Here is a 72,089-nt window from a genome sequence, read left to right on the forward strand (position 1 = left end):
GACCTAATTGAAACTTTGATAAGTTATTGTTATGAGTTATATTCTTCAAGGCCCAATAAATCGTAGCAATAAAGGAAAATCACACAAATCAGGAAATAATTTTTATATTAATGGCAATCCAATCACGATAGCAAAATAGTTGAATGTTGACCCCTTGAACAGGTCATTAAAGACTGAGAACTTTGATACACATAAGTAAATTTTATAAATAAGAAGTAAACCCTACAAGTATGACTAATTTCTATTTTACTATTATGTTATCACTATACTCATACAACTTTTTTGACAAACGCTGTTCATATTTATGTGCAATGATTTAACACTTCAAGGTTATCTAATTTATAAATTCATAAATACTTTAGAGAAGTATCATATCCGAAATAAATTCACTAGTCCTAGACTAGATATTTTTATTGTCCAGACGAAACAATTATAAATATTTTATTTAATTGTATTATCTGTTGAATAAGTTCTTATAATTTATTGAAATTTTCAAATATAGCAAACGCTTGGATAAGAATCAGTCACTTAAATATCAAATGCTTATTTGTAAGATTAAGTATCACCGTCAAACAAAAGTAAGCTATGTACCATTAATTAAAATAATTGGCATCTAAATTACTATAAAGTTATTTATATTATGCTTATATGATTAGTAAGCTTAGCCGTTTCTTTATATTATAATTTAATTAACTTAGTCCCTCAGATCGATGAGGAGGCATCCCTAGATCTAAGATGAGTCTTAACGTGGACGCAAGTTGCCAGTTTTGGAATTTGCATTAAAATGGTGCCTCAAGGTTATTTTATTTTCATGATCGACATTAAATATGGCGACAACGCGCGATATATGTTTTCTAACCCAACTTCCGTTTAAAAACAAAAAACGGAAAAAGCATTTGCCAGTAGCTGTCCTTTCAATAAGTCGAATACGGAAGGATCCTTCTTACCTAGTGGCTAGCAAGATCTTACTAAAATATACATATTAAAAGAATAAATGTGATTAGCTTTTAGCACTAAGAAACTTTCTCATAGTATAAATAACATTTTGTGCTTAAAGTCCACCACGGGCAGGGATGCATTAAAATGTCAATCAAAGATAAAAAAAAATAAAAATAAAAATAAGAAGAGTCAAGAAACACTGACATTTTGTCACACCTGGTCAAATTATTTATCAGACTGTCACACCAACAGTAAAAATTCTCGAATTGCTACGCGGCATAATTCGCTACACTGTGCAGCGAATTATGTTTGCAAATAATTCGCTACACAGTGTAGCGAATTATGCCATGTCAGAATTATATTTGCAAATAATTCGCTACACAGTGTAGCGAATTATGCCATGTCAGGCTGCACAGTCAGCAAAAATGACACATGTCAAGCAGGAAGAAATTACAAGCATAAGCGCTATACAGTGTAGCGAATTACTGCCTGCTTGACACGTGTCATTTTTGCTGACTGTGCAGCCTGACATGGCATAATTCGCTACACTGTGTAGCGAATTATTTGCAAACATAATTCGCTGCATAGTGTAGCGAATTATGCCGCGTAGCATTTCGAGAATTTTTACTGTTGACGTAGCAGTCTGGTAAATAATTTGCTGAAGTGTGACAAAATGGTCACTGTTCCCAGAGTCAATCTCACTTCTAACAAATTATAAATTTCAGACTTTACAAAATGTAAAAGTAATAAATTATGAATTTAAAATTGGCTGTATAATTGGTAATTTAATTACTTGAAAAGGTAACACGAGAAGGTAGTTCAGAATTTGTCAAACATATGTAGATATGTTTGACAAACTTAACTATGTCAATTATCAATAATTTCTTTTTAAAATATTTATTTATGTGTAAAATATAATAAAATCATAAATAAAATAAAAATAGACATTTATAACATGACTAAAGAGATTTTACCTGATTACCAAAAAAAAAAAGAAGAGATTTTACCTTCAATAGATGAGGTAAAAAGAAAAAAAGAAAAAAAAAAAGAAATTCTAGATTTTTATAAAGAAAACAAACTAAAAAACGAAGAAAATAAAAGATTATATATAAATCCTAAACATTTCATGGAAAGAATAAATTAGAAAAGGAAAGAAAAGCACGTATAAAAAAGGAAAGAGAGAAATTTTTTTTACATAAATTATAAGTCTTCAATAAAAGAGGTAAACTAAAAAAAGGAAATGAAAGAAAAAAGAAAATATTACATAAATTGTGAGAGGAAAATTAGAAAATAAAATAAAAGATTACTTAAATCCTAAGTTTTTCTATGGATGATGCAAACTAGAAAAGATATGAAAAAGGAAAAAAGAAAAGCTCTATTTACCAAGGGAAGAAAATGATCTCTCCAAAATTTCTAGCCCCTTAAGCCACATCCTCCAATTTATCAATTTATAGAGAATTTAGACTCAGTGGCGGACTCATAAAATTTTATTTATATCTGCATAATTAATGATTGAATTGGGGAGAAGTGTCCCCAATTTTTTTTAAAAAATACTATGAATAGTTTTGCATATTGTAATTAAAAAAAAAAAAAACATAAAGTAAGATGCTTCTAAAGGAAATTTTTTTGGTGCTCGAGTCCCATGTGGTCCTTCCATTTAGAGAATGTCACTTGGACAAAAATTTATTTTTTATTTCTCCTCTCTTTTCTCTTCTCAATAATTATCTGATTTTGATTGGTCCGGACCATTGAGTTAACGGTGGTCCGAGAGCACTAAAATTCCTCCCATAGAGTTCTAGTTATAGTTTTACATCTCCTCTAAAATGTTAAATTTTTAACTGGTGATTTATTGTTGTGATATTTAGCCAAACTGAGATGATAAATATGTAAGAATTGAAGCAGCTGAAGAAAGAGTCATATAATAGAATGACCATTGACTAACTACTTTTTTTTTTTTTTTTTCAAAAGCTAGCATGTGCACTTGCACACACTTACAAGTTGCAACAATATAGGTCTGCTAGTTATTTGGAGAGATTATTGGAGAGTAATTTTTTTTTTTTTTCAAAAAGTTCTCCATCGATGTTGTCTTAATGTAAGTTATAACCCTCGATGTTAGTTTTCGAATGACATCAATCTCAACTCAAAAAAGTGTTTACAGTTCTAGATATGATGACAACGTTACTACTTCAGCTTGCAAACCCATTGTAATCCATTAAATCTCAACTTGGTATGCGTTATGTAGCTCCAAATTTGGGCCAAATATTGAACACAATGATATATTAATAAAATAAAAACTAGTTTAAATATAAAATAAAGGAAAAAATTATTTTTATGCATCATAAGAGTAGTTTTATTTTCTATAAACTCATAAAAAATTATGACACTCTTTTTTTTTTTTTGTAAATGATGGTCTCATTTCACAAGTGTGTTTATAACATAAAAAATTTTCTCTCACGTAACATGAGATAAATTAATCAAAATAGATACCTATAATTTTGAATGATGGTTAATCCAAGTTAGCTAAGATTCATAGCTGGTAGAGGAGGAACAGGTTAACTGGTCAAAAGCTAGTGGATTTAATTTACCAATTGCAGAAGATTCATAAGATCCAATGGAAGCTGGACTCAAGATCCTATGCACAGAGGAAGAAACATTAATGAAGTAGCTGCTGAGGAAGCTAGAAGGCCACCTATTTTATTTTTATTTTTGATAGAAGCTAGAAAGCCACCTATTATACTAGTACCTATGACATCTGAAAATTTAAACTTGTAAAGAACCACGTGTTCACGATTTAGTATGTTGGAGACCATAAGGGGTCTATGTAAGGGTTTATACTCCCAGGACAGTATGTACTGGGCCAGTTTTTTTGGTGCATTCACTTGGGAATATTATTTTGTTTATTTGAATACTTATTATATATGAATTTCGTACACTACTTGGAGACCGAAGACGATACTCAAATAAATGTAATATAAGGCAAAGCTCATGCTCCTAGAAACGGAGATCATGTATGAGATATATATAATCATCACCATTAGTGCATTTAAAACTAGACAAAAAATAAAAAATTAAGTCAATTAGTAAACGCTATTTCCATCTTATTTAGGCATTGCGCGACGATGTTTCCAACACAAGCTGACTAATAAAAGTTTCAATTTGATTTGATTCAACTTTACTCAACGTTTGTAAAGGCAGATACTTGTCCGCAATCAATAAGCACTTTTAACGATTAGATAACTTCACTATTGTGAGCTGTTGACTCAATTAAATAGACAAGTTGGGCTGGCTCGATTCCCTCCTTTTTTTTATTATATGATAAATAAATCGAGTTTGAGTATGGTTTATAAATTTGTTCATATTGGGCTTAGTTATTAATTTTTTTTGGTAGACTTCTTAGTTATTAATTTAATTAAAAATAAATATGAAATATATACTTATAATCATATACCTACATGCAGTGGCGGACCCAGAAAAATTTGTTTATGTCCGCACATTTAGTGGCGGGTGCTCCCAAATTTTTTTTGTAAAAAAAGTTTAAGTTAACGCTTAAACTCGCTCATAATCTAGTTGCTTCCATAACAAGCTGCAGGCAATATTTTGACCCATCATTTTTTCTCTTAAATCTTACCAATCCTCCAAAACAAATATGAAAATATACTTAAGTACATCCATACATCATCATTCTATTCTATTTTATAGTGGTAAATAAAAAAGTCAACACTATTTGTACAGAAGACAAGCAAAATCACACTGAAGGCCTTGTCTAGAAAGGAAACAAAGGAGATGAAGAGAGCGTGAGAATGGGTACATGGTAGGGGAGGAAGAGAGCGTTGCTACGTTATTTTAATCATCTCCGTACGTTGCTAACTAATATAAGAATAAATATCATTTTTGGTCTCCAACAAAAAATTCGGTACTCACTTTAGTCTATTATAAAAAAAAATAGTTACCTAGTCCTTATGAAATTTAAAGTGAACTCATTTTAGTCTTTTTGAGTAACTAATGTAGGTCTTTTTTGAATTAGTGAGGAACCACGATTTTAACTAAATTGATTCACTTTGAATTTCGTAGGGACCTCGAGACTAATTTTTGATAAGAGACTAAAGTGGGGACCATATTTTTTATTAGAAACTTAAAATGATATTTACTCCTAATATAAATATTGAATCAACATACAAATAAATACCTACAAAGCTAAAAAAAAAAAAAAAAAAAATCCAAAATTTTATGTGGGCACTTGCGGACATTTGCTCATGGCTGGGTCCGCCAGTGCCAACATGTTACATTGTATGAAACTTGTCTTCATATATTTCAGTAATCGATCATCGATAAGGCATAATCAATTATCACATTTTCAAGAACTTATTTTCAGTTCTTCCGAATCAAAATACTTTTTGAAAACAAATATGAGTTTTAAAATAATATTTTTATTATAAAGAATTATTTCAACTCAAAAGTTAAAATTGTTAGATAAATGTTATATTAATAGTTTTTATCATATTTAATCGCATAGACTCTAAAATCATATATTTTATATCAATCTAAAAATTTAAGTTATTAGGTAAAGATCATATTAATAATTTTATATCTTTTATATATAAGGATTTAAGATTGTATGTTGAGGATCTCACATTGGTTATATAGGCAATTAGTGTGAGCTTTATAAAATCTTGAGCTCTCTTACCCTTTGAGCTAATTTTTGAGGTGATGATCTTAAGGTCCCCTGCATTGGTGCTTTCATTGAGAGTTGTGGCCACAAAAATAGTTACCTATAGGCTAGATTAAGGTGTCTTTGGTCACTGAATACTGATAGGTGGTGAAGTCACCCAAAGGAGGAAAGGGCTACCGTCGAATCAGTGTCGATAGAGTGAAAGCTACCATGAACGTCGATCTTAAAAGAGGTAGCAATGTTGGGGATCCCACATTGGTTGCACTGGCAACTAGTGTGAGGCAATGTTTTAAAACTTGGACCAGTCATCGACTCGATCAAGGTACTGGGTCACTGGATTATTGGTTCAACCAGATTTAATGTTCATCTATTAAAAAAATATAAACATATTACTTATATAAAAAATTCACATAAAAAACTATCAATGAGCTTTAAAAAATAAATTGGTTCTCAATGATAGCAAATATTATATACTTCTAGGCTTCTAACTCTGGACCATATCCTAACATTGGATTAAAATTGCAATGTAAGCTAAATGCATCTTTTATTTCTTGACACAACATAGATAAACCAAATCATGATAATAAATAATGGACATTAAATATATACTAAGGAAAAAATGTCCACAGTTGAGATGAGACCATCAGTGTTTATACCCACTTAATTTCTTGAGATCATTATAAGATGCAACTAAATTACCTAAACAAACTGCACAAACCAAAGTACCTTTTTATTTTTACCTTTCTTTTTAATCATATTTAACACAAAATATGAGCATGATTTAATTCAAGAGTTTTCAACAACAAAAAAAGATTTACCAAAAAAAAAGAGAGGGTCAACCGGTCTAACCCGAGTCAACCGAGTCACCGAGTCGTCGAGTCTCGGTCGGGTCAACTGGTCCAAACCGAGTCGATTGCAGAACCGGTTCAAATGACTGTTCGGACCGGGGAACCCATCGGGTCACCGAGACCCGGCTTAACTCGGCCGGTCCGAGTCTATTTTTAAAATATTGTGGGATTTATAAAGCCTTGGGCACTCCCACACTTTGAGCTAGCTTTGGGGTGGTGATCTCAAGGTCCCCTACATTGGTGCTTTCATTGAGAGTTTAGGCCACAGAAAGAGCTACCTATAGGCAGATTAAAGGTGCCTTTGAGCATTGAATACTGTTAGGTGGGTGAAGTCGCCCAAGGGAGGAAAAGGCTAACGTCGGGTCAGATCGAGTCGATAGAGTGAAAGCCACCGTGGAAGTCGATCTTAAAGGGGTGATAATGTTGGGGATCTCTCATTGGTTGCATATAGGGGTGTGCATGGAGCGGTTCATTACCGATTTTAACAAAAACGAAACTAAGCCGATTTTAAATGGTTTGGTTTTCAAACCGAACCGGTTATTTTTTTTGAAATCGGTTCCAAAATCGATTTGTGGTTTATAACCGGTTTTGGTTTAAAACTGGTTTATAACCGGTTTTGGTTTAAAACTGGTTTAAAACCGGTTTTAATTCAAAATCGATTTTAAATCAAAACCAGTTATGAACCTTAAACCGGTTATCAATTTCAAAACTGATTTTTTAACAAATTCAAAATCATTTTTTGATTAATTATGCTATTTTTATAGGTAGTCGTTTGTTTCTCCCAGTTATAGGTAATTGACCAACTATTTCTTGGAAGAATCTTCATTGTTTTGGAACTCTCAGTACGAAATGATTCTTATAGAAATTATTTTACGTTGTTTTGAGAGTGATTGATAGAAGAACAATTGAACTAATTAAATTATAAAAAAATTGTTCTTCGTTCTCTCAAGATTTATGTTACTTAGAGTTTCGTTTGAACTGATGGAGGAAGGTATAGGTAGGAGTGTTCAAAAAGTTCAGAAGAACTAAACCAATCCATAACCAGACTGCTCCAAATTTTAAAAATCGGTTATTTTAAAAAATCGGTTTCATATGAAACTGTATTTTATTTTATAAACTGGTTATTTACCAAATCATAAAAATAATTAGTTATCCATAACCAAACTGCTCCATAATTAAAGAACAAATAAGTAAATTCGTAGTGAGTTGTCCTTTTAACAATGTTGATTCATCATCTTAAACATCTCAGAGACGTTAAGTCAATTGATTAATTTCGTTGCCCTTTTCGTTTATGATTTTTTAACTTCTTCTTTGCCATTTCAAAGCCTTTGCCTTGTCGAGTTGTGAGTTTACCCGGAGGTCTGTATGTGGTTATTTTTTTTTTGGGAAAAAAAATTGTTACGTTACATAAGAAGTGCTTTCTTATGATGCAACCTTTCAATTTATGTGTAATTTTTTTTAATAAATATTTTCTACTTGAGCTGTTTAACTGTTTTTGCTAGTTTATTGTTTCGAAGTTTGAGTTAATTGACTAATATAATATGCATGATAAAATATAATACGTATTTGTTCTTTAATTGTAAAGCAGTTTGGTTATGGATAATCATGGATAACCAATTATTTTTATGGTGGGTAAATAACCGATTTATAAAAAAAATGTAGTGTCATATGAAATCGGTTTTTAAAAATAAACGGTTTTTAAAATATGGAGCAGTTTGGTTATGCATTGGTTTGGTTCTTTTGGACATTTTGAACACCCCTAGTTGCAAAGGCAAAACTAGTGTGAACTTTATAAAGTCTTGAGCACTCTCACTCTTTGAGCTAGCTTTTGGGGTAGTGATCTCAAAGTCCTCTATATTGTAGATAGTTAAAGAAATTGATTTTAGGCTTAAGCAATAACATTTAGTGATGCCCTTATATAGAAATAAGCTACGTCTTATTTCATATAACACTTTAAAATTGGACTAAGAGACTCTTTGTTTCGCCTTCTTCAAAAAGTAACTTTTATCTCTTTCTTAATTTAGAAGTGCTTTTTACAAAAGTTAAAGCTATTTATTTTTTTATAAAAATATTTAGTTTTTGAAAAAAAATATTTGACTTTTAACTTTTACTTTTTTTAGAAGTTAAAAATTTTAGCTTATGAAAAAAGTAATTTTTTGACTTTTTTTGTGACTTCTGCTTTTTTTAAAAGCAACATCCAAATGCACTAAAAATGAGAAGTGCTTTTTTTTAAGAAAAAAAAAAAAGTTTTTGGAGAGAAAAAAAACTCATCCAAACGAGCCCTAAAGCTTGCCTCTTGCATTTTATTTTTTATTGTTATCAAAATTTTGAAGTTCATGTTAAAGTATATATCATTTTATTCATAATTGATTTTAACAAGAATTGAGGTTATCAATTATTTAGGAAAGGGAATAATTCGAAAAGTGAAACCACACGCTAATTATTTTCTTCTCTCCATAGTCTCAACTAATACTTTATTGGATGCACCTATTATGGCAATCAGATACACCGTTTTCTCGTTACATATTATAATATGTCATATATATGGGAGATCCGAATCATAATAAGAGAGATGAGTTTTAAACTATGACAATAAAATTGTTTAACTATCTTAATCTAATTCAAGCGGCATTGAAGTTTGTTTGCAAACTACTTCTCTCCTGATATTTGATTGCAGTCAAACCATACGTACAGTCATACACTTTATAAGTTGCACTTTATGTTAAAATTAAAATAATAAATCATGCACATGATTATAAAATATCGAATAGCAATAAATCAGAGTTATAATTATGTATATTTTATTGGGTCGTCATAAAGTCGGAGAAGAACCGCAAGAAATGAGGGAACAAGATGCTATAGAGTCTTTCTCTCTATTGTTTATTCAGAAATTGGCAATCCTCTGCGGTGGGAGCTTGATGGCTCATAGAGCTTAACTTCAATATAAATAAGCTAGAGATGAGACTTAGTCAATAACCCAGAAAAGAGTATGTGTGTATTGGGTCCATCCATCATGAAAAACCAAAGTCACACTAAAGCCTACATTGTTGCCCAACTAGGCCCAATAACAACAGATGTCAGAAGTCCAATTCAATATGATCAAAATAGACTAGTTACAATAATAATATTGGAATATTCATTAACCCAATTAATTTTAAAATACAAAACTAATTAATTACTATTGCCCATATAAAATAAAATTTCTAACACTTTAACCTACAATTCACAATTCTACCGTTATTCCTTTTACATACCTTAATGTCATATGGTAGATCGGAATCATAATATAAGAGAGATCTGAGTTTTAAACAGTAACATAAAAATTGTGTAACTATAACCAACAATAATTGATTTAAGTGTTATTACAAAAAAAAAAAAAAAATTAATTGATTTAAGTGATAAGGTATTTATTCCTCTTAACTTAATATTTCGAGTTAGAACTTTAGGATTGGAGAAAATGGTTTTAGAACAGTTTTCTTTTATATTAAGTCCGATAGTATTCAAAACCGACTAATTGGATAATCGATAAATTTATATATATATATATATATATATATATATATATAGTATGTATATATATATATATAAAGTTTAACTATTAATTTAAACATTAAATTTAATCAAGTCAAACCATCTATTTTAGCTGTCTTTTATATACTAACCTTAATTATTTTTTTTGAGTCAAATAGACTCTCCTAAATATTCTTATAAGCTTCGGCTCTTTAACTACTTTTTTAACCTACCAATCACGTCTTTATGTGAAGTTATAAATCTCATCAAGAAAAATAAATTTTTTTTTTTGATAACAAGAAAAATAAATTAATTATAGCTTGTACAACAAAATTTGTATAAAAAACTGGAGTATAACGTCTCCACAGTATAATATAATTCATCGTAGGAAACAAATTTAATATAATTAATTATTCCATCACATAGTTGGTTTTTTATTATACAATTCAGATCACATATTTGAAAATCTAATGTATTTTCTCCCTCTTTTTTGCAACTTGCGCGTACAAAGGTGCAGATACGGAAAAAAATCGACAAATTCGCCGTCTCTCACGGACTCATGAGCTTACTCTTTATCACGTTGTCATAATCATACATCGCAGATTCGCAAGGAACATGTCTATTCCTAATCTAGTATCCACAATACACCCACTAAAAAAAAACATAAGACTTTTTTTGACCCATGTATGGTAAAAAAATTCATTTAATTGCAGTCTTGAGAGATTTAATTTCCAATATATTGCGGTGGGCGTTGCCAATGCCAACGGCCCGCGTGGTTAGGTTGCTATATGACATTATTTAACTATTATTTTTTTTTAAAAAAATTAACATTAAATTTATTAAATTAAATAATAATTAATATGGTAATTAGTTTTTTTTTGTCTAAAGCGATCTTTGGGAATCTTGTCATTTTAAAAACGTCAATGTTTTAGGACCGACAACGTCAATATAATTATTGATATATGAGAATTTTCCTTTTGAGCGAATAAGAAAATAAAAAAGGAAAATTAATTATCAAATTTTTATTATCACAATAAATTTGAAGATTTTTGAATTTGTATGAATCCATTATTTACTAGGCTTTTTGACCACTACAGCCTTTAATTAATAATTAATTATTAATTCATCATTTAACCAAAACATATCACCTATTTGTCCTTGTTTTACTGTGCAGAACGTAAAATAACCGGATACATAAGTGGTTACCCGGGTAGTCAGGTGGTATACCCGAGTATTGTTCAAAAACAAGGAATTGGCTTGAATTATTTACCGGGTAGGGAGGAGGCTACTCGGGTAAATGTCGTGGGTAGAGTTTTTAAAAAACCTAGTGTTGCGTATTATCGGCAAGTGTACCGATCGTTCCAAGTAATAAGAATGATGAGTCGAGTATCGTCTCCACGAGGATTGAGGCACCGAAGTTATTATAACTATTCCTCTCTTGTTGGATTAATAAAAATGGTTAAGGACAAGTATGGTTTGTGAAATAAATGATAACAATTCAAGAAAATGTAAATGGTTAAAAGGTTCTTTTAAAATTCAAGGACAAAGATTAAAAGTTGAGAAATTAATTGAGAGAATATTGCGGTAAAAAGACGCCAACACCTTTATGATCCCCACCTTGTAACCTGAGTTAACGTTTACATTCAATTATGCAATTGATCAAACGATTCACTATCTTTTATTTAATTGGTTAAGCCTTAATTCCTTAATGATTTTAACCTTATTAACCCTATTAGGATCCTAATCCCTTAGAAACCCATTTTTAAGTTAAACATTCGAATAAGTGAATCTTTCACGTTTGAGGTTCATATAGCCTATCCTTAGTGCATACATGAACAGTTATCATACCTCCTGTCAGGAATTAGAGTTCTAATATTCCTATTGAAAACCCTAACCCTCACAATCCTAACAGAGTGAAGAATTATAAGATGAAGAACAAGGTAAAATAGCTCAATTAACATAGATGAATATAAATTTAATCAAGCTACAAGGGGTTCACAACAAGGGTTGTGACCCTTACCACAATAATGAGAAATAGCCAGACATATTCATGTCTGACAAAATCAATACAAAAGAAAATAAAATTCAGAACCTAAAGAAGAGAAAGAAGATGAAGATCTTCCGTCTTGATCGTTCGATTCTCTGAAACTCCAAGAAGCTCCCAAGAATTCTCCCTCTCTTTGTTGTTTTTCTTCTCCGTTTTGTCAAAAAGTGTTTCCTACCTCTGTTTCTGATCCTTTTATTAGGTTTTGGGAAAACCTACTTTCAATTGCTCTCCAATTGAGCCTCCTTTTTGAGTAATTCGCATCAGATTAAAATTAAAAGTATCGCCCACGCACTTTGCACCAACTCTGGCACAATTTGCATGGGAAAACAGAGTGGAAGCTGTCAAATGGCGCACTTTGCGCCAGGTCTCGCGCAAATTGCGCCAAGCCCGCGCATTTTGCGCCAAGATACAGGAACGAAATGGATCAAATAGCGCAATTTGCGCCAAGTCCCGCGCAAATTGTGCCAGCTGGAAAACTACACTTCTCTCATTCACTTCTTTTTTGGTGTTTCCTGCTATTAAAACACATAAATTGAGTGAGAGAATCATTGAGAAGGAATAATCAATATTTCTTGCATTTATGACTTATTTTCACATATTTATGATTAATTCATTGCTTCTTTTAAGTTAGAAAGCATCATATGCTAGACGCACATCAAACAATTCCCAGATTTAGATGTTGTTGTCCTCAGCAACAAACAGGATTAAAACATGGGAAGCAAGATTCAATTAATCAGGCATAACATTGCACAGACAATCATAACGATTACTATACAAAGAATGAATGATTTCCAAGTCAAAACTTAAAACGATGCTTATCAACTTCATTCAAATAACAGAGTCTAACTTGATTACCCCTCACAAGACATAATATTCACTCATCACTCAGTGTTTGGGGGTATTCATCATCACTCATTGCATAACAGCCGTTGCACTACCATAGGCTTGATCTTATTCTCAAGTTTTTGAAGATGAGGAACGCCAACACATGCATGACTGATCAAAATGGCTTCTCAAAGTTATAACTTGGCTCAGCTTAGGGTTAGGATCATTTGGAAAGTAGATAAATAATCGTTGAGATTGAAACACCATTTTCATTAAGACTCAATCATATCTCAATTCAGGTTTCAGCTCCACTATTTATTTGAATTCATGATTCATCCTTTTTCTCACCTTTTCTTACATCATTGCTTTTCAATTTTTCAATTTATTTTTCTTTCCTCTTTGAATTCATTTGAGGACTATTCTTTCCTTTTCCTTTTTCAACTGCTTAACTTCTAGTGGAGCTTACCTCAATCACTTCTAACTTTTGATTATTGACATTTCAATCTCAATCAAGGTAAATTCTGGTGAAAGTGGTTTAGACAGTTTAATCAGGTAATTGAACAAAAACAGTCTCAGGCTCAACATGGCTAGCAATGGAAAAATTTTCAGGTGGCTATTTGGCCATAAGCTAGTAGAATAAAATGCCTTTATCACTTCAATCAACACATGTATTGGAGAGAATTAGATCAAGTTTTAGAGTACTACTGCAGTGAGGGCTCTCTAAAAAAAATTTAACTGTATAGGCTCAAACCTCACTAGCTGTGGTATCAAACTAGACTCTTTCTAATTACATTTCAAGCATCATTATCCATTATTAACATAGAAATCAACAAACGAGCAATCATAATCTCTATTCATGCTCTATGCAATGCCATGACAATAATATATATCATACAACACTTCCTTATTTTCAATCAAGGAATTGACTGAGTAGCACCTCTAAATCTGAACATACTTTCACATATCAATTATTACTAAAAAAAAATTAAAACTAAAACAAAAATAAATTGGAAAGGTTAAAATAACTCCCCTGAAGTATACATGAATTCTCTGACTTTCTGTTGCTCCTCTGTATGTGATACCTCATGATAACGCATATGCGGTCCCAATTCCCAGATTTAGAAGATTGTTGTCCCCAGCAATAGACTACAAATCAGAAATAAGGAGCACGTAATAATAATAAGTAGCAGCATAAGAAATTCATCAAATATACATCTCCATGGATAAAAACTTAAAACTAAGATCAAATAAAATAAACAAAAACAAAAACTAAAACTAAATGTAGCAAAATAAAATAAAAGCATAAATTCATTGGGTTGCCTCCCAACAAGTGCTTGTTTAATGTCATTAGCCTGACATACTCTATGTGATCATGGTGGCTGGTAACTTGGGCTCAGTGATGACATCATACCCTTGCTCAGAATTTGTGTCATGCCATGGTTATACTCATATGCACGTGGATAAGGAGGAGGGCTTTCAGGAACTTTAAACTTAGTTTTCACATGTTTTTTCTTGCTCTTGGGATTTTCCATCTTAACATTTGGCTTGTGTTCTTCATGTTGTTGATGGACTTCCTTCTTGTTCCCTTTCTCAACCTTTTTCTCCGCAATGTAGTTGACTTGATTCTTAGGTTGAGAAGCAGGCAATGGAGGAGCTTCATTTATAAGTACCTTGAATATTGCTTACTCTTCATCCACGCGCATTATCAACTAAACCCGTAGGTACATCGATTAATGCTCATGAGGTTGCTAAGAATGGCCTCCCGAAGATCATAGGCACACTGGCATCTTCATCAATGTCAAGAATAACAAAATCGGCAGGAATTAGAAATTTGTCTACCTTGACTAGCACATCTTCCACAATACCATGTGCTTGCTTTGTTGAGCGGTCGGTCAGTTGAACATTCATCCTAGTTGGCTTCACTTCATTAATTCCCAGCTTCTTCATCAGGGTTAATGGCATCACATTAATGCTGGCACCAAGATCGCATAAGATTCTCTCTACAGTCGTCTTCCCAATGGTGCATGGAATACTGAAGCTTCCTGGATCCTTCAACTTTGGAGGCATGTTTTTCTGTAAGATTGCACTACACTCCTCTGTTAGTGTAATCAGTTCATCCTCTGTGAGCTTCCTCTTCTTAGATAATGTTTCCTTCAAGAATTTGTCATATGAAGGCATTTGCTCTAGAGTGTCTGCAAAAGGAATATCAATCTGCAATTTCTTAAAAATATATAAAATTTTAGACAATTGCTTCCTTTGCTCATTTTGCTTGGGTCTCATTGGATATGGAGTTTTCTCAAAACGTGAGAAATCCCATTGTTTCTTTTGAACTGCAGGAGGCTGTTCCTTTGCTTCTTTTTTATCCTTTTGAGCTTGTTCATCCTTTCTTGTAGAAACTTCAACTTCCTCTTTTTCTAGCTCCTCATTCCTTGTAGTGATAACATTGCATAGCTCCTTTGACACTGCATTGCTCTTTTCTTGACTCCTCTCAGCTAGCTGTCTTGAAAGTTGGCCAATTTGAGTCTCCAAGTTTATGATGGATGCATCTTGATTCTTATGGTAGGATCTTATTTCATTCATGAAAGCATCAGTAGTCTGGATATGATCATTAGTGGTCTTAGAAAGCTGCAACATTGCTTTCTCCAATTCTGATGGCTCCTTATGTGGGAGAGGAGGAGGTTGCAGGTAATTGTTGGATTTATAATCCAAACCCCCCTTGATTTCTCCTTTGAAAGTTACTTCCTTGGGCACCATTCTGATTCCTTTGAAAGCTTTGGGTATTCTGTGGTGGCCTTGGATCATACCAAACTCCATTGACTTGGAACGGCTCAGCTCCCATGAGTGTTGGGCACTCATTAGTCTCATGCTGACTTTTGCAGTACTCACAGTTAAGTGAATTAACGTGAGCTGTTGAGACTTGCATCTTATCTAGCTTGGCATTCATACTAGCTAGCTGTTGAGAAATCACTTTTTGCTCAGCTAGTGACGCATCATTGTTCCCCAATTGTATAAGTCCTTTCTTTGGCTGAACAGATTGGGCTGCCATAGATGCATTCTCATTCCTTGCCGTTAAATCAAGCAGCTCTAAGGTTTCAGCTGCAGTCTTCTTTCCTATGGTCCCACCAGCTACACCATTGACAATCATTCTGGAGTCTGGTGTCATCCCATTATAGAAGACTCTAACCTTATTTGTGTTTGGCAAGTCATATTGAGGGCACTTACGGATCAGTTCCTGGAATCTGGTCCAGGCTGCACACAAATTCTCTCCTGGTTGTTGAGTAAAGTTGGTAATTTCATTTACCAACTTGTTGTACTTTTCCATAGAAAAGTGCTCAGCAAAGAATTTAGCTGCCAACTCTTCCCATGTTCTGATGCTGTTGGGAGCTTGTCGATCCAACCATCTGAGAGTTTTCCCGGTCACAGCAAACGGGAACAGTCGGAGTCTGATTGCATCATCTGATACTACGTGGTGCTTGGTTGTATCACAGATTCTTATGAATCTGTCTATGAAGTCATAAGGATCTTCATAGTCTTCCCCACCAAACTGAGTTTTCTCCACCAATGTGATCAGTGATGGATGGATGTCATAGTTGTTGGCATTAATCGGTGGCCTGACAATGCTGGAATTGGGCCATGTAAACAATGGAGCCAAGACTAACTCCATCAACTCTTCTTCCGGTTGTGGATTGGCTTCTGCCATCTTTAATTCTACCTCGAATTGTGAAGTAGAAGTTTTTGCTTGCCTCCTCTGCTTGGTAAGTTGTCTTATTCTTCTTGCAATCCTTTCTATTTTTGGATCGTAGATCAAAGTTTCAGGATCAATTGTACCACGCATAAACTAAAGCAAGCAGATTAGTAACACAAAATCCAATCAAGAAAATCAAAAGTTATTAATAAACTTGGCATAGTCAATCTTCGGCAACAGCGCCAAAAACTTGTGGCGAATTATCGGCAAGTGTACCGATCGTTCCAAGTAATAAGAATGATGAGTAGAGTATCGTCTCCACGAGGATTGAGGCATCGAAGTTATTATAATTATTCCTCTCTTGTTGGATTAATAAAAATAGTTAAGGACAAGTATGGTTTGTGAAATAAATGATAACAATTCAAGAAAATGTAAATGATTAAAAGGTCCTTTTAAAATTCAAGGACAAAGATTAAAAGTTGAGAAATTAATTGAGAGAATATTGCGGTAAAGAGACGCCAACACCTTTATGATCCCCACCTTGTAACCTGAGTTAACGTTTACATTCAATTATGCAATTAATCAAACGATTCACTATATTTTATTTAATTGGTTAAGCCTTAATTCCTTAATGATTTTAACCTTATTAACCCTATTAGGATCATAATCCCTTAGAAACCCCTTTTTAAGTTAAACCTTCGAATAAGTGAATCTTTCACGTTTGCGATTCATGTAGCCTATTCCCTGTGCATACATGAACAGTTATCTTACCTCCTGTCAGGAATTAAAGTTCTAATATTCCTATTGAAATCCCTAACCCTCACAATCCTAACAGAGTGATCAATTCTATAAGAATTATAAGATGAAGAACAAGGTAAAATAGTTCAATTAACATAGATGAATATAAATTTAATCAAGCTACAAGGGGTTCACAACAAGGGTTGTGACCCTTACCACAATAATGAAAACTAGCCAGACATATTCATGTCTGACAAAATCAATACAAAAGGAAATAAAATTCAGAACCTAAAGAAGAGAAAAAAGATGAAGATCTTCCGTCTTGATCGTTCGATTATCTGAAACTCCAAGAAGCTCCCAAGAATTCTCCCTCTCTGTGTTGTCTTTCTTCTCCATTTTGTCAAAAAGTGCTTCCTTCCTCTGTTTCTGATACTTTTATTAGGTTTTGGGAAAACTTACTTTCAATTGCTCTCCAATTGGACCTCCTTTTTGAGTAATTCGCATCAGATTAAGATTAAAAGTATCGCCCACGCACTTTGCCCCAACTCTGGCGCAATTTGCATGGGAAAACAGAGTGGAAGCTGTCAAATGGCGAACTTTGCGCCAGGTCTCGCGCAAATTGCGCCAAGCCCGCGCATTTTGCGCCACTGCCAGCATATTTTGCGCCAAGATACAGGGACAAAATGGATCAAATGGCGCAATTTGCGCCAAGTCTGGCGCAAATTGCGCTAGCTGGAAAACTGCACTTCTCTCATTCACTTCTTTTTTGGTGTTTCCTATATTAAAACACATAAATTGAGTGAGAGAATCATTGAGAAGGAATAATCAATATTTCTTGCATTTATGACTTATTTTCACATATTTATGATTAATTCCTTGCTTCTTTTAAGTTAGAAAGCATCATATGCTAGACGCATATCACCTAGCAGCCCCCATTTGCAAAACCCATAAAGGGGTACTCAGGTAGAGTTGCTGGAAGTGCGAATTGGGTGATTCCCTCACCAAATCTTGCAGACAATCTTCTTGTTTCCGATCATCCTTCACGCACCATTATTGCTGCCTTCTACCGATTCAATTCCAATAAAGGTACATTTTTTTCCTTTTTAACGATGCATGCTGATTTTGATTTGTTTGTCACATTAAAGTGATAAATTATTGCGTTTTTTTAGTTTGTGTGGTTAAACATTGCATTCTGACCATTTAACTTTTAAAAGTCGTAACCCTAACCCTAACCCTAACCCTAAAAGTTCTGATTCTGATTCTGCATTTTTTTTCAGTTTCATAGTGTGACTGCACGGTTGATAGACGAGTTTCAGAGAAGAAAGCGGGGGATACCAAGAGGATGACCAAACGTCGACATGATGGGTCGTCATCCTCTCAACCCCAGGCTGCTATGCATCAGGCTCCGGACTTGTTGTTCGGATATTTATTTGAGGATGACAGTAAGGCACACGAGAGGTTTGTGAAGTCCTTCATGAGCCGCAAGATTTGCGAGCCGAAATCACTGGATTTGGCCTTCTTCAACTTGGAGTGGTTTGACATTGTGTCACTTCTTGAGTAGACACATTTGCTGCTGGTGCTTACGGAGATGAGGTGCCCGTATTCAGAGGTCATGGTGAGAGCATTCTACCAGAACCTCAACTACGTGCATCGCGAGCTGACTTCCCGTGTCTGCGGGGTTGATATTGTCCTTACTGCTCCTATTTGGACAGAGCTACTGGGGTTTGACTTTGATGGTCTCACAGATGCAGCACTGTATGACAGAGACTCCCATCATATATTTAGTGGTTATGATCGGGAGGCCATTGCTGCAGAGACCAGGAGAGCAGATGCTGAGGTCGGACAATTTGTTCATTATCCTGTGAGCAATTTATCGGTGCCTGCCCACATACTTCATTATGTGGTCACACACATTACTTTCCAGCGCGGTCATAATCACTCGAAGGTGTTGGAAGGTGACTTTGTGATCTTGTGGGCCCTCCTTCACCATATTCAGGTGAACTGGAGGCACTACATATGCATCCTGATGTGGAAGGCGACAAGTCTAGGAAGGTTGAATTGCCTTTTGCATTCCAGTGCAGAAGATTTTGCACAGATTTGGTGTGCCTATGGCAACTGAGACTCTGAAGACAGCCACAAGATGGAATGCCATATTTGGTGAGCGTCTATTGAAGCAGTGTGGGATCCTGCAGAGCCGAGAGGATGTGTGGTACTGGAAGAGGGCACATGAACCACCTGAGATTCCCCTTCACCACGATGCTGAGATGGAGGATGCACCTGCAGATGATGTATTTTGGGTTATTTTACATTAAGGTGTATTTTTTACGTAACATAATTTTAATATTTAAAGTTCATGATGTTGATGCAGGCCTTGATGACAATGACGATGATGATGACACTAATGTTGCTGATGACGCACCTGCACGTCCCACTCGCATTCGGCGAGCACCATCATCTCCATCTCTTGAGGGTGGATGGACACTTGATCATGTCATGGCATCCATGTATAGCCTGACATGTGGCCTTGACTTCTTGACCAGTGAGTTTAGGGGCTTTAGACAAAGCACAAGTAAGTGGAGATTGACAGCAGGGTGACACTCCTGGAGGCTAGCTACAGACAGGGTGGCCACACTGGTGAGGAGGCTGATGCTGCTGTTGAGGGTGACGATGATGAGGAGGAGGACAATGATGATGGGGAGGAGACGCAATTGAATTCCAGCTAGTAAGGTTTTTTTTATGTAGAGAGGACTTTTTTGGATGTATTTTGGGTTACTTAGGATGTATTCAGCCCATTTTTTGATGTATTGGGTTGTTTCATGGATGTAATCGTGACTTATTTTGTACTTCGATGTCCACTTTTTGAATGAAATACATATTTCAGATTGATTATTGGGTCTAGGGTTTGGGTTTGGGTTTTGGTTCAGAATTTTAAGAAAAAAATGAGAATATAGAGGTGTAATACCAATGTCTTCCTAAGATTAGGCTTTTTGAGATAATGAGATGAAATACATGTATGACGACTGAGAATAGAGATGACAAGGGGGAGAGATTTGGGGTAAAAAACGTATAACTGATAACAATGGCTGAAACCCACTGATATTGGGGTTTCTGGCCAACAAATACCCGGGTAACTGGGTGTGTACCCGGGTAAATAACTCCCTATCCGGGTATCTAGGTCCATTACCCTGGTAAAAACTCAAGTTGAATAAGAACAGTTATATTTTGCGAAATCTACCCGGGTAGGGAGGGGGATACCCAGGTATCTTAGGCTTTGTTTAGGAGTTAGTTTTAGGAGGGGAAGGAAAGAAAATGGAGGGTTTTAGTAAGTTCTTCCCTTGTTTGTAAGTTTAAAAAAATAAGGGAAAGAAATTGGGAATTTTTACTAAACCCTCCATAATACTCCTTCTTTTAAAAATTAAAGTTCCCATAATTTGGGGGGTTTGAGGGGAAAAATATTAAAAATTACTTATCTACCCTTAACATTAAAATGTTAAAACTACATAAATGTGAATCATTTTAAAATGTGACATTATTAGAAAAGTCTTAAATACTGACAGAATTTATTGACGAAAAATATTTTGTCTAAAGTAGTGATGAAATTTTTGACGAAAATCATATACGTCAAAAATTTTTCGTCAAAACTAAAGACGAAAATAGAGACGGAACTAGATTTTGCCATAATAACTCATAAAATTCCAATCAAAATTATTGATAGATAGAATCTAAATTCCGTAGAAACTTTTAACGGAAATATTTTTGTAAAAAATTTCGACGGAATCTAAAGTTCGTAAAAATATTTAATAAAAAACATATTCATCGAAATTTTTGACGAAAAATATTTTCCTCAAAATTTTCAACGAAACACATTTCCATCGAAAATTTTTGACGAATTTTTTTTTCTTCAAAATGCTTTACAAAATTTAAATTCTGTCGAAAGTTTTTGATGGAAACATTTTCGTTAAACTTTTTGACAAAAAAAATTTTAGTCAAATTTTTTAATGAAACACATTTCTATCAAAAAATTTCGATGAAAAATATTTCCGTTAAGTTTTTTTATAAAAAAATATTTCTATCAAAATTTTCAACAAAACACATTTTTGTCAAAAAATTTGACAGAAAATATTGATGTAAAAAATTTTGACGAAAAATATTTCTACAAAAAATTTTGACGGAAAAAATATTCTGTCAAAATTCTTTACGGAATCTAAATTTCGTTGAAAGTTTCAAATGAAACATTTCCCTCAAATTTTTTGACAAAACTATTTTCGTCGAAATTTTTGTGAGAACACATTTCTATTTAAATTTTGAACAGAAAACATTCAGTCAAAATTTTTGACGGAATTATTTTTCCATTTAAACCATTCGATGGAGAAAATCATTTTCATCTAAACTTTTGACGGAAACTAAATTTTGTCAAAATTTTTGCTAGGAAATTTACTTTTGTAAAAATTTTCATCGGAGAAAAAATTTCGTCGCTTTTGGACGAAAAGTGTTCCGACGAAAAAATAATTTTTCTGCCAAAATTTTGTCGTTTGCAACGTAGTAATATCGTCAAAAATATGATCTATTTTAGTATTGTGAAAAGTACATAAATAATTTTGTTAGAAATTTTAAATTTAATTTAATTTAATTCATAATATATAATAATTATATTAATTTTTAAAATGGGGTGAAATAGTAAAAATATCTCATAACCCTCTTTTTTTCTAGCTTACCATTTTTTTAACTCCCATACAATGAAAGGGAATACCGTTCAATTTCCTTCCATTCCTTCCCCTTCATTCCCCTCCAAACTCTCAAACAAAGTCTTAGGGGTCAACGGTCAAACATGGGCAGATTGATATTATATTTTTTTAAAATGTTAGATTTTTGAAATAGTTTATAAGGAAGGTCAATTTGGTAATTAATTATTGATTAAGAGCTAGAGTAGTCAAAAAGCCTTATGTACTGTGTTAGTTAATTTTTTTTTTGGTAACAAGTTATTCTTTAATATATGAAAGTAGAATTTGGGACAGACAATTATGATTATGTCATGTGGGAAGCGATATTGAAAATAATTCCCATGCAATGCAGTGAGCGTTTTTTTTTTTTTTAACAAAAAACATAAAAAATGTGAAAAAGTGAAAAAATATCTATTTTGAATTTACGTTGAAATAAATTATCATAATTACTAATTTTTAGATGAATAAGAAAATTTTTCAATTATAATTTATTTGATAACAACTAATGAATTTTAATTATCTATCAAAAGTTCTGGAAAAAAATTAATATTTAACATATCTATAAAAGTTTTATAGCAAAAGGTTGTAACTTATTTTTTCTGAGGATAGGTTATTCTGCCTATCTTTGCCTACTATTCTCAATACTGTTACATTACAATTTCATCAAATATGCGAAATAAAATAAACTTTTTTTTCCTCTTTCTCCTCGTTGCCTCCCACACCTTTTCTCTCCTTCCCTTTCTCTTTGTTGGATTTTTTTTCATTTTGCCAGTGATTGGAGTTGTGGGGAATCAGTGGTTTTCGACAGTAAAACATATTATGGAAATGAATTTTGGAGATTTGAATTTTTTCAAATAATTTTTATTCCTTATTAGGTTATTGGATATATTTTTTGAGCATTTTGATGAACTTCTCTTGAAAAATATGTTTTTTTCCACCGTCGAAAAGAGGTAAAAGGTCAATGTTAATTATGTACAAAAGAGTCAAATTAAATTGAGAAAAGAGGATGTAAATGAAGCTGTGCAGGTTCTGGTTCGGAACTTAGTGTTGGCATATTCAAGACAAATGTTGGGATCTTGCCTTGAAATCCATTCTGTGTCTTTCAACTTGGAGCACGACTCACTGCATCCACCAATCGATTGTTTTTTTCAAAAACCAAAACGAAAATCAAAATTAAAATTGGCATGGTAGGTGCGATAGAGAGAAAGAGTGTGGGAGACAGTGAAGAGCAAGAAAGAAAAAAAAGAGAGATTTATTTTATTCCAGAAATCTCCATCGTTAGATAAAATTATAATCTAATGGTGTTGAAAGAGGTAGACAAAATAATGGTAAACACTAGACAGAATAACCTATCCCATTTTTGTGACTATGTATCTAAAATGAATTTTATTTTTTAATTATTATAGTTAAAATTTCAATTTTACTAAATATATGTATGTATTTAAGTTAACTTATGATTTAATGTATAATGATTTTTAGCTAAAAAGCCATTTTTAATTAAAATTAATACAATATCAAGAAAAATCTTATACATGTATCTAAAATAATTATTAAGAAAATTAAATTTATTAAAAAAGATATCAAAACAGAAAAGTTTTACATTAATGACATATTAAAATTAATACTTTTTTTCCCTTACCAAAAATTACTTTTTTTTTTTTGGTAAAAGCAATCGTTCACATAATTTTGAATCAAAGATAATTGTTAAATAATGTTTTCAAAGTGATAATACATACAAATTTTTTTAGACTTATAAAAAAGATTCACTTATATTACAATCTATTATCTCTAAACTTCAAGAGATTTTTTTATTTTGTATGAAACTAATACATACAAATTGCATCCATCAAATCAAACAATATTAAATGATTTGTGCGATACAAATATCTTACGGTGTAAAGTAGTAATACGTCGCCCCTATAGATTATGCAAAGAACTTATGGACCCTCTCTTAGTTGGAGGCTTTTATTTTTATTTTATTTTATTTATAAGAAAAATGTTTATCATTTTAAATTACATAAAGTTATGTCATTTTAAGATAGATAAACACAAAAAAATATTTTTTATTTAAAATTTAAATTAAAAAAATCACTCATTTTCTCTCATATAATTTCCATTCCTTATATCTATCTATCTTAAAATAACATAAATTATGTTATTTAAAATGAAAAACATCAAATCCTTTGTTAACATTACACTTACCCACCCAAACTCCAGAGTAAAATTATTCAAATGTTATTATTACCACTGTAATGGAAACACCCACCATCCTTTTTTCGTAATCCGGTCCCATCTTCTAAGTACTCACAACACGACCAATAGCACATTTCATTGAACAAAACGTGACACCCCACTCCAATATATAATAAACACCCATCTCCACCAATCAACTCCAATTTCTTCAAACCTCCTCCATCACCACCACCACCATGGCCGGCGGCGATTCCACCCCACCCTACCACCCAACAAACAAACCTTGCAAATCCCCCTCACTCTTCAACTGCAAAAAAACCAACCTTTACTCCTTTGTAGCTTTCCTTTGCATCATTTCCTATCTCCTAGGTGCATACCATCAAGGAAACCCAAAAAACATCACAACAAAAACAATAGCCATTAACACAAACACCAACCCATGTACCCAACATCAAAACCAAAACAAAAACCCAACCTTTAGCACAACCCATTTAGATTTTTTCTCCCACCACAACGCCACCGACCCAACAACCTCATCTTTCACCTCTTCAGCAACGAAACACTACCCTCCATGTAGCGAGAGTCTTAGCGAGTACACACCCTGTGAGGACCAAAAACGTTCCCTGAGATTCTCACGTGACAGGATGGTGTACCGCGAGAGGCACTGCCCGGTGAAGAGGGAGCTTTTGAAGTGCCGCGTTCCTCCGCCTCACGGTTACAAGAATCCGTTTCCGTGGCCGGCGAGTAGGGATCTGGCGTGGTATGCTAACGTGCCCCACCGTGAGCTCACGGTGGAAAAGGCCGTTCAGAACTGGATCCGCTACGACGGCGATAAGTTTCGGTTCCCAGGCGGCGGTACAATGTTCCCCGACGGCGCCGATAAGTACATCGACGACATCGGAATGTTGATAAACCTCAAAGACGGTTCGGTTCGGACCGCTGTCGATACTGGCTGTGGGGTACGTTTTGTTTTACCCTTTTCTTCTATCTTTTCTTTGTCTTTCTTTTTTGCACCTCTTTTTTTAGGATAAAAAAGCTATTTATTTATTATTATTAATTATTATTTTTTTTAAGAAAAAGAGGCTTGTTGGGATGTCTTTGTCTTTTTTCTTTTATTGTCTTGGTATATTTACTTTTAGGATAAGAATAATGCTGTTTAATGTTTATATCGTTTTGGGCCACAACTTTTAACTACTTACTTAAATGTCTATGTAAGGTATAATTCTTTCATTTTTTTTTATTCATAAAAATTGTTATTAAGAAAAAAGTTAAATAATTTTTATCTTAATTAACTGTGTTTTTTTGTTTGTTATTAATATTATATTAGAAAACAAAATTGAGGGGTGAAAAGAATGACGGAAAATTTTATTTCGAATCCAAGGGTCTTTAACTCTTGACTATGGTGTACCAGGAAAAGAAAAGGGTCTTTTGTGATTGTGTCTTTTTGTCCACTTGAGTCTTAATTACTGATGATTTTTTTAGTTTAGATCAGAAGATCTTAGGAGTTGTTGTAACTTTAAAAAATGCATTAGACTTGGTGTTTAACTAAGGAAGGGATTATTTGATTGATATATATATTGTCAATATTATAGATTCCAAAACTGAAAATGAGAGGGTGTTTGTCTTTATCTGGGGTAGGCTTTTAGTATTTTTTTAATGGGTTGTGCAATTTGTTCGTTTCCCTTGTCCCAATGTTTCATCAGTTATATATTTAAACAAATGGATCCAAATCCAAGTGTAACGGGTTGTCTCGCCTTTATAGAACAGAGTAACGATTCTCACATGGATTTTCTGTATTAAATGTTTTTCTTGAAGAGTTTTCGTAGAAGTTTTCTAGAGGATCAATGTCGCTAGAATTGAATTTTGATGTGATATCAAAGCAGAACGCATAAATGTCTGGCTCTTTCGTTACATATGTAATAAAATTATTTATGTCGATTTATTTATTAGTTAAGTAGTTAGGAATTCAATTTTTATTATCTTTGTTGTTTTAAATAAAAATAAAATTTCAACCTACGATAAAAAATTTAGCCAGTACATTCAGCATGTTCTTTTTATGAATGTATAGTTACAAACAGATCACATATGCATGGTCTCTGTTTCTTTTGCTTAATTTGAGCTATTCATGAACAAGGAACATTAAAGGACAAAAAAAATCGAAGGTTTCTGTTGCTGTATTTGTTTTGCATTTGAGCAGTGCCCAGAAATGCTCGATCCATACCATAACAATGATTGAATTATAAAAAAGGGTAATCGAAATTCTACTAGAAAATTTGTCTTTTTTCTTTTGTCTTTTTTCTACTTGCAAATAAAAAAGAACTGAAGAGATCTAATGTGGTGCATCCACAATTAGAATGAACCGGGCTAGTTATGTGGTTCCCGGGGTAAAATGGGAATATAAAAGCATTATTATTATAACCGAGTCATGTGATTGTGATTCCAAACTTTTGACATCATGTAATATACTATGAGCTTTGAACATGTTCAATTGTACTTTGGAGTGAGTTAATAATATATGAGGGACAATGATCAAAATGTTATATTATCCACACAAAATTATCTTAATGCCATGGATCGGAATTTTTTTTTTCAAAATGTCATGTCACCTAATTCGCTAAAACACTTGGTAACATGTTCATGGCGACGTAAGCCGCTGCATTGAGATTTCGTGGCAGATAGTTTCTGCCACAGCTTGAACACGCAGTCTAAAACACTAGGCAGCTTGGCATGTTATGTGTTTGACACGTGTCAAACTCGCTATGCTGCATAAGATGTTACGTGTTAGCTTTTCTGACACGTAGCCATACATGTTGTGCTGCATAACATATTATACATGTTGTGCTGCATAGCATATTATGTGTAAGTAGCCCAGCAGTTCAGCATTTTTGGTCTAATAATTTAATTTAGGACTATTAATTTAATTTAATTTATGTGTGTTAATTAATTTAATTTAATGTAGGAGTGTTAATTAATTTCATTTAATTTAGTTTATGTTACTTTAATTTTTTTTTGAACTGTTAAGTAATTTAATTTAGGAGTGTTAATGAATTAAATTTAATTTATGTTTGTTAATTAATTTAGTTTATATTAATTTAAATTATTATAGAACTATTAATTAATTATTTTTAGGAGTATAATTAATTAATTTCATTTAATTTAGTTTATGTTAAGTTAAAATTGTTTTGAACTGTTAAGTAATTAATTTAATTTAGGATTGTTAATGAATTAAATTTAGACTAAAAATGTTGGACCGTTAGGCTACACACACGTAATATGCCAAGCTGCTTAGCGTTTTAGGTCGCGTGGCAGGCTGTGGCAGAAGCTGTCTGCTATGTAATTTCGTTGCACTATGTAACGGCTTACTAAGCTATGAACCTGCTGTCACGTGTCCATATCTAACTCGTCATGTGTTGTAATGAGTTAGGTGATGTGTCATTTTAGAAACCCGCATATGACATTCAGATAGTTTAACATTTGGGTCGTTGTCCCGTATGAAGGGCATAGTCCAACATGGTTGACCATTGTATGTACTAGATTCTTGTTTTTTTTCCCTGACGAGGCATTTTGTCTGATTAGTCACTAACCACACGTGATTTTCGTGATAGCTTTTAGATTAATCGTACATAACAATAAATATGAAAGATATCTTATGAAATGCATTATAAACATTCTATTGAATTAAGATTCAATCATTACTACTTTAATAATGTTACATTATGCTATTCGTGTATGACATAGTTCACAGATTGCATTAAAATTGATCACATCATAAAAAGATTCCGTAATAGATTCAACTAACAATCTGGCTAAATATGTATATTGTCTTGTGCTTCAAAAAACAAAAAGACAAAAATTAAAAACTAGTTGTGTGTTTCAAAATCTTGCTAAATATATTTTTCATGAAAAAAGTTTTATTTTATTTTATTTGTCATTATTTTTATATTTCTTGCGGAGTCAATTGTTTATTTTTACATATTGATTGATATGGCAAGAGCATTTGAACAAAGCTGAATTTAAATGGTGAATATGTAATGGGCCAATTTTAATATTTTTCCAAAACTTTGATCCTGCAGGTTGCTAGTTGGGGAGCCTATCTTCTATCCCGTGACATCGTAACAATGTCAATTGCACCAAGGGACACGCACGAAGCACAAGTTCAGTTTGCTCTTGAACGAGGAGTTCCTGCTATAATTGGAGTCCTAGCCTCAAAGAGACTCCCTTTCCCCTCCAGAGCTTTTGACATGGCACACTGTTCTCGCTGCCTCATTCCATGGGCTGAATATGGTATTCTCACTCATCAAATACCAACTTTTGTAGTTCTCACATAAGAAAATCAATATATATATATATATATATATATATATATATATATGGGAAAAGTGTTTGTCATTTTAAATGACAGAAAGTTATGTCATTTTAAGAGAGATAAAGACACAGAAAAATTGAATTTTAAATTAAAAAAAATAACCCACTTTCTCTCTCCCATGATTTCTGTTTTTCTGTGTCTATCTCTCTCTTAAAATGACATAACTTATGTCATTTAAAAAGACAAACACCAAACCCTATATATATATATATATATATATATATATATATATATATAAGGCAAATTATTCTTATATCGGTGTAAGAATAAAAATTTTTATACTCATTCTTGACCGTTGATCCACTTGTATTTAATGACTTATATAACTAAAAAATTAGAGTTAAATATTAATGGGATCAACAACTAAGATTGAAAATATAATTTATACCGATATAAAATGATTGAAATCACACACACACACACACGGGACATATATATAGGATATGATCCTTTGACATTGGTGTCAAACTTTGAAACCAAATCCTAACCGTTGATTTTCGTCACACATACACATATATATAGGATCCTTTGACATTGGTGTCAAACTTTGAAATTAAATCCTAACTGTTGATTTTCGCCAATCAACAGTTATCATTTATTGAAATTAATAATTAATTAATAAGTTTGATTCTCAATAAATGATAACGTTGATTGACGGAAAATCAACGGTTAGGATTTGGTGTCAAATTTCAAAGTTTGACACCAGTGTCAAAGATCTTGCTTATATATGTATATATATAAAGTTACATTGGTATAACTCTATGTTTAAGTCTAACAAGTCTTACATCCATAAATACATTATTAGTCGTTGATCTTACTTGCATCTAATGGTTTACGTGACTAATAAATTAGAGCGGTTAAATGTAAGTGGGATGAATGACAAATAGTGGATGTAAGACATACAACAGCTTCATGATTCAACATTAACTTGTGTTGATTTGTTTTTTCACTTGTTGAATTAGATGGGCTTTTTCTAAATGAAGTTGATCGAATTCTTCGGCCTGGAGGGTATTGGATTCTATCTGGGCCACCAATCCGCTGGAAGAAATACTGGAAAGGATGGGAAAGAACAAAGGAGGATTTGAATGAAGAGCAGACCAAAATTGAGAAGGTAGCCAAAAGCCTATGCTGGAACAAGCTAGTGGAGAAGGGTGATATTGCTATTTGGCAGAAACCCAAAAACCATTTAGATTGCAAAGCCAACCGTAAGCTAACCCAAAATAGGCCTTTCTGCCAGGCCCAGAATAACCCTGATAAAGCCTGGTATGTGCTTCATTTTCCCATTCTCCTTGTAGTTTTATTTTTGTGACATAAATGTTTAACATATATTTTATTATATTTATTTTGGTCACTTTCAGGTACACAGATATGCACACATGTTTGAGTCCTCTGCCTGAAGTGTCTAACAGGGAAGAAACTGCAGGTGGAGAATTGGAAAATTGGCCTGAGAGACTAAAAGCCACCCCACCAAGGATTTATAAGGGTACCATAAAAGGGGTTACACCTGAAACTTTCTCAAAAGATAATGAGTTGTGGAAGAAAAGGGTATCATATTATAAGAAGGTTAATAATCAACTAGGAAAAGCTGGGAGATACCGTAACCTTATAGACATGAATGCTTACTTGGGTGGATTTGCTGCTGCACTAATTGAGTATCCTGTTTGGGTCATGAATATAGTTCCTGTTCAGGCTAAGGTTGATACACTTGGAGCAATTTATGAACGGGGTTTGATTGGAACATATCATAATTGGTTAGCTCAATATTCTATTGTCCTTTATTTGATGATGGTCTTTCCCTTTCTTCTCTAAAATGTTTGTGCCCTTCAATTCTGTTGCAGGTGTGAAGCAATGTCTACTTATCCTAGAACTTATGACTTAATTCATGCTGATTCATTGTTCAGCCTTTATAATGACAGGTATACATCAAACCCAAAAGTTTCATATGTATTACATTAATTGTAAACAATAATACTTGTTCTGTTTACTATGATGATACTTAACAATTGAATTTTATGAACTTGAAAATGTGAATTCTATGTTCTCACTAATGATCTTAGAAATGCATTTCATTATTTAAAATCTAAGAATGTAGTTTAAATGATTCAAATCTCTGTGTTGTAGGTGTGAATTGGAAGACATTTTGCTTGAAATGGATAGAGTTCTTAGACCTGAAGGAAGTGTGATTATTCGAGATGATGTTGATATATTGGTAAAGGTGAGAAGTATAGTCAATGGCATGGATTGGGATAGTCAAATTGTGGACCATGAAGATGGGCCTCTTGAAAGGGAGAAACTTTTATTTGCTGTAAAGAAATATTGGACATCTCCTGCTGCTTCTGACAAGACTAGTTAAATATACTTTTGATCTTTTATAGGCCCCTTTCATTTTAGTTTTTCTCTTTTGATGCTTTAGTTTTCTTTCCTTTTTTTTCTTTTCTGTTTTTGGTAAGTTGTTAATTGTCATTCTTTTGTATTTTTTTTTTCTTCTTCAATTCTTGGGGCTTGTGCAAGGAAATTTTGTTGAATGCAAATTCAGTTTAACTGTGCAGAACACTGAAGGGCTTACTTACCATTGTCATGTTTTGCTCAATAAAGTACACAAATTCTGTAATAATGTTTGTCAATACACTTTCATAAACATCATTTTACGTTTACATATTTTTCACCACTTGATTATAGGTGGTTTCCAGTCATATTTTGCACATTTCGCTATAACAAGAAAAATTCGATTTGGTTAGCATAATCAGGTTTGATCGGGTTAGGAACATTGTTGTTAAAATTTTGATTTATCACTACGATTTTATGTTTTTACGAATTTTTTTTCCATCAAAACGATTTTATTAATATTTCAAATGCTTTTACGATTTTTTACGATTTTATGTTATACGATTTTTTAATCCCTTTTCGATTTTACTTAAGATTTCGATTTTACTTAATCTTGATTTTAACAACATTGATTAGGAATAAAAACCAACATAATTTAGTTTGGGTAGTGAGTTCCATTTTTACAACACGGAAATCCAAACCGAAATCAATGCAGTTTTAGTTAGTTAGATTTGATTCAGATTAACTAAATTTTTTTAACGAATATGACCTAAATCAGTCTGCACTTAAATAATTAAATTGGACATACTTTTCCTGAAAACCCGCTTTACCCGACCTGTATGGAGCCCTGTAACATTCTCACACGCAACTTATGTCCACCCATTTTTTTTTTTAGTTTGGTTTTTGATCCCTGGGCTGGTAGGTGGTAACAAAGAATTATAAAGTAACAATTCCAGTGTGTAATTGAATGCGCATAGGCCATAGCTTACGAGTCTTGATTAAATACCATCAAATTGAAAAGCACAAAAACGATATAATTCTATGGACCAATCTAGAATCATTGTCATTGATGGACTAGTCAAAAAAGAACAAACCAGGTTTCAATCAGCTAAATTCATATTGATTTGTCGAAAAAGGAAATAGAATAAAATATTTGTATGGCTTTACTTTTACATTTAATAATTAGAGTAAATATTCTTTTTGGTACTCAGCAAATTTCATGAAGTCCATTTTAGTCCCTAGCAAATAAAAAGGCTCGTGGTCCCTAAAAAGTTCAAAATGGACCCATTTTAGTCCTTTTGAAGACTAATATGGGTCTTTTTTGAATTTGTGAGAGACCGCGATTTCAACTAAATAGGTTCATTTTGAATTTCTTAGGAACCATGATGAGCTTTTTTATTTACTAGGGACTAAAAAGGACATCGTGAAATTTGCTGAGAACCAAAAAGATATTTTCTTATAATTATTTATATTACTATCTATCTGTCCTCTCAAAGTTTTTATTGATCCATCCATCTAATGAGCAATTTTTTGGTAGATATCTCCTGACACATTATCTGTTAGGTACTTCGTTCAATAATAATTACGCATGAAAGCATTTTTTTATATTGATATTGGTGCATTTTTAACATAGACCACAAAACCCTGTTTTTGTATAATATTGCACAGGTGTTATTCACACATCTGACTTTACTCCAATCCCTCAAACCTTCCTCTCTGAAAAAAGAAAAAAGAAAAAAAAAGTGCGCATTGGAAAGTATGATCCTTTTTTATTTTTCTCACAAAAAGGTATAGGAGTTTAACTTAAGAATTAAGTATAAAAATAATAGTCTCCTACACACATAAAAATATGTGGTCTCATATGAAGAGAAGAGAGAGAAAAAAAGCATGGACACACATACTTTTATGTATGTGTAGGAGATAATTTTATCTCCTATAATATGGGAGACACTAAATCCATAAATAATAAAGTCCAAATACTTTATGTGTATGTAAGAGATAATTTTATCTCTTATAATATGAGAGACACTAAACTCATAAATAATAAAACTCTTAAATATTAAATACCAAAGTCCTTATAATAAGCAATACTCATTTAAAAACTATTCACGATCCGCTTAAAAAAGGTTGAGTCTGACCATATGCGGATAGATCGGTCCAGTTGAACTTTGAAGCAGAATTTGATGAGAGGTGTCGCAAGATGGTTGCACTGGTGCTGTTGGGACAAATGGGGAGTACCTATAAGGCACTTCGTCGATGCTCAAGTCAGTGTTTGATTAATGAGTTTAAATAATAATGGAGAAGATGATCATACCCGAATTTTTAGCTTCTTTATATGGTAATGATATAACTTGCTTGTGTCGCCTTAATACGACGACATCTAATTTAATTGGTTGGTTCATGTGACTTATACAAGTTACAACCTATCCCTTTTGCGAGATGTGTGTTTTTGGGCTATATTATGTAGGTCTAGCTGAAACCTAGTGTGTATCCTTTAGTCATTGACTTTTGAGGAGGTTTAGGAACTCTGTGCTGTTGTCACTTTAACTGTGTATCTACGGGATAACGTGCTTCCTTACTCCTTAAGTCTTTATTATTGGGACTCTTTGGCCATTAATGGATTGAAACCATCATCCTGCTTAGTATAGGTCAAGATCAACTCTTAATTAGTAACTTGTTTCAATCGAAATAAGTTCAATTTTATATTTTTTGATAATCAATTGTCAAATGATGCGATATTAGAGAAATTATAATGTTACATATATACATTTACACAACTTTTTGACCCATATAATGCAAAATAAAAAAATATTTTACTCGTTTAATTCTTTATGAAAACTACTTACGAATCTAATGCAAAATATATTGGAGAGGCCAACATCTTTCCTAGGTATGGCCCAATGTGGGGTTAGAGTCAAATTAAGCCATAACGCTTCGACTGGTAGAGATAAATAGAAAGAGTTGCACCCTGACTAACAACTATAGCTTTTGGCCTAATAGAAAGTACTCGATCCAACACTTGCTATTAGAGCTAACGTCATAGGTTCATTCCCATGTATGAAACTTTGCGGGAGGCAGGTGTTAGGGGAATTGTTGGAGAGACCAATATCTTGCCTTGGCAAGGCCCAATGTGGGGCCAAAGTCAGATCGAAGCATGACGTTTAGGCTGATAGGGGTAAGTAGAAAGAGTTGTATCCTTATTAACAGTTATAGCTTTTAGCATAGTGATAAATGCTCAATTCAACAAAAAAGAAGTGCATGGGGGTGTGCGCATTCAAGACAAGCACCACCCTATGCGTGACTTGTGCAAAATACAACGCAACACGTGACAATGCGAGTTGGGTTTTGAACAAGTCCCACATGATGTGCGACTTAAACGTGCACACTCTTTATGCACGTCTCACCGTATTAGATTGATAAATTATTTGACATTTGAATCAACGAGGAAAAATGTTTCTATTTTAACATTAAATATGTTAAAGAACCCACTCACACACACATATTTTAAATTTTACGTATATATAGGGTTAGGATCATTTTACACCAATATAAGTTACACTCTCAATATTGATTGTTGATCCTATTTATATTTAATGGTTCTGATTTATTATATATTTGAGCCGTTAGATGCAAGTAAATCAATGATTCAGATTTGACATAAGATTTCTAATTCTTATTCCGGTGTAAGAATATTTTGCCCATATATATATATATATATATAGGTAAAATTATTTCTGCAGCCGCTTTACGTACAACAATGACAGGTGTATGGTTATGATTCCCCACATTTAATGCTTTCATCCTTTGTATGGTTATGATTCTCCGCATTTAATGCTTTCAAGTATATATATATATATATGGCAAGTATTTGATTGTTGCACGTACAACAACTGCGGAAATGTAAATCCCATATATATATATATATATATATATATATATATATATATTCGACTACGTACCTTAGGTGTGAGCAAATGTTTGTACACCTCAGGTGACAGAAGTTTTATCCACTTACATAGAAAATGAAAACAGGTTGATACCAATGAAGATCGGAAACTGGATTGAACTAGTGTCACAGTTGCCCTCCAACACTAATATTGTGAGCCGAAAATCTCATGGTAGGTCACTCACGAAATGGAACAACGATTTGGTTCCAAACTTCACCATAAATAGGGACACTAAAACTAAGAAAGAACCATACTCATAGTCATACAGTGAGTATAGTAAACAAATAACCATAAATTGTTCTAATTAAAGTCATGGCAGCACTCAAGTCTCTCTTCTCTCTAATATCTCAACTTGGTGTGGTGCTCCTCTTGGTTGTTGCACTAGGGACCGAGAAAGAGAAGGTTAAGGCACAGAGCACATGCTCAAACCAGCTGAGCAACCTCAATGTTTGTGCACCCTTTGTGGTGCCTGGTGCACCTAACACAAACCCAAGTGTTGGATGCTGTAATGCACTTGAAGCTGTGGACCGTGACTGCCTCTGCAGCACAATAAGGATCGCTTTCCAACTTCCTAATCAGTGTCAACTCCCACCCATAGCGGATTGTGGTAAGTTTCTCACTATGTTCTTTAATTTAACATATATATTTTTGGGAATATCATTTTTGCCTTTTAAGGCATAAAAAATGAGCATTTTTCTCCTTAAAGGCAGAAATGATATTCCATATATATTTTGAAAAAATATTTTTGTTTTCCTATAAATTTCAACTCATATAAATGTTAGTGAGTCCTATTGTAAAAAGAAAATGAAGAAAAAAATTAATAGGACCCATTTATTTTTTTTGTGAGTGTCTCAAATAAATATTTGTTGCAGTTGAAATATTAGACAATTTTTTTTTCTAGTTTCCCACATGGTTTATAAGAAAGGGAAGATTATTTCTATAAATTTTTTATTTACAAACTACACTCAGATATAATGTAATTTGTAAGTTTATAAAATAAAGTTTGTTAATATAATTCTACTCTTATAAAAAACCACAAAACTTTCAAACCCATATAGGAGATAATTCTCTTAATTCACTTTTATCTATTGACTTGAACTTAGGTCTCTAGTTAAGGGAACAAGCTTATTGTCACTAAAACCAATGATTATCAGTTAATTTTACATATTGTTCCAAATTTCTTTTTCTTCTTCTTAGTAAGTATGATTACTTTACACTTGAATCTTAATTTACAGTCACCAATTAGAGCACATGAAGAAGATACATTGAGGTGAATAATGTTGAAGCCCCTAGCTTCTCTCGGGTTCTCTTTTATTTTATTTTACTTTTTACTTAGGTTTGGCTCTCCGATTGAATGCCTATTTGGCGAAACCATGCAATGTAAGAATGCAAGAGGAAGTCAACGCCATGAAATAAAAATGTTGGACTTTTCTTTGATTGGGAAACATACATTAAGCTTGATATTCGTTCTTGGTGATTAATAATTAAACTTCATAACTATGTCAGGGAAAAGTAATCAAAGTACCTTCATTCGCCGAATAAAACAGAAAGAAAAGTAAACAAAACCACCCTTTGTTTCTTTTATCGTGTTATGCCCAAAATGTAGGGACTAATGATGTTTACAAGTTTTAAAGACAATGAAATGACGTAAAACAAAGTAGGACTGAAACAGAATATAAAAAGAACAGTCTTTTTTATATTTAAAACATTAGCTGAAGACGAAAATAAATGTATCCTTTTTTTTTTTTTTGAGTTTTAAGAATATTAAAATTAAAGTTTGATTTTAATCTTAATTTATTTCTATTGTGACTAATTAGTGTTTGGTTCGGTGGCATATAATTTTAATATAACTATATTCTTTTCTGTAGTTGAATTTAGATTATCAATGAAAATTAATAAGTGAATTTTTCATTTGAGTAAACTTGTAAAAGGGTATTCTAATATATTATAGAATTGTAAATAATCTGTACAAAGGGTTCTCTATTTATAGAGAATATTTGACCTACTTTTAACCTAATGGGCTTGGCCCAATACAACAAAGGGCTTGGCCCAATACAACAATAAATGACTAAATAAAAACTAAATAATAACTAAATCAATATTATTTACAACACTCCCCCTCAAGCTGAGGAATCAATATTTATCATTCCCAGCTTGCTAGTAAGTTCTTGAAATCTGTCTGAAGGAAGCCCCTTTGTTAATAGATCAGCCAATTGACGCCCAGTGGGAATGTATGGAGTGGTAATCAACCCGCTATCAAGTTTCTCTTTGATGAAATGGCGGTCAACCTCAATATGTTTAGTCCGATCATGTTGAACTGGATTATGAGCTATACAAATAGCGGACTTATTATCACATAGCAGCTTCATAGGTCCCTCACATTTTATTTTGAGATCATCAAGAACAATTTTCAGCCACAGTAACTCACAAATGCCTTGAGCCATAGCTCGAAATTCAGCTTCTGCACTTGATCTGGCAACCACATCTTGTTTCTCACTTCTCCATATCACCAAGTTACCGCAAAGAAACATGCAATAACCAGTGGTAGAACGACGGTCAGTCACGGATCCAGCATAATCAGCATCTGTGTAGACTTCTAAAGATAGATTGCCATCACGTCGGAATAACAATCCTTTACCAGGAGTACCTTTAAGATACTGAAGAATTCTCTCTACTGCCTGCATGTGTTTTTCTTTTGGATCGTGCATAAACTGACTGACAACACTAACAGCATAAGCTAGGTCTGGTCTGGTATGGGCCAGATATATCAATTTCCCAACTAGCCGTTGATATTGTCCTTTATCAACTGGAGGACTCTCTTCTTCATAGCCCATCTTGTGATTCTGCTCAATAGGAGTATTAGAGGGTTTACACCCGAGCTTTCCTGCTTCTTTGAGAAGATCAAGAACATATTTTCTCTGGCTGATAAAAATTCCTTTGCTTGAATGAGCTACTTCTATCCCTAGGAAATATCTCAGTTTCCCAAGGTCTTTGATTTCAAACTCAGAGGCAAGCCGTGTTTGCAGAATCTGTCTCTCCACAAAATCATCACCTGTGATAATAATATCATCAACATATACAAGGAGCACAGTAAGCTTCCCATTTTGGGAGTGCTTGAAGAAAATAGTGTGATCTCCTTGGCTCTGTCTGTATCCTAAGGTCATCATAACCTTAGTAAATCTTCCAAACCAAGCACGAGGTGACTGCTTCAATCCATACAAGGCCTTTTTTAATCTACAAACTTTATTTTCCCCCTTCACAGAATCAAAACCAGGCGGGATTTCCATGTAGACTTCTTCTTCTAACTCACCATTGAGGAAAGCATTTTTCACATCAAATTGATTTATATCCCAATTGTAATGGGCAGCAAGGGATAACAAGATTCTCACTGTATTCATCTTTGCAACTGGAGCAAAGGTTTCTTCATAATCAATGCCATAGGTTTGAGTGTAACCTTTGGCCACTAATCGAGCCTTATATCTCTCAAGAGTGCCATCAGAATTATATTTCAGGGTATAAACCCATCTGCACCCTACTGCTTTCTTTCCGTTGGGTCTATCAATAACCTCCCATGTTTTATTTTTCTCCAAAGCATTCATCTCCTCTTGCATGGCTTGAGCCCAATTCCTATCTTTCAAGGCTTCATGTACTGATTTTGGGATTGCAATAGAATCTAGTGCTGAAACAAAGCTTTTGTGCTGCACAGAAAGATTAGCAGAGGAAACAAAGTGGGAGATAGGGTATTGAGTACAAGAGGGACAGGAGGAACAAGTTTTCTTGTGACAAGATCTTTTTCCTTTTCTAAGAGCAATAGGTAAGTTATCAGAAGTAGAAGCAATGGGTAAGTCATTAGAGATATCAGAAGAAATAGACAAATCATGAGAGGAAATAATATTAGAATCAGAAACAGGAGATTCAGAAGAAATAGGAGATTCAGGACTTACCAGTGGTTCAGACGATTGAGGTTGCTGGTGAGACAATATGGGTTGTATCTCAGGTGTATTTGAAGGTTCTGACACACCAGGGGCAGACACACTAGGAAGAGAGAAGATTGATCCAGACTCAAAGAAGGAAGGGGACGAGTCTTCTGAAGAACTATTCTCCCCCTGACGATGAGGACCCAGGAAATAAGATTCAGATTCTTGAAAGGTGACATCCATAGAAACAAAATATTTCCGACTTGGTGGATGATAACACTTGTACCCTTTTTTATAAGGGTTATAACCAAGGAAGACACATTTAAGAGCCCTAGGATCCAACTTACTCCGATGTTGTTTATGAACATGGACAAAGGCAACACATCCAAACACTCTTGGTGGAAGGCTCTGCAATATGGGAACAGAAGGAAAGAAGGAAGTCATGGAATGAATATGACTGATATTGTTAAGGACCCGTGAAGGTAAACGGTTGATCAAAAAAGTTGCAGCTAATACTGCTTCTCCCCAATAAGAACTAGGAACAGATGTCTGAAAAAGTAGTGCTCTAGCAACTTCAAGAAGGTGACGATTTTTCCTTTCAGCAACCCCGTTTTGTTGAGGGGTATCAACACATGTGAGCTCATGAATCATACCTCTGTCTGAAATGAATTGTGACAGGCGTTGATTGACGTACTCAGTACCATTATCAGATTTGAGTCTTTTAATACCCTTACCAAACTGTGTCTCAACCATGTGATGAAACCGAATAAATATCTCTGGTACTTCAGACTTGTCTTTCATCAAGTATATCCATGTTAACCGAGTACAATCGTCAATAAAAGAAACAAACCACCTAGCACCTGAAACACTGTGCACTTTAGAAGGGCCCCAAACATCAGAATGGATAAGAGAAAAATGTTCTCTACTTTTAATAGTGCTAGAAGGAAATGACACTCGATGGTGTTTTGCAAATTCACAAACATCACATTGAAAGGTCTCAACCGACTTATTGAGAAACAGAGAGGGGAACATAGACTTCAAAAGACTAAATGGTGGATGCCCGAGACGCTTGTGATGGAGCCAAATCATAGACTCTGCAGTAGAAGGATGACGTGTCATTAATAACTGATTTTTGCTAGCATGGTCTGGAAGGAGATGATACAACCCATCCTGTACATTAGCAACTCCAATTGTCTTCTTCGTGGTAAGATCCTGAATAAGACAATGAGAAGGAAAAAATGTGATAGAACAATTCAAATCAGTTGTAAGTTTTTGAGTGGAGATAAGATTAGTAGAAAGCTGAGGAACATAAAGAACATTTTTAAGAAACAAGGAAGGTTGAATTTGAATGTTACCAGAACCAATAACTGATTTATGGGATCCATCAGCTACGGATATAGTATGACTACCAACAGTAGGATGATAAGAACAAAATAACTCAGTACGACAAGCCATATGATCAGTTGCACCAGAATCCAAAATCCATGAGGTTTTAAAATCAGTGCAAGAAGCAAGAAGAGATATAGAACGTGTGCTCTTACCAGATAAGATCGAAGAACTATCATGCTCAGCCATTCTTTAACAAAAAAAGTTAACAACCAGCGATAAAATCAACCAAACAGAATATCAAATGACCTCTGATCAGAAAAATAATTACAGATCCAGACAGAAGACAAGAAGACGAGAAGAATGGTGGTGGTCCGGTCCAAAAACACGGCCGCACGCGCCTCCACGCGCCGGAGAAAGGAGCTGCGCGTGGGATTCACTCGCCGGGAAAGGGGCGGCGCGTGAGAGCGCGTGGATGGGCTTCGCCGGCTGAGATTTTTCTGGTGTGGTCGTCCGGTGAGCGCACACCTGTCTGTGGGTGGTCGCGGTTGAAAAGTCGCCGGAAAGTGGTCCAAACGGTGAAGACAGATCTGATTGGAGGCGATCGGAGGTGTTTCGGTCGTTTGTGGCGGAGGAACACTGCGTAGAATGATAGATCGGAGGAAAAATAAGGTCAACAATGGTCCCCTTGGTCCAAAAGGTCTCCGGAAAAATTTTCCGGTGGCGGCTAATGGCGGCAAGAGGTAAAGAAATTAAGGTTTTGTTAAAAAAGAAGATAATATGTGCGGAAGCAAAGCCCTCAGATCGAGAGCTCTGATACCAACTTGTAAAAGGGTATTCTAATATATTATAGAATTGTAAATAATCTGTACAAAGGGTTCTCTATTTATAGAGAATATTTGACCTACTTTTAACCTAATGGGCTTGGCCCAATACAACAAAGGGCTTGGCCCAATACAACAATAAATGACTAAATAAAAACTAAATAATAACTAAATCAATATTATTTACAACAAGTAATGTTATGAATTAATATAAATTGAACTTGACAACAGATAAATAATTATTTCAAAGTGAATTTGAAGGAATTAATCAAGGGATTAGTGTATCCAGTAAGTAGAGGTGGCAAAATGGGTCAACTCGCCCTTAACTCGCCAAAAATGAGGCGGGTTGACCCGCCATTTGATGGTGGGTTGAAAATATCAACCTACCCATTTTGAAGTGGGTTGATTCGCCTAAAAAATAAAATAAAATTAAAAAATAATAATAAATTATCTTGTATTAATTTTATAATATTACTTATTTTTATGTTACCCTCCCCTTATTTTTTTTTTTAAACCTTTGCATTGAATAAAGTTTTTCTTTTATATTTTTTCTAGGGAAGTATTAAAATAAAAAAAAATTATATCACAAAAATTTAGTGACAAATAAGATACTACTAATAGTAAAAAAAAAAAAAGCTGGCTCACGGGCCAACCCGCCACGAACCCGTTTTGACCCATAACTAAGTGGAGCGGGTTGAGACGGATTGGTGGGTTGAAATGTATAACCCAACCCGCCCCATTTTAATGAGTTGACCCGTGAAGTTTAACCCATATTGTCACCTCTACTTGTAGGAGATAATTTTATTTCTTATACACATATATAAAAATATGTGGAGCTTATATTTTCTTTTTTTTCTTCACATGAACCAATGTGTCATATACATTTTTATGTATATGTAAAAGATAAACATTAATTCCATTAATCAACGGCGGTTTATTTCCAAAGTATGTGAAACCTGCAAGGAGTGTTGGGCCCAATATCAAGCCCGATGTTAGGCCGTCTCAATGTCGAAGTCCTAATGAAAAAGTACATTTCATGAGCCGAGCATATGAAAAATAGGAGCACTACAATGCATTGATTCAAAAAAAAAAAAAAAAAAAAAACTTATATGATATTAATCATTATGAGTAAAATAAATATAAATATATCATTTTTTTTAGATATATATCATGTAATTTTTACCAACTTTAATAAGTGATATATTAAAATTTTAATACAAAATATTTTAAATTGATAAAAACCGATGGAGAACTAATGAAAAATCGGTTTGAATATTTTTTTTTTAAAATTCAACAAAAATATTTTTTTGAGTCAAATAAAAATTCAATGTCAAATTACAAAGGTTGAAGTATAAATTTTCTTAATTAGTTTTTTATTTTGTAGGATACATAATATATATATGATCTTTGTGCTAATAATATAATATTTATTTTCTATTAATTCGATTATAGTTTTAGACCTATAAATCATAAATTAATGCCTTATCAATTAAATGAGTAATTAAAGTAGGAATGTAGGGGTGAATAAATTCATTTATGCACCACGTAGGGCATAGCTGCTACGAATTAGATGGACGACTGTACCATAACTACCGGACCCAAACTTGTTACTTTCTTAGTTGTTTTCACAATTTAAGATGTGTGGGTCCATTCTTCTAACAGCCCAACAGCTCCACTCACGCCACAACAAATAGAGGAATTCATTATATTAAATTCTCAATTACATACCAAATGGTGGAAGTTCACTTGGCGCATGGGAGCTGAGCAGGTGGGGTGAGGGCATGTGTTCGAACTTCTCCAGTACCACTTTTGGAAGGAGTTTAAAACCTTAATCCTGGACCGCCCCGAATTGGACTAATCGCGAAGCGATGAACCTATGAAATATTTCCCAAAAAAAAATTCTCAATTACATAAGCACAACATGTTGGCATTTTCAGTCGCTAGTTTGCTCCAAAAAAGTCCAAACAAGCATTTCAAATATCGTACTTTGTTTCCCTTTTTTTTTTTGTGTTAAAGAAAAATTCAATATGAGGTTTTAACATTGTTCGAATTTAAAATGTGTATGTTGGAAAATTCAATGGTGTAGTAACCACAGCCTTAAGGATATAGTCCTTTAATATTCAAGGTAGACGAAAATTAATTAGAGCAGAGGGTGAGGTAAGACATAATTTATTTTCGTACTTATCCCAAAAGTGAAATGAAATGTAGTACCAAACATATTAATTAAGATCTCATTTCTTCTTCTGGTATAATATATTTTTAAGGTGATTTATTTCATTATTTTATTCTATTTGCTTTTAATTTTGTATACTCTTTCCCGGTTTAGATTTCAATGTGTGAAAAGGGCGCGTAATTCAGTTGAATAACTACTGAACTATAAGCACTTGTTTTAAAATAATCACTTTTCATTAAAATATAAGCACTTATTTCTTTATAGTCATTGACCCAAAAAATGGGTTAGTGAAACTTTTAGGTTTGACTTAAGTGATAATATGAGTGTCAGGATAGAGGAAATTTCAAAAGAGCAGTGGGGGTCGAATTCTGGAGAGGATTATTGAAGCTAGATTTGAGGAATTATTATGTTGATTAAGATTAATTTCATATTTATGCGAACACTTTTAAGAAAATAATCAGAGTTCTAGAATAAAAAAAAGTCTGTGTTAAAAGTTTTAGTAAATCAACATTAAATTATTTATTTAAAAAAGAGTTTAACATTTTTCATATTACAGAAAATAATTTTATCTTTTCTCTTCACATGAGTTCATATAATAGTGTGTGGTGTGGGTTCATATATGAGAAAAGAGAGAAAAAAGGAAAACATAAATTTTATACACTTTTAGAATTTAGATATATACATCCGGCACTGGGTAGGCGTCAGCCCCCATACATGGTCTTACGACTTTGCGGAGACCTTAAGGCCCGAGCCATCAGTGAGATACCACTCTGGAAGAAAAATATTTTTATTTTCTATAACATGAAGAATATTGAATAGTAAAAAAAACTATCCAATTCGTATAATATGAATTCTTGTTTGAAAAAAAAAATTCTATTATTTTATTTTTCTTATACTGTATATTTTAAAGGTTATTTAAACAATCTAAATTGAGGGCCCTGTGTTTTTTGAAGTTTGAATCAAACTTGGGAGGAACGAACCCTTTCTTCCAAAAGTCCACCCAAACAGAAAGCCTGAACCAAATTTCCAATTCAAAGAGCGCGTGGTGTTCAAACTCATAGAAAAGCGCGTGGCATGGAACGATTAAACACATTCCAAATCTGCAACACTCCAAACTCCTCCATATAAGTGTTCCCAAGTCCTTCAATCTTAAACTTCTTCCATTCCATTCGATTCCTTTTCTTATCTCTTTTTCTGTGTATTCTTTATTCCCAAGTTCTTCAATCTTCAACTTCTTCCATTCCATTCTATTTTTATTTTATTTTTTTTAGTTTCTACCCTCTACTCTTCAAAACTTCCACTTTTAAAACCCATTGCCATTACCCTTCAATGAGTTGAACATCATGGGCTTTTTCCGGCGACTCTTCGGCGGAAAGAAGCACCGTACTCCTCCATCCGGAGCTTCTGACGGGTCGGGTTCCAAACCCGGCAAGGACAAAAGGAGTTGGAGCTTCGTTAAACACAGCACCAGGGACAAGTCCAACTCATTATCAAACCTCAACCACGACCTTGACCTCTCCACCGACTCCTTGGACGCCAATAAGCATGCCATCGCCGTCGCTGCCGCAACCGCCGCCGTAGCAGAGGCCGCACTCGCCGCCGCTCACGCCGCCGCAGAGGTGGTCAGACTAACCAGCGGCAATAGCAGCAGGGCCGCCACCGCGGCTCAAGTCCATCGTCAGTTGGCGGAGGAAGCCGCAGCCGCCGCCGTGAAGATACAATCGGCGTTCCGAGGTTACTTGGTACGTGAATTTGTTTTTTATTAGTTTTGTGTTAATGTTTTTTATTTTTGTTTTTACCACGATGTCTTCGAAATTTTACCATAATGTCCCTGGAATCCATGATGGTAAAATTTTGTTTGTCTAAGGATTTTGGATTTTTAACGTTGTTCAATGTAATGTAACATAAGATTATAAATATTGATAGATTAAATAGATGTTTATTTATAAACAAAAATAATTTGTTGTTGTTATTACAAGCAAATGAATCAATTGGTAATGAATTAGTGATCTTAAGTTTGGATCCCAATTTGTTATTCATGTAATTTTATCCAGCTCGAATAGATTTTATCGAGTAATCCATGAATCAATTGATAAAAAAATAGAGTAAACACCTTTTTTAGTCTCTGTCAATATCTACGAAGTCCTTTTTAGTCCCTGGCAATAAAAAAAGATCAAATTGGTCCCTGAAATTATAAAAAAGGTCATGTTAGTCCTTATGTCAACTCCCAAATATGTAGAGTGGCCCTTTTCTTGTACTTTCTGGGACCAATTTGATCATTTTTTATTGCCAGAGACTGAAAAGGACTTCGTAAATATTGTCAGGGACTAAAAAGGATGTTTACTCTGAAAAATAATAATTTGTTGTTCGAAATATTTAAAGAATGAGCATAGTCAAATGTACAGTGTATTTTTGATTGACTAAATTGGAGTATTTATTATTTATTATTTTTTCAATTCTCTCCCATATTTTTAAGGCGTCAGCGAATTTCAAATTTGTTGACTCTCTCTGTCTGTAGTTGCTTTCCGCCCATTTATTTTTCTCGTTGAGATAGAAATTTTTTTCTCCCTTGCTGTTTTTCTCGGGAAACAAACACTAGTCAAATATTGCTTCATTTTCAACCTTGGTTCTTTCTTCTCTTTAATTTTTCACCCATCGAAAGCAAACTGTTCCGTGCCACAACACCCACACCTTGTCTGCTTCCCAAATATATATATAAAATTAATTTAATACCAACTTCTTTATAGTTTATGGTAAGACTCTGGTAAATGTTTTGTTTATAGAGTTCGGTGTTTTGAGTTCCACCGACAAATTTGGCACAGAATAATATATATATATATATACATGGAGCATGATATATTTACCACCAAAACATTTATCACATTTACAACCAACCTAATCATCGTTGATTTCTGTCAAGTTAACGGTTATAATTTATTGAATTTATTGAAAATTAATAATTAATTAATAAATGCGACCTAATAATTTTCAAGAAATTATAAACGTTAGATTGACGGAAATTAACGGTGATTAGGTTGGTTGTAAATATGGTAAACTTTTTTGGTGGTGAGTATATCCTTCCCATATATATATATAGTATGATATTTTTACAGCCATGTAAGAATTAAAAGTCTTACATCAAATCTTGATCATTGATTTTTATATTTAAAGGTTCAAATATCTAATAAATTAGAATTATTAGATATAAATATGATCAACAATCAAGAATGAGAGTACAACTTAGACTGAGGTAAAATAATCCTTATTCATATATAATATATTACTTTTATTTTTCCATTTTATGTTATCACTATTCACTGCCTTATGTATACCGATCCTAATTATCTCTTTGAGATAAAGACGAGTCGATCCTATCGTATGTGCGCAAGCTTAAGTCTTTGTGTTGAGATATATAAAACTATTAAAAAAGTCCTCACCCACTAGCTTAAGCTTTTGGGTTGAATTGGTTCTTTACATGGTATCAGAGCCTCGTGTCCCGGGTTCGAACCTCGCCGCCCCTCACTTTATTTCTAGTGAAATTTCTTTCATCGCACAGGTAGGTGGGCTTGTGCATTGTCCACCCTTCAAGTCCAGTGGGCTCTAGTGTGAGGGGGTGTTGAGAAAACCATTAAAAAAGTCCTCACCCACCAGCTACCAGCTTAAGCTTTTGGGTTAAATTGGTTCTTTACACTTTGTTCCGGCTATGCTACGGGACTAATCCTGAGTTGGGCTTAAAAGCTCTGGCCCTGCTCAAACTTGTATTTGATGGGAATGGAAAGTAGTTTCTGTCTCCACTTTACTTAGCTTGTGTTGCCAAATGAACTACACATATTGAGTCTGCCTTATTATCATGTGCTCGATACAATTTTTGTGTTTTGTCACTTGTGTTTTGGAGTGTGTTCTGTTCTGTCTTATCTTCTTGCATGTATGTGATTTCGACGCACTAGAAAATGTTAACAGTGAGAGTAGAGTGGTATGATGTTGGGACGAGTCTGTAAGTTACACAATTCAGCTCAGAATGACTCCATTTTGGAATTTGAGTGTTTGAGAAAACAAGGGCCAAGAAAATTTAAGAAAGGGGAAAACGGGTAATTTTTTAATGAAGACAAGACTTTCCCACACATTTGTTGAGTAATGAATAATGATACTTTCCTTTCCGGTGGCCAAAGTAGGATGTCCCTTTGTACCCCAAAAAATAACACCAAAGGTGAAGTGGCATTGCGCCAATCCCATCATCAACCATGTTTTTGGTCATTGGTCTAAGTGCTGGTTGTTAGGTTTCCTATTACTGAATATAATAATAGGAGGGTCACGAGCAAGTTGGTAACTACTGGTTTGTTGATTTGTGTTAAACTTGTCTTCTTGGTCTTTGACAAGTGAAAAGCCAAGAGCCATACTTTTGTGGAGGAAAAAGTAGAGTTTTTCACCTTACTTTAAGATGATAAACTGATATTCTAACCTTCACTTGAGAGAAAGCAACTCGGGTTAAGGACACACGGACCAACAGTTAGGCTGTAAATGTATTATCTTTCTATAAAAGCTGAGGCTACAATATTCTTTGAACTTATATTTTCACCTTTTGCCGTCTTGCTGATAATGCAAGTCATGTCAAGGTGGTTGTCATGTAACACATAAATAATTTTATTATATTTATTAAGGGGAATACATTTCATTACATGAGACAAAATTATTTCATGCACACGCAAAAAAGTAGGTGAGACCCACTAAAAAAATAGAAAAAAAAGTAAATCTCACGTATTTTTTTTTTTATGCGTGCATGAGACAATTGTCTCATATGATATGAGAAATGTATCCCCATTTATTAATATGACCTCTTATGTGAAAAAATTTGAACTTTGAAGTATAGATAATGCACAGTTTTTTTTTTTTATGGTTATTTTCTGCTTAATTTTTATTTATTTATTAGAAGAATGGAAAAGTAAGAATCGAACTCTAGAATACTTGTTGATATACTATGATAGCATATCATGTAATTAATTCTTCTAAAAGATTAAGCGGTTGAGTAGACCCATAGAATAATTTTAATGTGTCTTAAGAGGAATGCAACATAGGAAGCTTCAAAGAATAAAACGGAGCATCAATAATAGATTGCTTTTCACTGTTTATTTATGTTTACTAATGATTTCGCCCATCAGCCTCAATGCCCCTCCTCTCTCTCTCTCTCTCTCTTTCTCTCATGTCTTTTTACTTTTAATATTCCCTACCTTTATGGCATTCCATGCTTAACTATCCCCTAACTTTTATTTTATTATGTTGAGGGTCTGTCTTAATTTTTGAATGATGCTTAATGTTAATTGTTCTTTCTTTCCTCCTGAAGAAATCTAATGGGTCAATTTCATTGTTAAGCATTATTAGCTAATGATGTGAAAATTTAATTTTTACTGATAATTTTGAGATGAATTTGGAAGGCAAGGAGGGCACTGAGAGCACTTAGAGCATTGGTGAAGTTGCAAGCATTAGTGAGGGGCCACATTGTAAGAAAGAAAACTGCAGATATGCTCAAGCGCATGCAAACATTGGTGCGACTGCAGGCCCGGGCACGTGCAAGTCGTGTGGACTTGTCAGATAATATGCATTCTTTCAAGTCTTCACTTTCTCATTTCCCTGTAAGCCAAGCAAACATTTTTTTTTTTTTGTTCTCTTATTTGTTGTTCTGATTCTTATCTTAGTAAACTAAGGCTAACTTGTTAGAAAGGCTATGCAATAGTACTTTTCTCTATGGTTTTTTTTTTTTATATATATATCACCCCACCAATTGTTGCAATTTGGAATCTGCTGTAAATTAACTTTCCAACCTGTCACAAACAGCATGTTGCAAATTAAGCTGGCGCTAGAGCATGGATGATGATCATTAGTTTATTACTATGCTAAGAATGGCTCATAAATAATAATCATTAATCTATGATTTTTTATGCTTAAATAATTCCAGGTCCCTGAAGATTATGAGCCCCCATTCCGTTCCTATAGTACCAAATTTGATGGATCTTCTATCCTCAAGGTACACATTATTCTTCCCATAAACTGGATTACAGGATTCATGGATGATTTAAATGAAAATAGTGTAACTGTGCTCTGAAACTTTTTCTAATATTGACTGGGATTTTACTTAAAAGTAAACACATGTCCATTATTAGTATTTGAATCGGTTAATTAATGGTGCAATTGAAGAAAGTTTACAACTCAAATGTGAAGGTGGATTTCAACCATTTTATTACCAGCAGTACAAGTTTTTTATTCTGCTTTTTTATGATTCTTGTAGATGGTGGACCTGTTGATTTAATTTCACCTTTAATTGCATTCTCCATTTTCAACTTGCAGAGATGTAGTTCCAATGCAAATTTCAGGGATATTGACTTAGAAAGAGCCCGGTTTGATTCCAATTGGTTAGAGAGTTGGATGGAAGAAAGTGTGTGCAACCAAACTGGTGATGCTTCATTGAAAAATGGGCACCCTAATGATGATAAGGGTGACAAGATTCTTGAAGTAGATACTTGGAAGCCACACTTGAACACCCACCATAGTAGCAGCTCATTTCAGACAGCACATCATTACTTGTCTTCTGATTACAATAATGAGAATTTTATGGCATATAAGTCTCCATCAAAACGTTCTTCAAAAGTTCAAAATCCGTGTCTCTCTTCTAGGGAAGTGTTACCACTAGGCTCTCTGAAGTTCTACAAAGGAAAAGAAGAAGTGGTTTCAAGAACTGTTGAGAATAGTCCACAAGCATTTTCTGCCTCCTCTAGACTTGGAAGTGGTGGAAGGAGAGGTCCTTTTACACCCACTAAGAGTGAGTGTTCGTGGGGTTTCTTCAGTGGCTACTCGGGTCATCCCAATTACATGGCAAATACTGAATCTTTTAGAGCTAAGGTTAGGTCACATAGTGCTCCAAGGCAAAGGGTGGAGTTTGAGAGATATGGTGGTTCAACTAGAAGGTCTCTTCAGGGACTTTGTGATGCAGGGCCTAATTCAGATGGGTATTCTGATTTCAGGAGCAATGCCTATCCAACCACAAGCTGCTTGAACATAATTGGGAGCAGCAATTTAAGGTGACAATCCAAGTTTTATGAACGAAGACAATTCCTCTCTCGTTTTCGGAAAAGATAAAATAAAATTGGAAGAGTCATTATTTTCCTTTGCTTGGGTTTTATGTGTACGACAGTAGTTGTAGAATTGTAAGTATTTGACATGTACTCTTTTGTCCTTTCACGATCAATGGCCACATTGTTGAAGTTATAAATGTATTGATTCACAAATCAAATGATTGGGTTTTGCTGAATTTTGATGTGTTGAATTGTTACACACAATGTTTTGAATGATTTCATTAATGCAATGTTGGTTTTGAATGTGTGATTCGCCAGAACAAATGATTTAGTGACTACAATTTAGAGATAGTGTCCTAAAGTTGAGTTTGTTTTAGTGCAAGTGTAAAGTGATGTTTAAATTACAGAACTTCTATTTTTTTTTTATTATAATAGAAAACTAAGAAACAGAATTGTTCCATCCTAGTGGATTGAGGTTGCTGTTGGAATTGTGTCTGTGGAGGAGACCAACGAAGGTTGTGGATCTGCACAGACAAGAGACTAGAAGAAAAAAGGGATGTGTGTGCATATGCAATGACAACAATAAAGATTAGGGTCTGTAAAGATTAGAGGTGTGTGTGAGGTCCAAAACAAGAATGTTTCTGTTAGACCAAAACTTAAAACTATAAGTTATTCAATCATTATTTTCAATATTTTAGTATGTATGCACTAATCCAGTTTAGTGATGAACTAATTTTCGCAAAACAGTCGATTTAACTTCATTTCAAAATCCTCTGAACATGCATGTTAATAAAAGCCTTCGGGTTGACCAGGTTGACTTGCAGTTCCTTGCATATCTGCACAATTGTTTTCAGTCTGCTATTCTACTAGTAGTTAATAGTTATTGATTGCTAAATGACAAGGTGATTGTTACTTGTTAGTTGTTAATGCTGGAATCTTTTGCAAGAGGAACCTGTAGGCTGTAATATACACTATATGACAATTCTTAAACAACTTTTACTATTAAGCCCTTTCTTTGTACTTTGGGACTAATATGAACTGCAGAACCCTCAACTTTATATCTTATCCTCATATCCTGTTAATTTTCTTATAAGAATAGTCTTATTAGAGAATATCAGAGATAAAACCTTTATTAGTAAACCTTCGTCTTCAACATGGTTAGTCCTATAAGTAGCTTTTCTTGTTTTGATGGTTTCTTTAGTCTATTTTAACCAGTAATCTTTTCTTTCTAATGAATTGGACTAGTTCAGAGAAATTTCTTAGAAAAGCTGCAGCCAATTTGTCCAATTTGATTTGCCACTGCCATTAAATGTACATGTTTGAATATCTTGTATCAAAAGAAGTAACATTGGTGGATAAAAATATTCTGTTTGAACAGAAAACCAAATTTTGAGATATATGGCAACTATTTAGTATTTAGAGACGTATGTTTTGTTTAGCATTCCTATTTTCTTTTATCCACTGTATTCATCCTAGATTTATTTATCCCATGTCAATTCAGAGAAATTATATGTTTGGGAATTCAACTGTGATTGATAAAATCCTGTATCGTGAAGGAATGAGCTAAGTATGGAACATCCAAGTATGAAAACTCATAAATCAAATTGGTTTATTGTTTAGCCCATGTGAATTCCCTGATCGCATAGCATATATCAGAGTCAATGGTTGATTGGTATTGGCTGAGATGATGTTTGGTGTTCGGTTTAAAGAGTGCCACGAAGGAATGAGAAGTATGGAATATATAAGTTGGACTCCCTTGGCCGCATAACACTATATCCAAGCTTTCTTGGTGGTCCTGTTTTGCAGTAATGGACTCCAAACAAAGGACAAAAGAGTGCACATATGTAGTGACAATGTGACATATGACAGCATCCTTGTTCTATTCTGTTGTGCATTATTTTGTTCTGCTTTTTGTTTTTCTTGTGACTATATATGTGAGGGAACTGTGGCCTTGGATGCTCACAGTAGGCCATACAGTTGAAGACAAAATTGATTATGAAAATGATGTAGAAGTAGGAGTTGCACCATCTGATACTGATAAACTATTAGTTTAACAACCGAAAAGAGTGTAAAAAACTTGATATTCTCTAAGCATAATAACTCTCTTGAATTAAAGAGAAAAAAGGAATACAGATTGACAAATAAAAATAAAGTAGAAAATAAAACAATATAGTTTATGTTGGGCACTTATAATCATGAAGTAGTTGAATTGTTTTTCACCTGTCCTGGACATGTAGGACCGTGAGAAACAACAGTATAAAGAAAGAGAACTGGTGAATAATATGTCTACGTGATTCACTTTATTTTTTAAACTAAAAATTGAACAATGTATAGCATTAATTTGTTATAATTTTGTAGGTACTTAAACAACTGTATAGCATGTAGTTTGTCACAAGTAGGAAATCTATTAGAAGTAGGACATATTTGTAAATATTGAGAGTTAGTTATTTTTAGCTTTCTATTGCTGGGAATATAGGCATGTAGTTTGTCACGGGAAAAGTCAGTTTCTGCTTTATATTTTGTGTTGTTGATTATGGTATCAATAACATAGGCTAAGGCTATTTTGTCATCAATTCTGTTTTGTGCCATAATTTTGCTATAATTTGCTTTCAATTAGTGCCCTCATTGGCTCTCTCTGATAGGTATCAGAGATTAGTAGAATGAAAACTGATGGAATTTGTAAATGTGTTATTAACTCAGCCTCTTAATCAACAACTATATCATTAACATTCTCTAACTGTGAAATTACAAGTAATTGAAAGCAAAATTACAAGTATGAGAAATACGTAATGACAATGTGAAACAATTCACAATAAGAAATAGCTGCTAAATGATGTACTACCCAGAACAGTTAGAGAGGTCTGGTTCTCTCCCAATTCACCCTAAAAGGATGCCCAACTTTCCAAATTCCAAAGATCCTATTCACACGCTCCCTACCCCTATATGTAACAAACTCAGTAATTGTAATAACACCCATTTGCTGGAAGCGTGACCTCCCTTCCTTACATTCGGTTACTGTCCACGTGATGCACCTGACGCACCCCACTATCCACGTCAGCAGCCTTCCCACTAAATGTGCTCAGTGTTGCTGACTTATCATTCAGGATCCCTTCATGTTGTTTCTGCCTTCTTTTGTACACCTTCCCAAATTTTTCACTGCCCACGAACGTATCAATACTCCCCCCCAATTTAACCACCTTGTCCTCAAGGTGGAACAATGGAAATTGATTATTAATCATGAAAAATTCTTCCCATGTGTTTTCAAAAGAAGGTAAGTGTTTCCATTTAATCAACACTTCCAGATTTCCATGAGAGTTGTACCTCCACTGTAAAACATCCTCTGGCTCATATTGTAATTCCCATTCAGCAGATATAATAGGTGGTAAAGGCTGGGTCATTGTTGCAGGTGAGATAGCTTTTTTCAATAAAGAAACGTGGAACACTGGATGTACTTTGCAATCAAGTGGAAGATCTAGCTTGTAAGCCACTTCGCCAACTCGAGCAACAATTTTGTAAGGGCCATAAAACCGCGGACTCAACTTTTCATTAATCTTGTGTGCCAATGTCTTCAACCTGTAAGGTTGGAGTTTTAAATATACCATGTCACCCACTTCAAAAACCAATTCCCTCCTCTGCTTATTGGCTTGAACCCGCATACGATTTTGGGCTATCACCAAGTGGTCATGCATCTCCTTTAGAACCACATCCCTTTCTTGCAACATTGCTGAAACATCTTCAACCACACAATTCTGGTTGCTGTCCCTGAACAGAGTAGGTGGCTCACAACCATATAAGGCCTTGAATGGTGTCATGCCGGTTGAATCCTTGTATGTAGTGTTGAACCAATATTCAGCCCAAGGCAACCACTTGGGCCATTGTTTCGGTTTTGGGCTACAAAAACACCTTAGATATGACTCTAAGCAACGATTGACCACTTCCGTTTGCCCATTAGATTGGGGGTGATATGCAGTGGAGTATTGTAACTTGGAGCCAGCCATTTTAAACAACTCAGACCAAAATGTGCTAAGAAAGATCCTGTCACGATCAGACACAATGGTTTTAGGGAACCCATGTAACCGTACTACTTCACGAATAAAGACTGATGCAATGTCTTTAGCTGAATAAGGGTGACAGACAGCCGTGAAGTGAGCATACTTGGTCATTCTGTCAACTACTACAAATATAGTGTCCACCCCAAACGCCTTGGGTAGGCCACCAATGAAATCCATTGACACATCAGCCCACACTTGTGTAGGTAAGGGCAAAGGCTGCAACAACCCTGCAGGTGATAGATTCTGAATTTTGTGCTGTTGGCATACATGACAAGCAGCAACATGATCCTTAATCTCCTTCATCATTCCCTGCCAGTACACCACTCCAGCAATGCGTTTGTAAGTCCTGAAAGCTCCTGAGTGTCCTCCCACCTGTGAATCATGAAATTCCCGGAGTATCAAGGGAATTAAATGGGACTGTTTTGGAAGGACCAATCTGTTCTGATACAGTAGCCTCCCTCCACACAAAGCAAACCCATTATGTGAAGCAGGATCTAGTAGGAGATCTTGCAGTATAGTGCGCATTACTGGGTCAGCCCTTATTTCATCATCCAGATCATTGAAATGTGCCAAATCAACCTGTGAGATAGCAGAAAATTGCATTTTCCTGGAAAGGGCATCAGCCACCTTGTTCTCCTTTCCCGGCTGGTATTGAATTTCAAAATCGTAACCCAGCAACTTGGAGGCCCACTTCTGCTGTTCTGCATTTAAATTCTTTTGATCAGTGAGGAACTTTAAACTCTTCTGGTCAGTTTTCACCACAAAGTGACTACCCATTAAATAATGGCTCCATTTTTGGATGGAAAAAACAATTGCCATCAACTCCTTTTCATAGACAGATTTGCTCATAGCTCTCTGAGAAAAACCTTGGCTTAGGAAAGCCACTGGTTTATTCTCTTGCATCAAGACAACCCCTATGCCCTTACCAGAGGCATCTGTTACAACCATAAATTGCTTGTGAAAATTGGGTAAAGTTAACACTGGAACTGAAATCATTGCTTTTTTTTAATCTGTCAAAGGCTTCTTGTGCATCTGGGCCCCACTTGAAATTATCTTTTTTCAACAACTCAGTCAATGGTCTTGCAATCTTCCCATAATCCTTTACAAACTTCCTGTAGTAACCAGTAAGACCTAAAACCCCCCCTCAACCCCGTAATATTGGAGGGTACTGGCCACTTTTCCATAGCTTCTACTTTCCGGGGGTCAGCCATAACTCCTTCTCTTGTAATTATATGGCCCAGGTACTCCAACTGCTGCTGTCCAAACACACTTTTTTTTTTATTCGCCACCAGCTGGTGCTGCCTAAGTGCCCCCAGCACCTTCGCAAGATGTATTATATGCTCCTGTTCATCCTGACTATATATCAAGATATCATCAAAAAATACCAAAGAAAATTTCCTAAGGAATAGCCGTAGCACTTCATTCATGAGAGCCTGGAAGGTTGATGGAGCATTGGTGAGACCAAACGGCATCACCAAATACTCATAATGACCCTCATGGGTCCTAAAAGCTGTTTTAGGGATATCCTCCTCCCTCATCCTAATCTGGTTAAACCCAGATTTTAAGTCAAGCTTGGAAAAAATCTTAGCCTCTCCTAACTCATCCAGTAACTCTTCAATCACAGGCATAGGAAATTTATCGGGCACAATGTACTTGTTTAATGCCCTATAATCAACACACACATGCCAACTACCATCTTTTTTTTTTTACTAATATTATAGGACTAGCATATGGGCTCACACTATGCCTTATCCACCCATTGTCCAGCAACTCAGAAACTAATTTTTCTATCTCAGATTTTTGATGAGGAGGATACCTGTATGGACGATTGTTAGGTATTTGGCTACCTGGTTTCAGTGTGATTGCATGGTCCTGAGTTCTCTCTGGAGGTAGTCCCTTGGGTTCACGAAAAAGATCCGCAAACTCTTCCAGCAACTCATTCAACTCTGGCCAAGTCACTGCTTCTTCATTGTTCTGATAGGGCCTCTGTTCCACGAGAAATCCAGCGCCTCCATCATATAATGCCTTCACTATAGACTTCATAGATGCCACAGCCCTAGACAGAGAGGGATCCCCTCGGAGTAGCACCTCTTTACCTCCTTGTTCAAATTTCAAGGTCATATCTTTGAAATTAGCCTTGATTTCTCCCAGACCCGTTAGCCATTCCAACCCTAATACCACATCAGCTCCTCCCAACTCAAACAGATGTAGATCTTGTCGAATCTGATGTCCCTGTAACTCCAAGGGTAACTGTCTACACACACCTTGGCAAGACACCCTATGACCGTCGCCAACCTCAACCCAAAATCGGGGTGTATTATCAACCTTCAGCCCCAACCTATCCGCCACGCTTTTGCTGACGAAGTTGTGCGAAGCCCCACAATCAATCAAGGTCACCACTGATTCGCCCCCAATCGTTCCCCAGAGCTTCAATGTTTGGTTTGAGGATAACCCCAAAAGACTGTGCATGGATATTTGGAGAGCCTCCTCTCCTTCCCGCTGCTCTGCTGCGGTTATGACCTCAGCTCCCCCTTCTAACTCGTTCCCTTCATCTCCTTCTTCGTCTACGATGAGCACCTGTAGCTGTCGCACGTTGCATCGATGGGTTGGATTCCATCGCTCCTCACACTTGAAACAAAGACCTAAACGCGATATCTCTTGCATCACCGCCTGTGGTAATCGCCGGCCAAAACTCCGCCCGCCTGAGCTTGCTTGGCTTTCCATCTGGGTAGGGCTTCCGTGGTGAGAGCTTTGCGTATTGGAGTTTGCTTTCGTAGTGGCTGAGTGTGTAGAGGCTTCTATCGCAGGTGTCCTTGGACCACTTAAGTTGGGCTGACTAGAATTAGAAAAATGTGTAGATCCATAACCCGATCCGCTCCTGGTGGTTTGGGCCCATCTACTAGCCCCAATTCCATTACTCAAGCCCACTCGTCCAATTCCCTCAGCGACCCACGCCTGGTTTCTCCGTTCTATCTTCGTGGCAAGCTTCATCATCTCGGAGAGTCTGTTCATGGGGTGCATGAGCAACTCTTCTCGAAGACTATCAGCTAAGCCGTTGAGCCACGCCCCTCGAAGCACTTCTTCATCTTCGAACCTCAAGTGACTTACTATTTTCTCAAAAGCTACTCTGTATTCAGCCACGCTCCCAACTTGTTTTAGCGTGAACAGAGCACGTAAGGATTATCCTCCATCTCCGGTTGAAATCGGCTCAAGACGTCCGTCCTGAAACTTGCCCAGTTTGCGTTGGGGGAATTAATCTCCCACCACTGGAACCAATTTAAAGCTTCTCCTTCCATCACCAATAATACCGCTGGTAACTTCTCCTCATCTGTTAATCCGTTTACTCGGAAGTATCGCTCCACCTTATTCAGCCATCCGAAGACATCCTCTCCGGAAAAAATAGGAATCTCTAACTTCCTTTCTTGTGCATTTAAGATATTCCCCCCAGTACCACCGTTGGTTCCCGTCGAGCCCGTTCTTTCGGTGTTAAATTGTCCTGCCATTCTGATGTTTATCAGTGCATCCAACCTTCTCAGTATCTCCGCCTGACTCACCTACGTGTTTCTCACCCTTTCAGATAGTTCGTCAAATCTAGCCTCCATACTGCGCGTCACAACCATTCAAGTTCTCCCTGGGATCGAATTGGCTTTGATACCAATTGATAGGTATCAGAGATTAGTAGAATGAAAACTGATGGAATTTGTAAATGTGTTATTAGCTCAGCCTCTTAATCAACAACTATATCATTAACATTCTCCAACTGTGAAATTACAAGTAATTGAAAGCAAAATTACAAGTATGAGAAATACGTAATGACAATGTGAAACAATTCACAATAAGAAATAGCTGCTAAATGATGTACTACCCAGAACAGTTAGAGAGGTCTGGTTCTCTCCCAATTCACCCTAAAAGGATGCCCAACTTCCCAAATTCCAAAGATCCTATTCACACGCTCCCTACCCCTATATGTAACAAACTCAGTAATTGTAATAACACCCCTTTGCTGGAAGCGTGACCTCCATTCCTTACATTCGGTTACTGTCCACGTGATGCACCTGACGCACCCCATTATCCACGTCAGCAGCCTTCCCACTAAATGTGCTCAGTGTTGCTAACTCATCATTCAGGATCCCTTCATGTTGTTTCTGCCTTATTTTGTACACCTTCCCAAATTTTCCCCTGCCCACGAACGTATCACTCTCCCTCTCACTGTCTCCTTTACTTCTCATTCTTGCATCTTGCAGGACCGTATCCAGGGGTTACTTGTCATCATGCTTTCTTGGATCCCTCTACATTTTAGCATGTCCATCTTGACCATCCTAGCCATCCATCTTCACATTGATTACAATGTTTATGGCCTCATTTGAATTTAAAGCATGTCTTAATTGTGATACATATTGTATTGGTGTTCACTATCAAAGCAAAAACGTTTACCATTTGTGTCCAATAATAATTTGTCTACTTCTCCATTTGATTTAGTGCATTTGGACATTTTGGGTCCCTTTCCTCTTGTATCTGTTGAGGGACTTCAATATTGTTTTCACAATTGTAAATGATTGTAAAGTAATCAATTAATGTCTTTATTGTAAAAAAAAAACATTCGAATACTTCACGAGAAGTATTTGAATATATAATAGGTAGTAAGCATTCTAACAGCTACTAACGACTTATATATATTCATTAATTACACATCCAACCACTCTTAATCCCTGTTTTATTGATCATAAGACTATTATTGATTATTTTCCTTGAATTAAACACATTTATTGTTGATTCTTACTCCTCTTGATCATCAATACACTTTGAGTTTTATTCTTGTAATATCATCAATATATCTAGACTTTAATTTGTAAAATATGTACTTTGAGGGTACTTGTTCATCCTTAAACATCTTCTTATTGCATAGTTGAGTTGAGGGTGGTGAGACCCTAGTTGAAAAGGTAGCCCATTACCTAAGAAATTTGGCTATAAGTGTAAGTTGTACAACACTGTAATATCTGTGGTTGTTATGGTTTGTTCAAGCACCCTCCGAGCTTGATCAATAGTGAAACCATTGTCGTGATTGAAGGCTAGAAGTAGGTCACGATGGTTGTGACCGAACCAAGATAAACGAAGTTTGCACTTTCTCAGACTCTTATCTCCTTTGCATAAATATTAATAGCATATTTGAGTATATTTAGTTTCTAATTTGTTGTTCATTATTAACTTGTCTAAGTTGTTATCCATTAAATTTTGCTTATTCTAAATCATAGTATCTCAGAAATTGATTTTACAAAGAAACTGAGGCATTTTGCGAAAATATTTCTGAACTCAATTCACCCCCACTTGAGTTTTGAGGCCACTTTTCTAATAATCTCTACTCAATTCTGTCCTACAATTAAGTTTGTCCATTCTGATAAAGCACTTCAATTTAATTTTTCTAAATTCTTTTGTCAACAAGTCATCGTTTCGTATCATTCTTGTGTAGATAAACCCTAACAGAATTCTGTAGTGGAGAGAAAACACCAACACATTTTGAATGTTTCCCTTCCCTTCATTTTCAATCTAACATAACCTTTGCTTACTGGTCTAATTATGTTTACCTAATTATTCGTTTGCCATCACCATTGTTGTCTAATGTCTCTCCTTTTGAGTTACTTTAGTACAAACCACTTTCATATTCCCACCTTTGTGGTTTTGGTTGTCTTTGCTATGCCTACACTCTTCCTTGCACTTGGCACAAGTCCTCTCCTCGGGCTATCTTAATTGTCTTTATTGGTTATCCTCTTAACTACAAAACTTACAAATTGATTGACCAATTGTGTCTTCATATCCGGTGATGTGTTTCATGAACACATTTTTCCATTCCTTAATCTTTCATCCGCTATTCCTTCCACCCCTTTTAGTGACATTGTCCTGCTTACTTGTTCTCATGTTGATCCCTTTCTCCCATTCCTTCTCATCCTACCAAAACACTCAAGCATCCTGCCTACCTTAAAGATTTTCACTATTATACTCCTTCCCTCTCTACTCATCATCCTCTCCATAGTGTTCTTGCTTATCATCGATTTTTCCCACCTACAAGCAATTCATTTTTTCTCTCTCTTCCCTTGTTGAACTTTTATCCTTCCATGAAGTTGTCAAGGATCCTCATTGCCATACATTAAGAATTACAAGCCTTGGAGCATAATGGTACTTGGTCTTTAGTTTCCCTTCCTTCTGGCAAAAGGCCTATTGGTTGTAAATAGGTCTATAAGCTGAATTTTTATGATGTGGCACATTGGAGCGCTATAAAGCATTGCTAGTTGCCAAGGGTGATGTCCAACAAGAGGGCATTGACTACTTTGATACTTTTTCACTTGTTGCTAAAATCAATTTTGTCCAAACTCTGCTGACTTTAGTTGCTGTCATGGCTGGTCACTTTCTCACCTTGATGTTAATAATGCATTTTTCCATGATGATCTTCATGAGGAAGTCTACATGTCTCTCCCACCTGGAAATCATCGTGAGGGAAAGCTTTTACCTTCTAGCATTGTCTATAAACTGCACAAATCCCTTTATAGCCTAAAGTAGGCATCTCAACAATGGTTCTCTAAACTCTCTAGTACATTAACCAAAGTTGGTTTCAAGCAATATGCTGCAAAATTACTCATTGTTCACTCAAAATCAAGGTGCCTTTTTCTTGGTTGTCTTAGTATATGTACATGATATTCTCATAGCTAGCAATGATTCTACTAGAGTGCTAATACTTAAATCAATTTTAGATAGCCACTTCAAGTTAAAAGACTTTGGCAATTCGAAGTATTTGTTGGAATTGAGATTGCCCTATGAGAAAAAGGTATTTCCCTAAGTCAAAAGAGGGACCGCGCTAAAGATGAGAAGCCCAAAGGTAAGAAGTCTGCCTCCCCCAGCAGTGACATGTATTAGGAACCCAAACTCGACTGCAACGTTATTAGTGGTGCACTCAGAGGAGGTGGAGATTCTGTCAATATGTGCAGAAAATACTTGAAGGATGTAGTCTTTGTACGTGATAGGCCCGCATTTAAGGAACATGATGACAAGTCTGAGCCTCTTGAGCTCAAGTTTACAAAGAAGGACTTTGAGTACATCACCCCAAGTCATAAGGATGCTCTGGCTATTATTGACAAACTCACCAAATTATAGAGTTCGAAGGATCATGGTGGACCCCGGAAGCTCAGTTGATCTCCTTATGTGGAACACCTTCAAGAAGATGAACATAGACAAAGAAGATTAAGAGCCCTGCAAGATTGAGCTCATTGTGTTTAATGGAGAGAGGTCCCCACCCAAGGGGTTTACTGACCTGAAGCTGACCCTGGGTACTAAAGAAGCATTCAAGTTCGGTTGAGTGCGCTTCATTGTGGTAGATTGCCCTTTGTCCTTTGATTTGATTGTGTGGAAATCTGTTTGGATATCAATGGTAAGTCTAACACATCATTCTGTGTAGACTATATTTACATTTTAATATTTTATAGAAGACTTATAGGATATTATTTTAGAGTTAATCCATTGTTTCTACAAGCAGGTTAATTGTAAATATATAATAAATCTAAATGTATTTTGGTGAAAATTAGCTTGCCGGGCTTATTGGTGGTAAGATTAGTATAAGTCTGTGCGCCAATCATGACTTGGGTTTGGGCCATGACATTGCTTTTGATGATAATTTTAAAAATCAACTTTAATCGTTCATTGATTATTGCATTTTCTTCTTCATAAATCATTGCGTATTAAATCTTACTATGCATTTTCAAAAAACTCAAAGTATGTTGTTAGATATAACATTGCTTATTTATTATCATCAAAACTATACAAAGTGTGAATTCAACAATATGAATCTCCTATAATTTTCGATCATTGATTTAATTTAAGGGGAAAAGGTGTGTAATTTTAAATGCCACACCTTATATTCTTTCACTTTCATAATAAGGTGGGATTCACACATTTAAAACTTTTTTCATTCATTCTCCCTTTCATGATTTATCTTTTTCTCTCACTTAAAATGACACAACTTTGTGTTCTTTAAAATGGTACACAGTTTTTCCTTAATTTAATGTTTGGGAATTTCAGCACAAGCAAAGGAGATTATTTTGTTTAAATGGTTGTTTCCCTCCTCTTATATATATATATATGTGTGTGTGTGTGTGTGTGTGTGTGTGTGTGTGTGTGTGTGTGTGTGTGTGTGTGTGTGTGTGTGTGTGTGTGGATGAAATAACTTTATTTATGGCTACTAAATCATAATCGTACAAAGATGGATCAATGGTGATAAAGGAAGAGAGAGAAAAAGAAAATCATAACCATTCAAAAGTGAATAAATTAATATAAGAAAAAAATAAACAAAACAACGTAATTTTTAGATAGATGGAGATAAATATATCTCGAACTATTTGAGAAATATTTCTCTCTCTCTATATATATATATATATATATATATATATATATATATATATATATATATATATATATATATATATATATAGGGTCATGATCATTTTACACCAGTGTAAGTTACACTTTCAATCTTGTCCGTATATATATATATATATATATATATATATATATATATATATATATATATATACACGTTTGGAAAAATCTCTATGGTTTCATCTAAAATCACTTACCCCTTATGGTTCATTTTTTATCATTTAAATCCCTATAGTTTTTTTCCAATCTAACTCCATTCTTAACATTGTTAAAAAATTGATTAGTATCTCCATTTTGCCTTTGTTGAAAGAATATTCTACTTCAGTTAGACATCCCATAAAAAATGGTAAGGACATGAAGCGTATACCATCTCATGATTCAAAATTAAATTCACCACACGGGCTTGTATGGAGCACAACACTAGTCTTTTATCCTAATCATTAAACTAAAAACTTCTATCTCTATCTCTTTTTAAGCTTAGGCTTTAAAATACTTTTAACTCTTAAAGGGGTGTTATATCCAGCATATTTCATAGTTAGGCTATATCTTACCTTGGTTCATCATTAATTTTATAAAAAAGAATTCCATCAGGATATGTATATCGGTGACCATTAGAGGAGACATTAATAATTCTTCCTTTTTTCTTGCTTTCACATGTTGCTTTCTTCATAGTATCCAACAGAAGATTTGTTAAAAAAAATGACCTGTGGAAGTATGATAAATAAAAACAGAAGAGTTATTTGATATTTTGTATAAACTACAATCCAATATGTAAGTTGATAGCCTGAGATAGATCAGAAAAGTAGAAGGACAAAACATAGATTTAATGTATCAGTGATTTGTAATCCCTTCCCCTTCCCACAGAGAGAGATCAGACTTCTCATGTATAAGCTACATACTATGAAGTACCGACACTTCAAAATCCCTGACGTGTCGTGTCCGACACTTCTCGATACTCACTGACACTCCGACACTTCCCGACACTCCAATACTCATTGTAAAGACTCAAAAAAGGTTCAAATGTTACGTTGCATTGCATTTTGAGTTCTAACTATTAGATTTGTTGGATTACGATTACTATTTTATTAAGTTTAATATAAACATTTGCGATATCTTATGTTTCTTTGTAAAATTGATGGGTATTATAAGTTTAGTTTTATCTTTTTGTTAAATTATTGAATATTAAATATAATATACACTACATAAATTAAAAATATTATATAATATCAAAACGTGTCCTAACGTGTTGAAATTTAACATTTTTTAGAATTAACGTGTCGGAGTGTCGTGTCGTGTCGTATCCCGTGTCCCGTGTCGGTGTCGGTGCAACATAGTTGCTGCAGAAACAAGTATCTTTATTCCTAAGTTCAAAATTACCTGCAATAGATAGAAAATAGATCACATTCCTACACTCCCTAGATATTATATTTTTCTTTTCTTTTCAGTGTAAAAGTTTTTATTTTTCATTTCCCTTTCACACCGGAAAGGTTATAAGAGATTTCATGTTACAAAATATCAGACATTTCCTCATACCCAAGTGATTTGTGGCAACTTGTAGTTCAAAAGGTTGTCATTGGGCACCGATTCCTACATTATTTATTTTACAACAAACAAACCAAAACAACATTACTACTCTTGCATTTCCTTGAATGACATGAATTAACGTTATACAAGTGTGTGGGTGTGTATTGTTGGGAAAAATCGGTTCCCTCAAGCTCGGCTAAGCAGCCTTTGTGCGGAAGTCAATCAACAAGATCCTGATCTCGGATCTCGGCAATACCTCGGCTTGAACTTCACCAGGTCACACAGCGCAGCGAAAATATCAAAACGAAAAATCACAAAACAGGAGAGAGAGAGAGAGAGAGAGAGAGAGAGAGAGAAAGAAGAAGAAGAACACAACCAGATTTAACGTGGGAAAACCTTCTCCAATGAAGAAGTAAAAACCCACGGGACCTAGTCCAGATCAAAAATCCACTATGAAAATAATGGTTACAAATAATCAAATACACCAATGTGGTGGTTAACTCAACCTCTCCAACAATGGTGATAATCAAACTACCCTAGAGATGTTTCACTCAAACTCTCTCTAGAGATCTCTCAGATGCAAAGCATAAAGCTTTACTCAAACAATCAAATAATTTTTCTCTCAAATTTGTTCTCTCAAATCTGACCTAGCCTCCACCCACAACTAATGAGTATATATATAGAAGAGGTGGAAATTAGGGTTAGGGTTTTTAGGAAACCCCTCAAATGGGCTTGGGCTTAGCATTGTAGGAGGAAGCCCAACAAATCTCCCCCTCCGACTTCAATGCGTCAGCTTCAGCATCAACCCGGCTCCTTCACAGCAGTCTTCAAATTTTCTTGCTGGAATCGGCTTTGTCATCATGTCAGACCAATTTTGGTCAGTGTGCACTTGAAGATCCACTTCACTGCTTCCCAGTGCTCTTTGCCGGGGTTTGACAAATATCGGCTTACCATTCCAACAGCATACGCCAAGTCGGGTCTAGTGCAAACCATTGCATACATCAAGCTTCCGACGGCGGATTGGTAAGGGACCTTCATCATCTCATCTTTGTCTTCATCAGATCTCGGACATTGCTTCTGGTTCAGCTTTATGTGTCAGGCTAAGGGGGTGCTCACTGTTTTGGCTTTGTCCATGCTGAATCTCTTCAGAATCTTCTCAATATATTTCTCTTGACTCAGCCACAGTAGCTTCTTCTGTCTATCTCAGATAATCTTTATTCCGAGAATCTGCTTTGCAGGGCCGAGGTCCTTCATTGCGAAGGACGAGCTCAACGCCTTTTTCAGGGCGGCTATCCTCGATTTATCTTTCCCTACAATAAGCATGTCGTCAACATATAACAACAAAATCAGAAAATCTCCGGCCTCATACCTCTTCACAAATACGCAGTAGTCGACATCTGTCTTTTCAAACTTATGATCAGTCATGAATGATTCAAACTTCTTGTACCACTGCCGAGGTGCTTGCTTCAAGCCATAGAGGCTCTTTTTCAACCGACATACCAAGTCTTCTTGGTCTAGAGCTTGGAACCCTTCTAGTTGCTCCATATATATCTCTTCTTCTAAATCACCGTGAAGAAATGTCGTCTTCACGTCCATTTGTTCTACTTCGAGGTCCATTGAAGCTGCCATGGCTAACACGGTTCGGACCGAGGTCATTTTCACCACAGGAGAAAAAATCTCCTCAAAGTCTACTCCTTTCTTCTGATTGCAGCCTTTCACTACAATCCGGGCTTTGTATCTCGGCTTTTGCCCGTTCTCTTCATTCTTAATCTTGTAGACCCATTTGTTTTTCAGAGCTCGTCTTCCTTCTGGAGACTCGGTCAGCTCATAAGTCTGATTCTTGTGCAGAGACTTCATCTCGTCTTGCATTGCCTTTTCCCATTCTTTTTTCTCTGAGCTCGTTACAACCTCATCATAACTCTGAGGCTCACCGTCTTCAGCAACAACAGTGTATTCATCAGATGGGTATCTTGTAGAGGGTCTTCTTTCTCGAGTTGGATATCTCGGTTGTTCTTCAGCTTGAGAACCCGGTTCATCATTCTCATCCCGGATCACATCATCAACTCGGACCACAATGTCTTGGTCATCTTCAGCTTGTTGCTGGTCATCAATTTCTTCATTCTCTTGATTTTCTCCCCCTGCTTCAGCTCAGACATGAGGGATGGGTTCTTCATGTCTGACAGTAACCCAGACTTTGGGCTTCGAGATGTCATGAATGTTCTCATTCTCATGAAAGATCACATCTCGGCTTCTCACGATCTTCTTATTGATTGGATCCCAAAGTCGAAACCCGAACTCACATCTCGGAGAACCAAGATAGATGCATTCTTTTGTCTTCGCATCGAGTTTTTCCCTTTCATATTTAGGGATATGCACGAAAGCTCGGCATCCAAACACTTTTAATTGATTATAGGCCGCTTTCCGACCTGTCCAGACTTCTTCTGGAATTTCTCCTTCAAGTGGCTGTGATGGTGAGAGATTGATCAAGTCAACAACTGTTTTGACGGCTTCTCCCCAGAATGATTTCGGCAATCCGGCATTGGATAACATGCTTCAGACCTTCTCTTCAATAGTTCTGTTCATCCTCTCAGCCAGTCCATTCAACTGTGGAGTTTTGGGGGGCGTCTTCTCAAGTCGGATCTCGGCCGCTCTGCAGTATGCATCAAATGGGCCGCAATACTCACTACCATTAACAGATCGGACCACCTTCAATTTCTTGCCAGTCTCCCTTTCAACCATTGCATGGAATTCTTTAAAGGATTGGAGTACCTGGTCTTTAGACTTCAACAAATATACCCACACTTTGCGGGAATGGTCATCAATAAATGAAACAAAGTACTGAGCTCCTCCAAGGGATCTTTCCGACATGGAGTAGACATCAGTATGGACGAGGTCAAGAATATACCTGCGTCGTCTTGGTTGATCCGGTCTCACAAAAGAAACCCGGTGCTGCTTTCCAGCTAGGCAGTGCGTGAAACTCTCCAACGCTTGGCCTTTCAACCCAGTCAGTAATCCTTTCTTGTTCAGGATCTGGAGCCCTTTCTCGCTCATGTGGCCGAGGCGCTTGTGCCATAGCTCCAAGCTAGGTTCATCTCGGACAGAATTGGCTTCTCCGCCATTGATCTTTCCTTGCATCACGTACAAGGAGCCTTCCTTCTTACCTCGGGCCACGACCAAGTTTCCCTTGGCCAGCTTCCATCTAACACTACCGAAGTAGTTCACTAACCCGACATCATTAAGTTTGCCTACCGAAATTAGGTTCAAACGCATGTCAGGAACATGCCTTACATCTTTCAACACAAGTCGGCATCTGACATCCGTGGTCAGAGTTACATCACCGACACCAACAATCTTGCTGGTCACTTGATTTCCCATCTTCACGACTCCAAAATCACCACCTCGATAAGAGGAGAAAAAACCTTTGTGTGGAGTAACGTGGAAGGAGGCACCAGAGTCAACAATCCAGGTGCAGTCATTATATGCAACATTCAAATAATTATCCTCACCAAGGAGGAATATCTCGGCATCCGGGTTGGCAGCCACCGCAGTGGTGCTCTTGTCTTTCCTCTTCTTGGGAATAATCTGATCCGGCTTCACAGAGCCGTTCTTCTCATCATTCTGCAGGGTCCAGCAGTCTGGCTTCTTATGACCTGTCTTTCCACAGTAAAAGCACTTCAACTCATATTTCGGCTTTGACCGACCTCTGGACTTGTCTCTTTTGTCACGACCTCTACCTCGGCTTTTGCTTCTACCGCGGGAGTCGGATTTCCCTTTGTTCTCAGCAACGTTGGCCTCAGACGTACTCGAAGTACCTCGTTCTCTTCTCCTGGATTCTTCGCCCAGGAGGCTGTCTGTCACGACATCCATCTTCAATTTTCCATCTAGAGTCGAGTTATTCAGGGTCACCACCAGAGTATCCCAGCTTTCTGGCAGCGAACTCAACAGCAGCAATGCTTGCAATTCTTCATCAATTTTCATATCAGCCTTTGACAGCTGATTCACAATACCTTTGTAGGTGTTCAGGTGTTCAATCATGCTCATGCCGTCCTTGTATTCAAGCTTAACAAGTTAGCGAACCAGGTGTGCTTTGTTCCTGGGAGTCTTCTTCTGAATCATGGACTCTAATTTCGTCCGCAACTCATACGCGTTCGTGAATTCGGACACGTGCTCAAAGAGGCTTTTATCAATATATTTCCTGATCGTGGCTACCGCCTTCCGACTCAGGATCTCCCACTCCTTATCTGTTTTTCCTGCCGGTCTCTCATCAAGGATAATGGGCTCATGTAGATCTTTGCAGTAGAGATGATCTTCCATCATCGGTCTCCAATAAGTGAAGTTGTCTGCAGTCAACTTGAACATATCTCCATCATGAGTTATGCCACTGGTCTCCATCTCATCTCCTTCAGAACCCGTCGAACTCGGGCTCTGATACCACTGTTGGGAAAAATTGGTTCCCTCAAGCTCGGCTAAGCAGCCTTTGTGCGGAAGTCAATCAACAAGATCCTGATCTCGGATCTCGGCAATACCTCGGCCTGAACTTCACCAGGTCAGGCAGCGCAGCGGAAATATCAAAACGAAAAATCACAAAACAAGAGAGAGAGAGAGAGAGAGAGAGAGAGAGAAGAAGAAGAAGAAGAAGAAGAAGAACACAACCAGATTTAACGTGGAAAAACCTTCTCCAATGAAGAAGTAAAAACCCACGGGACCTAGTCCAGATAAAAAATCCACTATGAAAATAATGGTTACAAATAATCAAATACACCAATGTGGTGGTTAACTCAACCTCTCCAACAATGGTGATAATCAAACTACCCTAGAGATGTTTCACTCAAACTCTCTCTAGAGATCTCTCAGATGCAAAGCATAAAGCTTTACTTAAACAATCAAATAATTTTTCTCTCAAATTTGTTCTCTCAAATATGACCTAGCCTCCACCCACAACTAATGAGTATATATATAGAAGAGGTGGAAATTAGGGTTAGGGTTTTTAAGAAACCCCTCAAATGGGCTTGGGCTTAGCATTGAAGGAGGAAGCCCAACATGTATATAATGAGAGAGTAACTGACAACTCTATTGAAAAAAATCAATGAGTAGGTAAAGAAACATATGTAAAAGCATTGATAATGTAGCCAATGTAGTCTTCTTACATGAGGATGTTCAATGGAAGACCAAGAGAATTAAACTTTGAAACAAATTTCCGTACTGATGGCATTGAACTAAGATCTAACTCTCCATGGCATCAACTTTGGCAGTGGGAATCTCCTTAAGTATTGCTTCCTTGACATCTATAGCAGCAATCATATTTCTCACCCCCATTTTCACATGGAACTCGTGCATTTTCACTGCCAATACCTTTGGTTGTTAAGTAATTATGAGAATGTCCACCACTAATGCATCATGCATGGACGAATCTTCAAATATCTTTACCAATCTCCCTCCAATAGGTTTTAAAGATAATTCGCAGGGTGTACGCAGTTCAATTTAGTTTGGTTTTCTTGGTTGAATCCAATTGAACTGGAAAAAAATAATTCAATTCAGAGTATTGAAGTGGTTTATTTATTTTGAACTGTTTTTGAACCAAATTTGAATTGGTTCTGAACCAGTTTAGAACTAGTGGTACAACAACCATATATGAACAATATATTGAAGAATTATAGTCCAATAAATTGGATCAGTAATATGTCAAAATATCCTAGACTTATTGATAAGTCTCTTAAATGAGACTTGGAACACATGGTTTAATATGTAAATGGAGAGAAAAGAAGAAATTTTGTAGTAAAAGCCCCAAATTTATGCTGAGTTGATATTTATTGGTTAAGTGCTAATGGGCTGTAAGTTTTTATTTTCAGGCCTAGTGTTGCCATCCAAATCAGAAAAATCCAAGAAAAGTCAGAAAGTAGAAAAAGCAAGAAGAAAAAGAGTGGGACAATCTTTTACAATGCAAAAGCCCAATTGAAGAAAAAGAAAAGAAGTGATCGAAAATAAAGAGACAGAATCAGAAACGGAGAGAAAGGGCTGAGAAGAGAAACCCTAGCACACATCGTGCGAAAAAGACCCACCTCCATTCGACTGCAAATCCACACCATCCATCCCGATTCCCTGCCACAAATAGACCCGTAAAGCCAGACCACTCCTTGTCTATGGTTTATTCATCAAGTTTAACCCTCACCCACGGTCCATTGAGGGATTAATCAAACCTTAACCATTTGTTATTTATACAAAAAAGGCCAAACAAAACCCTTAACTGAGTGGGTGAGCTGGATTTTGTTGTGAGTGGAGGCTGAAGCAATTTTTCGAATTGTGGGAGTGAGGTGTGGAGCAGCTGGGGACCACTGATGTGTAACGCGCAAGGAGCGCGAGATGCTTGATAAGGTGTGAGGCAGAAACCCGTACATGCGAAGGAAGAAATATAAAGAGAAGAAATAGTGAGTGTGTGGCTCTCTCTGGATTTTACATCTGGTTTTACCTTTTATTTTAATGTACCCTTTTATGGAGATTTTATTTTTCTTTGTTTTGGTACTGTAATGAAGTCTGCTTTTTATTCCCTCATGTTGGTACAACACTGAGAATTTTCCGGTCATTAGGACTCATGTTGTACCTCTATTTTCAGTACTTTTCTTTTTTATAATTTAAATATTCGCTTGCTGTTTGCAGCTCAACCCTCATGGGTATGAGCTAATTTTTCTCTAGGTTGGGTGTAGGTACCCGAACCTCAGTTATGAATTTGTGTTGATTGCTTTTGTTAAAAATTTGATTCCCAGTTGTTTAATGTTGTGTTTGAATTTAAAGATAATTCCCTGTTAAGACCAATTGTTAAACACATGGACTTGAGTGTGAGAGCACTCAAGAGATGTTACTCAGAGATGAGAACAGCCTCCATGTAATTTTGGTTTGGAACTAAAAGGGTCTTTACTTCGTTTAGCACAGAAATATGCAAATGTTCGTTTAGGACAAGAATGGTTTTAAGAGATTAAAATCAATATGAAACAATCCATCACTTGGAAATTAATTTTTAGTGATTTGTAATTAGCACTCATTCAGAGGCTATTGGGAAGGGGAACCGAAACTCAACCTACTTTACAACTTATTTTTCACCAACTTAGATTTCTTTTCCTTTGATTTTCAATATCTCACTTCTAATTCTGTTTACTAATTCCTTTATCTAAAAAATCTTTTTCAATCAAATGTTTAATTTGTTTTCTTTTCCACTTTCCAATCTTCAGTTCAAGAAATCAAATATGAAAATATATAAAAAAAAAAAAAATACTTAGTGTCACTGGTCAGTAGCATTTTAACTCAGGTTTTGAGATTATTTTGTTTCTTTTTATTGTTACCTCATTTTTAGATTAAATTCAGTTTTAGCAATTACAAAGTTTAGTCAAGTTGCACGCTAAAGATCCTTGTGGGAACAATAAAAGGGTCTCAAATACGCCCTGTATTGTTGTCGCGTATACTTGCACGCATACTTGCATAATTGTTAGCAAGGCAACACTTTTCAATGTTACAAAAGATTTTGTACAACGATTGAATATGATATAAGTAAAGCATTATGTATGATAAAAACAAATGAGCAGAATAACAAAAAAAAAAACAGTTCAATTCATTAATTGATTTTAAAAAACTAATTCGATTAATTAATAGCACATTTATCTCAAACTAGTTGGGATAAATAATAGATGAACTCAAATGAAAAATACGAAAAGCTTATAGGAAAAATGATAAGAAATTTAAAAAAATTATGATTGATACAAGAAATTAAAAAAACAATAAACATTTAAAAAATAAAATAAAGTGGAAATAAAGATAAATAAAAGAGAAAAATATATAAGAAAAAAAAAACCAATTCGGCTCATGAACTAATTTTTTTTAATCAGTATAATTCATGAACTAATTTTTTAAACCAAATTGATTCAAGAACTGTTTTTTTAATATCAGTTAGGTTCATAACCTTAAACCCTAAAAAATAAATTAAGTT

The 72,089-nt window shown here is 35.2% G+C and overlaps 3 protein-coding genes and 1 non-coding gene across 4 annotated transcripts; all 4 read left to right on the forward strand.

Moving 5' to 3' along the window:
* Positions 1-16,038: 16,038 nt before the first annotated feature.
* On the forward strand, positions 16,039-16,145 carry LOC133316784 (small nucleolar RNA R71). Its single transcript, XR_009752250.1, has one exon. It is a non-coding gene; the product is annotated as a small nucleolar RNA R71 (small nucleolar RNA).
* Positions 16,146-24,286: 8,141 nt separating this feature from the next.
* Positions 24,287-31,096, forward strand: LOC133316765 (probable methyltransferase PMT16). The gene is made up of 6 exons (XM_061518541.1): positions 24,287-25,134; positions 28,249-28,459; positions 29,504-29,804; positions 29,900-30,292; positions 30,380-30,457; positions 30,663-31,096. Exons 1-6 carry the CDS (start codon positions 24,412-24,414, stop codon positions 30,892-30,894), a joined length of 1,938 nt encoding a protein of 645 aa, XP_061374525.1. The 5' UTR covers positions 24,287-24,411; the 3' UTR covers positions 30,895-31,096.
* A 4,029-nt stretch (positions 31,097-35,125) lies between these two features.
* LOC133316758 (protein 108-like) lies at positions 35,126-36,229 on the forward strand. Its single transcript, XM_061518534.1, has 2 exons — positions 35,126-35,420; positions 36,150-36,229. Exons 1-2 carry the CDS (start codon positions 35,126-35,128, stop codon positions 36,227-36,229), a joined length of 375 nt encoding a protein of 124 aa, XP_061374518.1.
* A 7,955-nt stretch (positions 36,230-44,184) lies between these two features.
* LOC133316775 (protein IQ-DOMAIN 23-like) lies at positions 44,185-50,353 on the forward strand. The gene is made up of 4 exons (XM_061518556.1): positions 44,185-44,795; positions 48,483-48,680; positions 49,004-49,072; positions 49,393-50,353. The coding sequence occupies exons 1-4, from the start codon at positions 44,397-44,399 to the stop codon at positions 50,125-50,127; spliced, it is 1,401 nt and encodes a 466-aa protein (XP_061374540.1). The 5' UTR covers positions 44,185-44,396; the 3' UTR covers positions 50,128-50,353.
* The last annotated feature ends 21,736 nt before the right edge of the window (positions 50,354-72,089 follow it).

This window comes from Gastrolobium bilobum, unplaced genomic scaffold, assembly GCF_033153095.1.
Source record: "Gastrolobium bilobum isolate Gb01-03AN ecotype WA unplaced genomic scaffold, APGP_CSIRO_Gbil_v1 utg2798, whole genome shotgun sequence".
Classification (NCBI taxonomy): domain Eukaryota; kingdom Viridiplantae; phylum Streptophyta; class Magnoliopsida; order Fabales; family Fabaceae; genus Gastrolobium; species Gastrolobium bilobum.

Coding starts and splice junctions, on each gene's coding strand:
- LOC133316765 (XM_061518541.1), top strand. CDS start 24,412: ATGGCCGGCGGCGATTCCACCCCACCCTACCACCCAACAAACAAACCT. Junction 30,293..30,379: donor ATTGGAACATATCATAATTG/GTTAGCTCAATA, acceptor ATTCTGTTGCAG/GTGTGAAGCAATGTCTACTT. Junction 30,458..30,662: donor TTCAGCCTTTATAATGACAG/GTATACATCAAA, acceptor TCTGTGTTGTAG/GTGTGAATTGGAAGACATTT.
- LOC133316758 (XM_061518534.1), top strand. CDS start 35,126: ATGGCAGCACTCAAGTCTCTCTTCTCTCTAATATCTCAACTTGGTGTG. Junction 35,421..36,149: donor CCCACCCATAGCGGATTGTG/GTAAGTTTCTCA, acceptor CTTTTTACTTAG/GTTTGGCTCTCCGATTGAAT.
- LOC133316775 (XM_061518556.1), top strand. CDS start 44,397: ATGGGCTTTTTCCGGCGACTCTTCGGCGGAAAGAAGCACCGTACTCCT. Junction 48,681..49,003: donor CTTCACTTTCTCATTTCCCT/GTAAGCCAAGCA, acceptor AAATAATTCCAG/GTCCCTGAAGATTATGAGCC. Junction 49,073..49,392: donor ATGGATCTTCTATCCTCAAG/GTACACATTATT, acceptor TTCAACTTGCAG/AGATGTAGTTCCAATGCAAA.